General features: G+C 39.1%; 1 pseudogene; it reads right to left on the minus strand.

The window, feature by feature from the left end:
- Window positions 1-28,622: 28,622 nt before the first annotated feature.
- On the minus strand, window positions 28,623-58,976 carry LOC100726904 (ELL-associated factor 2-like; annotated as a pseudogene).
- Window positions 58,977-72,089: the final 13,113 nt, after the last annotated feature.

The raw sequence follows: 72,089 nt of genomic DNA on the forward strand, positions 1-72,089 counted from the left end.
CCAATCCAAAAATGAGCATTGGAGATACATGCACATTTCTTAGATGAAGAAATAAAGATGGCAAACAAATATGTGAAATAAATTTAAAATCATTGATCATTTGAGATATGAAACTTAAAGCAACACTGAGATTGCATCTCACCCCAGAAAGAAAGGCTGTCATCAAGAAGTCAGCTAAAAACAAATGCTGCTGGGAGTGTGAGGAAAAAGAAAGCCTTCTGCACTGTCAGTGGAGTGTAGACTGGTACCACCACTGAGGAAATCAGCATGGAGATTGCTCAGAAAAACCAGGACTCATTCAACCCTGCTATTCCCCTTCTGAGTATTTTCCCAGATGAATTAAAAACATGGTACTACATTAATATATATGCACCCATATTTACAGTAGCACAATTTGTAATAGCTACATCTTGGAAACAATCCAAATGCCCATCAACCAAGGAATAGACTAAAAAGGTGTGGTATTTTTGTGTAATGGAGTACTTCTCAGTTATAAAGAAAGACAGACTCTAGGCTTTTGTAGGTAAATGGATATAATTTTTATGGTTCATACTCATAAGTTATATAAACTGCCCATGTGTGTAAATATTGTATTGCCTCCACAGTGTAAGAAACTGAAAAAGTAAATAAAATCTGAAATCTACAGTAGATATTGTGAAAGGAAAAAGAAACAGCTCAAAAGTAAAGAACAACTGGGATGGATAAAACGATAAAAGAAGGAAGGGAAAAGGAAAAATATATACATACAAACGATAGCTAAGACAATTATACTACTGGTTTAGTTCATTGAAAAAATGGTTTGTGCTTCACTATTAAATCAGTTATGCTTTCCTATATCTTGTAATCTGCACAATGACTTTAATGATAACAATATGCAGTATATTAACCATTGTCCACTTCCTATTATCTCATTCTTGAAATTCTGTAGCTTTGTTTTTATTGCTTCTTTCTGTTTAAAATAAAACAAAAATAATAAAATACATTATTATGAAAAAACTATAAAGTCAACTAGCAAAGAGGGAATATCAGGCTCAGCAAAATAGCTAACTGGAAACCTTAAGGTATATTAACAGAAACTATTCTTATTAAACCTGTCACCCTATTGGTGGGATTTTGAAGAAATGACAAAGGTAGTTGAAAAAAATTGTATGTATTTGAAGAATATTAGTAATGAAATTAATTCCAGGACTCCTATTCAAATATACTACCATCCTGAGACATATTAACTCTAAGAGTAAATTCCTTCCAATAAAATTACCAAAGTGCAAGTTCTATGAAAGCAGGAATGTGGCAGTATCCAAGATGATGTCGGCTATAGTGAGCATGTGTTGTGCTCACCAAAATAAGTGCCAGAAGGTTGATCTCTTGTGTGACAGTGACAGTGTGGAGGAAGAAGGAGCTACATGAGGTAAAGGCTAGTGGATGAGACTGTGTCGTGAACACAGCCTTTAAAGAGATCAGTACAGGTTGTTTGGACTGCATTAGAATTCATTCCTCTAAGCATGAGATATTATGAAAAAAAAGCAAGCCCAGCCCAACCCACTCTCTTGCTTCCTATATTACCATGTGACATTTCTGTACGAGAATGCACTACCACCAACACCAACCACCATACTGTCAGTGTCTGGAAAGCCTTCTGAGCAGATGAAATGAATAAACGTTGTGTCTTTTATAAAGTATCCCACTTCGTGTATTCTGTTACCGCTGCACAATACAGATGGCCAGTGCTCTTGGTGTTCAGGGACACACGTGATAAAAGTAGTGCTTAGCAAGTATTTATTAAACAACTGCATTTTGAATGTGGTACTTGGTCTTCTACCTGCACAAGTTTTTATCTTATTTAGCATCATGTGAACCAGAAATACATTCATTTGTCAGTTGGCATTATAACTGGCACAACCCAACTCACTCAGAAACTGTGTGACGTGTTGACCAAGGGAAGTTAGCACAAGAAGATGAACGGATTTCACTCGCAGTATTCGGTTCACAAACCAGGGCATGGGGATGGCAGGATGGCACAACATCCACAGATTTCCTGTCATTCTTCCTACTCACTGGACGAAGGAGAATAACATCGAAAGACAGGAAAACTGCCATATTCAGATAAATGTTAATTGGTTATAAAAATAAAGGACATTGAACACTTATATTTCAATAACAGCACATTATATTGACAAGAGCAACTGAGACGCTGTGATCATACGAAATTATGAATAAAATTATTAAATCTTGACAAACATCTTATGTGATTAGAAATGTAAGGAATTTATAAATCACAGAAGCTGAGTGATACAACAAAATTATGAAATGATTTGTATTGTACAAACCAACTAAAATATAATATATAAGGAAATTATTAATTGGCTCAGATGGAAATTATATTAGGTGACTAAAAGTCAATTATTCATGATGTAAAATATGAGGATAAAAATATACACTGTTTCTCTGTATGAATGGATTTATATAGGTGTGTTATAAGCAGTAATTAATGGTTGTTTTGTTTTGTTTCAGTACCAGGAATCAAACTCATGACCTCACGCTTGCCAGGCAGGTGCTGTGCCATTGAATTATATCCCCAGTGATGAATGAATGTTTATTTTGATGTGGAGATAAATAAACTTTACCAATGTATGAAGCTTTTCCTTTCCAACTTTTTACATGAAAGAAATATATTTTCCATTTCTATTTTTAAAAGTTTAAAGATAAAAGTTATCTGTTTCTAATACCTGGCATTTTAAAACTGAAAATAGGCTTAGGCACACATATATATGACTGCACAGGCAGACTGGGCCAGGCTTCCTGGGACCATCTAGTTTGCTTTCTGTAGCAGTGGTCAAGGTAGCTCAGCTGGGACTAAGAATCTGTGAGGTGCTGTTTGCTGCTTGTGCCTTTCCATGCATAGCTGTCCTCGGAGAAGCTAGGGCTTGCTGCCCACACTGTGGCCAGGAGGATACAGAAAGCCTGGAAAGAAAATTAGGTGCTCACAGTATCACCTTTCAGGGTTTACAGTAAAATTATAACAAATTTTGATGCTATGTACTTACAAAGCAGGATCCCATCAAATTTATATGACAATGAAAATAACATATTATTTTATCAAGTTTTCTAACTGGTAAGGAAATGCTACTTTGGGCGTGACTTTTTTAGAAATTGTGTTCTGTTGATATTTCTAGGACATTTAATCTACTCATGTTACTGCTTCCTAAGGCTCTGATATAGCAAGTCCCCAAATATGTCCCTGATTCACTTACACATGTTTGAGTGGACTCAGCAAATCTTTTCTAGCCAAATCGGAGTTGCTATTTGAAAACTGAACAAAGTAAATCTCATCCATATTAACACAAATATGCACAATATCTAAAACTGAACAAATTAGCCATATGTTAAAGCAATCGGCAATGTTACATGTGATGTTTTTAATTTGTTTTACTATGCTGTTTATTTTATATTTCAATACCAAAACTATGATGGGGAATCTTTGAAGATTTGGCCCCCCATCCACTTCTACCTAGCTGCAGACTACACTAAACAGTATTCCCATGCAAGTCTTTGTCTTCATCTATTAAATTACAAGTTGGCTTCAGTGGACTTAAATATCTTCTGCAGGTCCCAGATGTTATGATAAATCAGTGAAATGGCATGTTGCATTTTGATTCCTGTCACTTAGGCACTAAATACTTAAGTACAAATGCATATTATGTACCAGCATCTATAACCCTAGTAAGACTGCATTTGACTCTTATACACTGCATTTCTTACACTAGCTTACTTAGCTGACTTTGTTTGGAATTTGTTGACATTTACCATTTACAAAGTCAACAAATTTACATAGGAGCCTGTCACACATCACATAGCTGAAAGGAAGGACACACTGTGGTGATTAAAGCTTACCCAAGATTGAAAATATGCATCACTGCATACCATCCCCAATTTGTATGCACAGTGATAAGGCCCTTAGTTTTGTTCAGTCAAAAGCTTTTCATAAGAGTCTTTCTCTAATAAGCCAAAAAGTGTTCTCTGGAAAAACAACTCTTAACAAATTTCCTTCCCAATGACACCTGAAAAAATCATGTTGTGTGTATGGGAAGAGGAGGAATATGCGTGACACTAGAATTTGGCTTCCTTGTCTTAGTAAAAATAAATGTATGATGATTGCAGTGGTAAATACATAAAAGAATTGCCACTGTTCTTTGTGGTCCTATTTAAAACCTAGAGTGAAAATATTACAACAAAATAGAAAGTCATAGAGTAAAAAGCTAATAATAAATAAAATTGAAAAAGGGCATTCTATTTAACTCTAAAAGTTGAAGGTGTATGTGGTTGAATGATTAAAGATTTGATGATGAAGTGTTGCACAGCTGTAATTTTAATGTGAATGAAAAGGTTTGGGTGCCTGTCCGGTGACACACTCACACGTACCACTTGGGATGAGCGTGAATTCCAGATTACATGAAGAGCCCTTCTGAGCCTGCATTGTCTCAGTGTCATCGCAGAGAGGTCAGGTTAGGTTGGGAGAGCAGAAAAGAAAAACACTTTCCATTACCAGCAGGGTCCTGAGTACAATGAGCTGGAAAACAAACCAGGAAAGGTCAAGCCTGTCATTCACTAACCGTCCAAAAGAGAAATTTTGATTTTTTAAAAATAAAAGGTAATTTGATCCATCATGGATGAATGTTACATCAGAAGATGCTTCACTTTGCCCTGATATACACACAATAGTGCTTTAGGGAACAATGTCCAAGAAACCCCCAGGTCTAGGTGGCGATATTGATTTCATCTGAGTTAATAAATGTGCAACAATGAGCCTTCTAATCAGGAACCATTGACACAAATACCACCCTGTCCTCCTGAGGAATGGCAGCAAACCCATTTTTACTTATGTGCAATTTCTTTATTCATATTCACAATCCCCCAACATGGTTTCAACAAAAGAACTTTTCAAGTTGTTTAAGAACTGCCAGTCAAGATTCCAGCTCAGGTGGAAACAAGAGGAGACTGCTGATTAGTTTATGAGGGCAAAAATAGGAGACCAGTGTTAAACCATTAAAAATAACAAGCAAAACAAAGCATCCACTGCTCAACCATTTCTCAGCTCTGTTTTCAGGATATGCCACAGAATGTCCTCCTTTTCAGCCCATCTGGACATTGAAGAGAAATGCTACTCTTCCATTAGCAATTAAGTGTCTGCCTTGAGCAGAACTCCAAGGAATATCTACCACTGCATCCGCATTATTGACCACAGCAGCCAGAGGAAGCAAGCAGCATACCATATATCAGAGCACTCTTCAAGCCTACTTGTAGACCACAGTAAAACTGTGTTCTCAATTGGCTGCCTGGCACACTGGTTCAGTTCCACCTTTGGGTCATCCAGCCTTGAGTCTTTATTAATCAAATGGGGCTTTAACGTCTTCATCTGTGCAGAAAAGGCTGCTGGGACAACTTAAATTGCTTTCTGCGGAAACACCCACTTCCTGATTTCTGTGAATTAATTGATTTAACTGAAGTCAATGTTCTAATTCAAAGAACTGCTCAGGAGGCTCTGTGGGAAAACAAGCTTAAGTTTCTAAATTTTTTGTAGTTTAGAATTTGGGAAGCTGCAGACACAGCTCAGATGTAGAGCACCTTCCTAGCACAACCAAGATCTTAGGTTTGCTCCCAGCACCACCAGAAAAAAAATCAGAATAAAATCTAGCATGGGCTCTAAGATTTTATAATTATATTCCAGATTTTTCTTCAAGCAAGCTATCGTACAACCTGTGTCCTATAGTATACACTAGACTGATTTCCACAGGGTGTTTCTGTGTGCTGTGGAATGAGCTACAAAGCAGGAAAAAAAAAAAAAAAACACCAACTGATAGACAATAAAGATCTGATTCTTTGAGATGCAATTTCTTACACAACACTATGATTGTTTATGTTTTTCCTATATTTATCAGTTCAAATTAACTTTATAAAATACTGCAGTTCACTGTGGCATTTTCATACATAAATATAAGATACCTTGATTATATTCACATTCCATTAACCTCCATTTCAGACCTCTCCCGTGGTGTTTACATTGTGGTTAAAAGGCACATGCATGAGAGCTCATGCTCTATAAAAATAAATGTCATTATTGTGTTAGCAAACTGGCTCTAATCTTTGAAAGTACCTTGGCCAAAACATTCTTTGACTTTGTACAATTTTTTTCCTTCTATATTCTGGAAGTTGTCAATCTCTTTACCACAATTTTACTATCTGTATCACTCATAATTATCCTGATTTTTAAAATTCTTATTAGGCTCTGGGGCACTTCATACATACTCATCCAATCTGAGGAATTCATCTCTTTTGATGTGTTTAATGATTTCCTTCTTAGACCTTGGTCTAAGAAGGCTCCTGTTACCTGAACTTATGCTAGAACACCCTAGTTAGCTGTAGGATACATAGTTGTTGTTGCTGTAATTTCAGTTTCTTTTGTGTGCAAAAATTGTTCATAGAGGCTTAAAGCTACATCTACGGATATCTTAGAACAAACAACAAAAACAGAAAATGCACACAGTCTTCAGAAGATGAATTTTTTTAGTGAATTAGGGAAGAGGTTCAAGTTACAGGCATCAACCATGCTTCAATACTTAGGGCACAGAACTCTCCACAGAGACCTATTCCTTCAGTCCTCATTGGTGGTAGTTTCTGGAGAAAGTCACCAAGGGTCTCCTGTTTTACTGGAAGTAGACTTAAAATAACTACTGTTGCAAATTGACTGATCTTACAAGGACACTAGACATATAGGAGCTGTTGAATGTCATGAAATAAGGCATGGAATGCAGATCAGCAGCAGATAAATCAGTGTGGCCCTGGGCAGTTGCTCCATTCTCCAAGCCTTACTCTCATTAGGCAAAGTCAAAGATAAAACCATATGCACTACTGTGTGACTGAAGGTACTCAGAGATGTTTCTAGTCCTAGTGAAACCCTCAAATGAACTGTGGATATCACCTTTGGATGGGGATTATTTTATATGTAGTATTTACCAACTAATCTTAGTCTGGGGGAAATCAGATGCAAAATAACTCCTGTTTTTCTCTTTATCCTTTCTAAATAAACTTGCAGTTTCTTTAATGGTAAGGATACTGGATCCTTACTACTTGTCTGGCTAGTAAAAGGAAGAAGAAAAATCGAAACATGACCCTGATCACTGTGTCACAGGATGTGCTCAGAACCCTAGCGCAGCGCAACTTACCTCATGGGAAGAAGAAGAAGGCATGTGGAAAGCACAGAGCTCTTGTTACTAATTTATTAGCTTTGTTCATTAATTCATCAGACAATATCAAATGGCTGGAGATTTCTGACTTGACTAAAGAGGGAAATATGCGTTCTTTTTTTGCTCTACACAATAAAAGTAAAGCTGAGAATAGATAATAGGCCACACATGTGCAATTTGCAGGGTGAGAATGCTTCAGAGAATTGGAGAGAATAAATAAATAATTTCTCAGTTGAAAGGAATGGTAGCTGAGAGCACTGAACATATGTTAGCTAAAATGCCTCCTCTCTTTCTAGGCAGAGCACTTCAGGGACATTTTTGTTTGTTGCTGTTTTTTCCTCTTCTTATTTTCTTCTCTTTTCAGGATATCACTGAAGGGATCGTAGCAGGAAATTACTTGTGCTTGTCAGTTGATTGTGCAGTGAAGAGACCAGTGGGGCTAAGAGCTGAAGATCTCTATCCCCGGCCAGGGAGATTGAAAGGCAGCGGCAGCACTAGCAAAGCCAGCACCGAGCTGCTTGACCTCCTGCTTGACCTTGACCTAGAAGCTCACGCCCTCCCAGTGAGAGCCAGATAAAGCACACAATTCCCAGCACTGATCAAAGCAGCCTTGACCATCACACCCTATAGACGCCCTCTCCCCCAGCCTGCCCAGGTTTGCAGATGGAGGTTGGCCCTGCCGTGTCTGAATCAGCATTTCCAAGGACTGACCATGTCCAATTGCCTAGACTCTGTTTGGCTGTTTTATTAGATAATGCTCCTCTCTTCAGGGACCTAGAAAGGCTTGCCTTGGAATAAACTAAAAGGTCAAGCATCCTACACTGATCCACCAAGCAAGAGATGCCAGACTAAAAAGCCAACAGACAGCTCTCTTTGTCCTGGACTAGGATGTTTCTGGGGTTGTGTGGCTCAGTTATATGCTATGGTGTCATGTCTTGGTTTGAAATGTTAGTACAACAGATCTCTAAACACAAATGTCCAGGTGCTAAAGGACCTAATTGCTCGTACACAGAAGTGTATTAGTTTTCTAGGCAGATTCACATATACAGTAGGTGGTCATCAGACACAGCTTTGAGTAATTTTGTGAATGACATCAACATGAGGGCAATATGCTGTGATGAAACCTTGAGATAACAGCCGATTATCTAATGCCCTCAGCATCGCGCTACCTAACATCCTTGTTGTTCACAGTCAGAGAGTTAATAAGTTGACAATTTTTGAATAATGAAGAAAATTCAAATGGTTCTCTGAAGGCACTGTTTTTAGACAAGAGACATAGAAATATTGGAGGTCTTTCCAGTTAACACAGTGGCTGTGAACAGTTCTCCCAGCTACAAGCTGCCATGGCTGAGATGGAAGACCAGTGCTCATGCAGGTGATTAATTCTATGAGCCAGACAGGAACATGCAAGCCCGAGTGAGGACACTATGATTCCAGATGCCCCCAATTCAGGCCCCCAGTTTCAGAGTAAGTAAAATCAACAACGCTATAAATGTTGTGCCCCAGGAGCACATCCTGAGAAGAGCTCCTCTGAACCCTCTATGAAAGGAAATAGTGGCTCCCTGAAGAAACCTCAGACAAAGCAATGGAGTTGTGCACAGACCTTCAGGGAATAAGCACTGAGGAGGTTTAGCCAGGAGATCTGAGGTCCTTAGACCAGTGAACATAGGGCTCTGGAGCTCCAGAGCTGAGCTGAAGTACGGGGCTGTGTGAGTCATGCATAGCTAGCAGGGCACAGTGGGTTCCAACACTGCAGTGTCTGCTGGGATGAGCTTCTAGCCAAGCCACATGGACTCACATTCCTCCAGCTCCACAAAAGACATCTTACTCTGTCTATGATCCTCATTCAGACACATAAAGAAAGGGCACTGGGTTGGCCAATCACAGTGGCTTTGTTCAAGCAAGGTCCTCTTTCACTCCCCTTTGTGCAACGTCAGTGTTCTGGTGCTTAGAACTCTGGGCAGGTGGCATCAGATGACGCAGGACCCAGCTTCTGGGGCTCTCCTTTTAACTACCCATGAGCAGGGGCAATGAGAAGCAACCTTAGTGTAGTCTTTCCTGTAGGAGTGGAACCACGAACATTACAAGCTTCTTAAAAAGTCTCGACAGTTCTAAGAATTAGACATCTTGATAATATTATTCCCATCTTGCTTGTTCTTGCAGATTTTCAATCTTATTCTCATCTTCCTCCCTGTTCACCTGCTCCACTAAGCTTAGCTTCACTTTTTCTTTTTGGCTACTCAAGTGCCAGCAGTCTTATATTTAATTACATTGTCTTAAGGAAACGTTAGGCCTAGGTTAACTGAACAGTGCCTTGCATGTACCTCCATTGCTCAGTGATTCAGATATAATAATGATTAAAAGCAACTTCTTAATTCTTCTAGAAATGTATAATTTATACCAGTTGACATTCCTATACAACTTCATGACTCTTCAGTTATCATCTTCTCTTTTCTGGGCTTCCAAAAGTGATTTAGCTTGTAGTTCACAGAGAGGATGCCGCCAGCAGGCGAGGACAGCGCTCCTCACTTACCCTCCTGCAGGACACAGAGGCATGCTGCAGAGTGGATCTCTGTCATCTTGTCCCACTGCATAAGGAAGAGGAATCCAGCTTCACCTAATTTAGGATCACGGTACCTCTGCTGCTGATTCCACCCTAGAATCTCATGATCTCCGGGTGTCAACTAGATTCTGTGTCTCACACGCCACCTTGAATTCTTATCAGCTGTTTAAAAATCAACTTGTGCATTATAAAAGACTCCTCTAAGAGCTGTGCTATGTGCTAGCCCACACACAGTGCCTTACTTCCAGCCATAATCAATGCCTCAAAAGTGCTTTAATACTCAGTGGGACATGGGCATACCCAACATTCACTGCTTAGTCAACAAGAACAGGTATCTTCCAGGTGCAGCCTGGGTAGATCGCCAATGACTTTGATGCCACCAATTCCAGTGGACAGTGTTTAGCCCTCACTCTCTCCGACTTTCCAGGGACATTCAGCATGACTGAGTACTGCTCTCCTCTTGTTTCAAGTCCCATGTTGCACATTGGTTATTCCCTTGGTGTCCTGGGGAGACTTCTTATCCCTCTACAGCTGCCCGGAAGCCATTCATCTGAGGCCCCAGTCAGTACTCAGAAGCTCACACATCAGAGCTTACAAGCCTCATCCAGAGTTGATTTGAGCTCCATTCAGATTTGAACACCAGATCTTGGCAACTCTGTTTATATTTCTCATGTAATTTTTTAAGAGGTTAAAAAATACATCTTTCCTCATGAGTGATAGAGTTGATGGTGCAGGGTCACCCCTTTTTTTCAGTAATGTGGTGGGTGACAATAACAACAACTAAAATGTATGTGTAGGATTACTGAAGTAAGTGAATGGTTAACATGAGAAATCCTTAGAGGTCAGCAGCAATCCAGAAATGAAAGCATAGAAGAAAAAGTGAGCTGAGTGTCATGGTTTATGTCAGTGGCCCCCAAGCCTCATGCCTTTGCATTATGCATTTGTGATTGGTTCATTGTCTAGCGCTCGGGCTGCAAGTTTGGAGAAGAAAACGGAGAACAGTAAGAATAATAAAAGAGGAAAGGAATAATAGAAAGAGACAAGAGGGAAGGGTGAGGCAGGGGAAAGAGTCAAGCTTGCCTACAACCCAGTCCCATGACACAGCAGAAGCACACTGGTCTTCTGGAGCTATTCACACTCACAGTGGGCAAGCAATGTCACCATAACTTGACGTCACTTTTAATGAAACTGGAAGAAAAGCATAAAGTACCTCAATATGTAGAGACAAGCGGGAAAACAACACAGCAGAAATAGATTCTCAAGTAATGAGGCATGGAATGTTACTCACATACATACACATATTCAATACATATATGTTAATATGTTTTAAAAATAAGGTAAAATATTTTTATCAAATACTTCCAAAATGGCAAAAAGATTAGTAAAATGTATAATATGTAGAGAGATAATAACTTAATAATTTCCAAGTTAAAGCTACTGACCCTCAGATATCAACATATAATTAAATGAGACATTTGAAAGAAAGTCCTCACAATGAATTAAAGCGCAGTAAAACTAGGTACTAGTATGTTGTGTTATTACCTGATTCTGTGTACTTTACAAGGAAGAAAAGTTTATTTAGTTCACAGCTGAAAGCCTGAGGTCAGGCAGCCCTATCTGCTGGTGCTCTGCTGAAGGGCTGCTTCACAAAGTGGCAGGGAACAGAAAGAGAACCAGGCACATGCCGAAGGAGCCAGGCACGTGAGCAAGGCTTGCTCTGTGACAGCCCGTGAGAACCGTTCTAATCCCCCTGTAAATGATGGCCTGGTGATCTCAATACCCCACATTAGGAGCTGCCTCTTTAATACCCCACTGCCTCTCTCATTACCACTGAGACCAGGCCTGCTGCTATGCCTGTGGATGCATGAAGACCATTCCAACCCTCAGCACGCTACAAACACAAAAGAAAAAGAAGTGGCATTAAAGGGAGCACATTATCCTGCAAGCTGAGTTCTTATTGGCTACGCTGGAAAACAGAAGAAAGTGAAACAGTGACTGAAGGAAAAATGACATCACAGTGGAAGCAAACAACCAGCAAAATTGCCCTGTAAGTGGGATTAGGCCCATGTGGTCCCTGCTGCAGAGCAGATACATTTTTCCTGATGAAATGTGCAAGTTGTATGAAAATTGATCAAATATATGCTGCCAAGTCAATCTCGATGCTTTCAGAGAACTGATATAACACAGGTAGCATAATAGCCCTCAATTCTGGACACTTAGGAATCAACCTCCAGAACTAACCAGCATAAAAGGCATGCATATGAAACATTAAGATTCACAATTCCAAACACAAACAGGGAAATATATACTGGCCAAAAGCAGTTAGAGTAAAAAGTAGGAAGTATTTTCAATGAAATGGCAACTAAAATATTACTCCAGAAAAATTGTATTGAACATGAGATGTTATAAAAATAACTTCTGAATAAACCCAAAGTTGCAGGAATGAAATTACAAAGTACACAAATTAATAATCCAGTGATGTGTGCAATGATGAGATAAAGAAGTTCTTTCAAAACACATAACTTGCTAAAATTGCCTCAAAATAAATAAAGCACATGGGTGTTGATACGATGATAAAGCATGTTGAATTGGTACTTTAAATTCTCTCTACCAAGACTATCCTGGTGAGACAGTTTTATCAAACACAAAATCTCAAGCTAACACAGTCTTCCAAGGTATAGAAAAAATATTCCAAATTAATTTATATGAAACTAAAACTAACCATGCAATCAAAATCAATAGAATAATAAAAAAACAAAGTAAGGAGCTAATTAACAAATTGTAGAAATGACTGAAACTTTTTCCCAAAAAGCACATAAAAATTCTAAGAAATATTTTGGAAAACCTAGTCTATCAATATAGAGACTATTGTTAAAACCTGAGTTTATTCTATAAATGCCTGATTCACTTAGTGAGTAAATGGACTAATCTCATTTACAAGAGAAAAATTCTAAAATAAGTAATAGTCATAGAGATACAAAGAACAGTAAAGGTCATTCACTTTATTTCAAAAATTAATGAACTAGATATATTTTAAAATACTGAGGATACATCTAAAGGCTCATAATTAGTGAAAAACTCAGATAGCACAAGGATGCCCAGGAGCAAAGATAAAGCTCCATGGCAGAGATTCACCTAGCATGTATGACACCTGGGCTGGAACTACAGCACCGACTGAAAAGGGATTTTATTTAAAGTTCTTTTATTCAAAGTTTCTTTTAATGTTTAAGACAGTAAAGTAATTGCAGGAATTGAAAAAACAGAGATAATTTTATGATGTCTTACTTAGCAAAGCCAACGGTCTATAGATTATTCAAATGAATCAGATAGCTTAATGATAATGCAAGAATAACATTAACCAGCATCTTTTAGTTGTTTCTCTTATATATAAAAGCAAATAAAAAGAGTAATTACTATTTGAAATTATTCAGCTACCTGAGAAGAAGTATAATAGAAGACAATGGCTATGTATATCATGCTATACAACATAATTGAGAAACATTAAAAAGACAAACACATGAAATGTTTTACAATGGAAAAGTTAGCATCAAAAAAGAGGAAAGTTTTCTCAGTAATTTTTTAATAGAATCAAGTAGAAAATCTTAGCTTTTGGTGGTTACAAGTTAACAAAGTTATTTTAAAACTATGTATTGATAAATATCTACAGAACTTCAATTTATGTTCAGGAAAGCTATGGCCCTGCATACCATGAGGAAAAGGAGCAGCTGCCAAACACAAGATGTGGGGACAGTTAATCAGACATATGGAGAAAAAGCAGGAGATTGGATTCCTACTTCACACCTACAGCTAATACCAGCTAATCTGGGTGGGTTAAGTTATCTAAAGGTGAAAGACACACCTTGGACCATTTCAGCTAAGCAGTTCACCACAGATGAACATAGAACATTTGTTAGTCAGTATGACTCAAATAATGATAAATGTAGCTACTGAAAATGAAAACTGTCTGAGTAACAAAGACAACACTAGGAGAATAAGAAAAGGCAAGCCACCAACTATGTGAAAATATTGGTTACAACGAGGAGGTAAATCTTTCACGAATGGAAAGGAACCTCAGATGGAAGAAGGAGCAAAGGGAAGAGAAAGGGAAATGAAAATATTTAAGATATGTGTGCGGACCCATTTTCCATGATGAATGTAATCATTATGTACTGAAAACGTGCACTAGTAAAAATAAAAATTAAAAAAAAGAATATGTAAGTGGCCAGATTCCAGAATTTGTATAGAACTCCTGTACAACAAAGAAAACCTTTCAAACTGCAATTGAAAAATGGTCCAAACTACAAATGGCAATTGGTGGAAGAGTAAATTTATGGCCAGTAAATACATGAAACATGTATATGAAATATTTATTAAATCAGCAAAGAAGTAGAAAATATAAAACTGTATTTCACGTCTCTTGTGGATTAATGTATCTAAAAATATCAAGCACCCCCAAGAGCCATGGAGCCATGTACTACCAAGTGGAGCTGGCCCTGCTCAGGCCCTGGAGCAGGGATTCCCATTTGAGACTGCAGTGGAGGCATCCTGTGAACCAGCACTGCCTTTTTAGTCAAGGACCTTACATTAGTCAGCTTTCCCATTGTTAGGACACAAGGTTTGATGTCTTCACCTTACAGATGAGAGATTTAGTTTGTCTCACAATTTCAGAAGTGTTCAATTCATGATCACCAAACTCCAAGGCAGGACCATTACAGCACCAGAGAGCATCAGAGACAGGATGTAGGCTACACCTCCACCACTCACCCAGATGCTCCTGGAAATGTGCTGTAACAGTGCTCTGTGAATCCCAAAGCGACACAAGTTTACACTACATTCTAACCGCCACAGATGTAGAGAAACCCTGAGACACTCCAAGAAGTCCTCCAAGGTGGCAGAAGTCTGTACACACCAAACGTCCAACTGTGCAGGGGACAAGTGAACTGCAAGCACCCTCGATGTGATCCCACACACCCACACACGGTGAGAATGGGATAGCATTTACACACCGCTGCAAGGATGCGTCCTTGGGTACAAACCATTGTTCTACTTATGTTTTGTTAACATAGTGCTATATATTATTGAAAATTGTATGTATTTGTGGTAGAACTACCAAGATAATAATAAATATTCTAAAAAGAAAATTCAGATCACTCATTGCTTAGGGAGCAACAAGAAGCAGCCAAGCACAGGGCCCACACTGAGCTAGGACTGGATTCCTGGTATCAAGTTCATGTCCATTAAGTGACTCATATGCTGCTATAAAAGGCAACAAATTCAATTGTTAACTTTTATTCACTCCATTGTGCTCTTGTCCCAGTTTTAGCTGGGCTTTTCTTGCCTTCATTGTATCATTAGATAGGCAAAAACTAGATGGGAAGCTATGCTTAAAGCATCCGCCTCTCACAACCTTGCTCAGTCACCAGCTCTCATGGATTCTGTCTCATACACATCTCCACGTTCTGACTTCTGACCTACGCTCCATCACCAGTAGTGCCTCCCTCCCACAAACCACTGAGGTACCTTCTGGCTGCTTTTCTTCTACCTCATCCTACATTACTGTAATCAATCCTGCATAGCAGCTAGAGTCAAAAAATCACACAGCTCAGTTGCCTAAACCAAAGCTTCTCTTTGCCCAGAATACTGTCCAAATGCCTTAGCATATCAATAAAACTGCATGATCAGTCTCATGAGCTTTTGTAATTTTGTAGGTTGCCTTTCTCCTTTGTAAAACAAAAACAAAAACCCTTTCCCTCCATGTAGCCCTTTATTCAACTCTTTCAAAGTCCCACTAACTTTTTCAGTCTTACATTCCTTTCCCTGACAGTTTTTTCCCTTTGCCTACCTAGATTTGTCTCATTATTCAGCTCTCAGATTAAACATCACTTTTGTAGGAAAGGTTTTCTTAATCTCCAATGTAATTTAGATCAGCCTGATATAAGGTCTTATAGCTTCCTACACTTGTTTCTAGGGGCCCTCCTGACAATTGTAATTACCCATTAGACCGTCTTCCCCATTAGTTTGTCACCCATATCTCACCTGGGCCAGTCCAACAACCTCTTAAATATAATCTGTCCTCCATGATTGCCTCCCTCCAAACCATTCAACACCACAGCCAAGTTGGCCCCAATCCCAGGGGGACAGGAAATTCCTTATATCTGGGTGGCCCGTGCCGCACTGCAGACAAAATCCAGTATGTAACACTGATGCTGTGTTTCCAGCTCATCCTACAGTGCTCTCCTGCACCAGTCCTGCTCACCGCATTTAGTTGTTCTGGTCTCCAATTCAGTGTTCACTAAGTTCATTTTGGGGTCTTTGCTCCATACTCTTCATGGGAAGGACAAATGCTTATACTCCAATACCATGTCTGTATATTAGCTGAGGAAGCTGCCTTAGCCACAGATATGTATTTGAATGGTAATTTGTAATTTACTTTGAATGGTACTTTTCAGTCTGATCTGAAATGAACTGCATGTTCCACAAGGCTGGTGGTGATCAGACCTCCTTTGCTCGTGATCACTTCCAAAGTCTCTAACAAGTACCCGGAGCAGACACTTAGTTGTGTTTTTTTTTTTTTCCCCCACCAAAATAATGTAAGCCAACAGAATAGAGGTCATGATGCTCAAAGGAATATCAGCTATTGAGTTTGGTTCAACCAAAATCTTTCAATAAAATGTTACAGATGAAAACAACACAGGAGCCAAATGATTTGGCATACTCAGCAAAAAATGGATGCAACCCTTAGAAGTTGTAATCCACAAAATGATCAAATGTCCCAGAATTACAGATATGGACTAACCATGGAAACAGAAAATCAGATGATTACTGTTATTTCTCCAAAGCTCTTTAGGACTTATGGGAACAAGAGTTCTAGCAAAGAACTCCAGCACTATGTGGACTCCCTCTGTGATGCCTGGAGAGCCAGAGGCTTCATCAGCTGTGCAAGGACCAACAATTATTTTCACATCCGAAGGTGAAGACTGCAGATATGTATAATAGTCCCTGATTATTTCTTTGAGAAACAATGAGTTAATGCATGTGAAGGTAAAAGAGGACTGCACAAAAATAAGCATTCAATAATGATTTGCTGCTTTAATTATTAGGTCCACAACTTCAAGAAGATCATCCATTTACCAAATATCCTGTCAATCACATCAGTCACTTTTAGAAAGACTTTATTCTACACCTTAAATATTTCTGAGGCAATTATGCATGTATTGCTAAACTGTCTTTAAAAAAATTTGCACAGTAACAAAATTCTCATGAGTACCAGATGAATATACTTGTTTTTGACGTACTGTCAGTTACCTGTATTGCTGGTTATTATTATCACTTTTAATTTTTAAATGTGCATTTTAAGGATCTTAATTATGTGACTCTAGTAAATAGGATATACTGATTTTAAAATTTGTATTAGGTATTCTAGTTCCTCTTTAAATCATTTTAAATCTTGTCCAAATCTATAATTTTTCTTCTGGGATATTAACAGAAATTGTGTTAAGTTTACAATTTGGAAAGATTGAAATATTTGCTATGTTGAGCCTTTTAATCCATTAATCCTGTTTATGTGGGTGTTTTCAGTTTTCAAATTCAAGTAATACATATTTTTGGTAGAATTTACAAATTAAGTCTTCTTTTCTGGTTCATGACACAAAACTCTTAAAACTTCTTTAATTCTTGATAGACAAAAGCATCTTTTGTTAAATATTTTCTTTATTCTGGGTTTTTGATGGACAGCTCCAATAGCCCTGAAATTCAAGGGTTAAAGAGTCCTTTCGCATCTTAATGAGGTGGCTGATGATTGCAGGTCTCCTAAGTAGTTTCAGGTTGGGGACTGGTAACCAAGGAAACAGGAGATTAGAGGATTGGACTTTTCAACCGCTCCTCTGGGAAGAAAGAAGAGGCTAGAAATGGAGTTAGTTACCAATAGCCAACAATTTAATTAAGCGTGCCCAGATAACAGGACTCCTATAAGAAGATGGGGTTTAGAGTACTCCTGGCCTCCTAAGCACATCAAGATTCCGGGAGGGTGGCACAGCTGCAGACACATGGATGTTCCTGCTCCTTTCCACATGCCTTGACTTATGGAACTCTTCATCAGGTTGCTCCTGAGATGTGTCTTTTGAAGAAAGCCAGTAACAGTAAGTAACCCACTTTCCAGAAGTCTCAGTCATTCTGGCAAGTTACATCCTTCACTGAAGGGGTTTCAGGAACTCATGGTTCATACTTCTCTGGATGGAAGCACCACACACCAAAGACTTGCAGTCAGCCCCAGAAAGTGGGATCAGTTCTGCACAACTAAGTGTTTCAATTGTAGGACCCAATGCTAACTAAGTAGGTGGGGTCAGCATTTAATTGGCATTGAGAACAATGACAGGGAGGAAAGTTTGAATACCTCCAAGTTCATCCTGCAAATTCTAACACCCCGTGAGATGATGCACGATGGGGCTTCCAAGGTAATGACATAATGAGGTGGCCTCATGAAGTTATTTGTTCCTTTATGAGAATAAGAGAACTAGCACTCCTATGACCCAAAGAGTATGCCATGGGAAGTTGGCCGCTGGCAGAATGGAAGGGAGCCTCCTAACATCTCAACTAAGCAACACCTTAATCTCAGATTCCCACCACAAGAATACAGGAAACAAATCTCTATTTGTCATCAGCCACCAATTTACAGTGCTTTACTATTGCATCTGACTAAGGCAGGCTGTCACTGGGATTAGAGAATTGGTTGGTGTGAGGAGCAGGTGGGCCTAACAGATGATGTAAACAATGTGAATGAAAAATATCAACACTTATTTTCTCAACACTTTCATTCTCTTTCATCCTCCCTCCTTTCCTCTCTCCTTCCCTTTCCTCTCCCCTTTGGGATAAATTTTGCACAGTATATATTATTTAATTTTTATTTTTGATATTTACATGTTCGTGTTGTTCATGGTTATATGTAGAAACTCAGAGAATTGGGCCAGTGACTCAGAACAATTGTTAACCACCCCCGCACTTCCTAGCTGAACTTCATAAAGATCCTCAGCGTCAGTGCAGATCACAGAAAGACTCCAACCTTTCAGCACCTGAGCATCAGGAAGCCCCCCTCTCCTGGGAGAGGAGAACTCACCACCGCCCATCAAAGCCTCACCGAGGGGAGAATCCGACCCAGCCTTGCGGCACATCAAATTCCCTGCCAAGCCTTCAAACACCAAACAGCTCACCAAACGTAACAGCTCATCACCCACTCCTTCAGGATGCCTGCAGCAGACAGACCGTGAGGCTTGCCATTTACTGAACAGCCAGAGTTTGGCTCAGTCACCTGAGAACCTTTTTTTTGCAACACTTACTCTCTTAGCAGCCACAGTATGGTTTCCTACTATTCAGGGGGGACGAGCACTGGGCTTTCATACCTAATCCACTTCTTCCTAGAGCCTTAACTTGGATGGACAAGTCACCCCGAATTTTCCATTCTATAGAAAGTAAAAATCTTATATTTATCATCCTGCCAGCCCTCATATTTTTGTTTCTATAAGAACAAACTAAACTAAAGATTACCTCTCATTTTGTATATCTCTCCTTATGTGTAACCCAACTACAGCAAGATTCTAGCCCTGTAGATCACGTTTGGAAGATATCACCATCTAAAGGATGATTTGCCTTGCTGGCCTTAATGTCTACTGCCTGAGATGGTACCCTTGTTAGAGGAGTCAAACCTACATTCGCATCTGTATTCCAGTATCTCATGGTCCTCATTTCACAAGCTGATTTGGGTCCTTGGGAGTCTTGCAGAGACCCACACTATGGACGGATTATATACAAATTTAATTATTCTTTTATAGACTGCTGCCCCAGGGGATTACTTATGGGGAAAGATCAAGATTGGTGTGAGATTTCTGTTTCAGGCTCTCCCAAAAACATAATAACCTCAGAAGCCTTGTCTAGTATTACTTGGTCAGGTAAAGGCCTCAATTCTTCCGTTCCTAGACATTATCAATGACAACGCTGAATCCAAACAGCATACTTTATGGAAGTTAACCCTGCTTTTTCATGCTGGACAGCTATAGACTGGGCATCCGCAACCAGTTAATGGAGGGAAAGTCAAAATACTATTGTAAGGTCATAGGGATATGAGAGTAAACATACGTGTTTATGATGCTCATGTACTGTTGACAGGAAAGGTGGAACAGCAGCAAATTATGTTCTCATGTTCTAATTGTTATCTAACCCATTGTATCATACCTGAGTTTCTTCCTCAGGATTCCACAATAATAATCATGAGCAGGATGCCTGGAGTTTGGCTTCTGGTCAATTTAATGGAGCCTTGGTATCATTCACCTCCTGCCCTCTAGTAAGAGACTTTGATTAAAAGATTTACCAATAAAACCAAGAGGATGGTTGGGTTGATTATTGCAAGGATTACTTCCCTAGTCCTTTTGATAGCCAGCACGGCTATTGGCTTCAGAGCATTAGCACATTCAGTACAAATTGCTCACTTTGTAGATAATTGGACAAAACCTGCTGATGAGAGCTAAAAAATTCACAGAGAGATTGATATAATGTTGCAAACCCAAGTGAGCATTTAAAAACTTTCATCCTGTGGATGGGAAATCATATTAAAAGCTTATAGTTACAACAAGGTTTAAAATGTCACTATAATATGTCTCACTTTGCTATCATCCCATTCCCATACAATAGGAGTCTACATACTTGGGAAACAATCAAAAAGCATACACAAGGAGCAATTCATCAGAATATTACTGTGGGTATAGATGCTCTTCAGGACTAGTGCTGTCCATGTCACAACAGACAGCTACATTTAATACCCAAATTAAGGATTGTGATGTTTGCTAATGCATAAATCAATTGAATCCATTTGTATATCTCAAAGTTCACTTTTGGTTTTATATGGGAATTAGCATGCTCATTCTATTTTTTATGATTTTTCTTATTAACACCTGTCATAGAGGATTCAGTACCCAAAGACAACTGGAGGCCGTACAACCACGACTAACCCTGCTGCAGCTACAACAAGACAAGAAATGGAGAGGTGTGGGAGACAATTTGAGTGGCTCCCCTTGAATGCGGAACAATTGCTGCAGCTTTGGTTACATGGAGACTTGTTTTCTTATACTGATATGTACAGATCTTATTATGGTATTTCCTTCTCTCCTCAGTTGGCTTTAAGCACTGCAAATAAGGCCAGCCAAGGTACTGATATGTAATCTCTAAAGCCATCAGACTGTCTCCTGTTTCCTGTTATGGTCTCTCTGTAAAAGATACCAGCACAGCAGGATGGTAGAGCCAGTCAGCTCCAGGAATGTCAACTGGGTAGGAGCCTGGAGATACAAGAGGCTGAGTCCCCAGGGCACAAAAATTTACATATCAAAAACCAAAGCAACGGAGCCTCCACAAACAATTCAGTTGCTACCTTAATTGAATGATGCGGACTGATCCTTCTGCATGTCCTTCTCCCTGCATTTTGCAGGGATGCTTTTCTCCCCACTTGGCTAGCCAGCTCAGGTTACTCACATAGTTCCTGTCGTCCTCACTGTCACTCATCCTCCAGCCCTCCCCCTCCACAGGTTAATAAATAAGAGGTCCTCCATCAGGGCCTTTGTTCGCACATCCTCACGGGATTGGGTTTAGGACTCCTTGGCTGTCCTTTACTTTGAATACGTCTTTTGTGTCTTTACTCTAGATGTGGGTTACATTGGAGGTAGTAGATTAAAATTCATTTGCTCTGATTCCAATAACCTGTCAATGGGATTATAAATGTAATTTTTTTGGATTGTGAGCAAGACTAAAAAAGGAATTATAATATTCAATATTTGGGCTTATAATACTTCTTGTCTTTTGATTTTATCCATGATACTTCTCACCTTAAGATCCACCATTAACCTTAGATATTATTTTTATGTGTATTGTTGCTCCGATATCAAATATCAGCTGGGGCGGGCAGAAATCTCGGAGTGATTTATTCTATTAGCTGCTCCCAGTCTGTAGATTTGCTTTGTACATAGTAGGTGTCCAATAGTTACTGAATGAATACATAAATGAGTAAAAAAGCTTGGGCGTGTTGTACTATTGGCTACTTTTTCCACTTTTCCTATGACCATCCCTGCCTCTCAAGATGAACAATCATTATTAACCTTGTGGTCTTCCAAGGCAGCAGTGCAGACCTGTGAGACAGAACCACATCCATGCTACAGGTGAAGGAAATGAGCTCTGCACAGGAGCCCGTGAGCATTAGCAACTGGCTGGACTCCAGGGAGAGCAATCTTGCTTAGTTTAGGCACAAGGACCATCGTTCACACACATTTGCAGAGGGAGGTCCAGCACACACCTGTCTGCCATGCTTGACTACTGCTGTTATTGCTCCTGGGAATAGCGGCTCAAACTAGAGCCTCAGCTACCAGTCAGCCCATTTAGGGTTGTTTTCCACTGCTCTGTATGTGTGCATGTGCATATGCAAGTGTGTACACACATGTGCTTGCATAGGTATTGTGTAATTTATCCTAGCTGACCCCAAAGTGTTTCTGAGTGACGTGACAGATAGCCTAGGGAGAAAGATGGTTCTGTTAAAACCAAAAAATTTTGAACAAAATGTCTTGAGTTTTAATTGGAACCACAGGAAGTGGTTCTGGATCGAGTGCAGCTTTGCTTTCCACACACTGCCATGGTGAGCACGTGGCATCCTTTGTCTTCTCACCCCGGGGAGTGCCTGACCCTGGGCTCATCTCCTGGGGCACAGCAGACTCAGACGCAGAGGCCCTAATAGGTGTAAAAGGTTTTTTAGGATCCATGGAATGCTTTAGTTAAAACTTTTCACTGAAAAACTTAGGCCGGACCTGATATTGGTGGTTATCTATATGTTAATCTGAAAACAAAGACCCTACAGCTTATGTATAGTACAAAATAGATTGTCATCCTCGGAAAACCAAAAAATAGAAATAATTTAAAGAGCAAAATGAAAGAAAGATGGTAAGAAACAGAAAGATAGACTCTGTACAGACGGGAAGAGGAACTGTGAAAGGATGTGTGGGACAGGGAAAGTACAAACTCACAACACTGTGTACATGCCTCCATTCTCAAGACACACGTATTTGTTACGTATCACAAACATATACTGGACAAAGTGGAAAACAGGTTCGGTGTGTCCTCAGCAGTCGGCATTCTTGACATTCTGTTTTCCTTTCTGTACATCACTGGAGACTGAAGGCAGCTCGCTGACCCATGTGAACCCCAGAAACTGATGCCCAGAGAAGCCCTCTGCCAAGAGCAGCTTCCTCCTTCACTCTGACGGTATATGATCCTTCATGGGGCAACTCGGATCTTGACTGGACACAGCAACTTCAGGAATAAGGGAAATGGATGGTGAAACATGGTGTCACTGTCCAGAAAGGTAGGAATGAAAAAGCAGGGTGTCTGGGGTGGAGAGAGGGTCAGCAGCATCTCAGTGATGTCACATTTTGCCCTGCACATCTAGACAGGCCTCAGACAAAGCAGCAATAAGGTATGGGTCAAGGTGTACAATCTATAGCAGTTGCTCTTTACTTATATAAATTAAAACATGGTTGAGTCTGAGCCAACCATGTAGTAGGAATCTAATTCTAAGGGCTCATGCATAGCAGGAAACCGCACAGGGTCTTCAGTTTTTGCGTCATGCAGTCAGTGATGGTCCTGCTTGCTACACTCTCACATTGGAAGACAGATATTTCAAATGAAGGCAACAGCTTCCTTCTTTAAAAGTTCACCTTACTCCTCTCTCCAGGTACTGAAGGGGCCAGCAAGACCCTGTCTGTTCTCAGGATAACAGGATCCAACTTTTCCATGGACTGATCACCCAATAGCCTGCTTCCTTACAATAAAACTCCCAAGGGCAAGGGCTTACTTCAGGGTAGTTTATTCTCACCTGATTGGAAACCCCAAATGGCTACCACATGTTCTTTCATTGCAGAAGGACTCATAATTCATCAAAACACAAGACTCACTGACTGCCCATGAGGAAGCATAGACCGTTGCTTGTTCATTATTTTGTTGATATGATCTGAATTATGAGATCCATAATTGCTGAGTGATCTTATTCATATGTGCACATATAATCAAGATATTTTCTATTTCAGCTATTTTGAAACCCAAATCTTTCTAAAACTTAAGTAGAAGTAGTATGTCAAATCCTCTTCATCTGTTACCAGTGTGCAGAAATATTCTACCATTTCCAAACTAGAAGTTGATGGAGATGGTGGCGTCATTAGCTCAGCTTCCATGGCCATATGTTCTGATGAAACTGTTTTGAGTGGGGATTGGTTCTGTTCAATGTTCCCAGAGATTCTAATTTTCAGTCTGCTTTGGAATTCCTGCATAGTGACATAGGGGAATGAAATTCCTTACATACTATATGTCTGGGATGAGTTTGTGTTCTTTAAAATTGAAAAATGAACTTTAGTAACAATGAAGTTTAAAAGCTGAATATATTTATTGAAAGAAAGCAAGCTTCTGTCTGAGAGAGACAGAAGGGGCCCTAAATTGGTTGCCAAAGACACTGTCTTTTCTAGGGTATTTTAGAGAGTAAAATCATGGGATGAGATGGGTTCAAGGTGGGGAAAACTGTGAACTCACAAGGCAGACAGGCATAAGGTAGGACAGAACTATGTTAACCAATAAGATTAATAGTTCAGATAAAATTGATTAAATCAGGGACAAATGAGGAAGTGAGTCACATAGAAAGTGGGCATTCTTATGAAGCAGTGACTCTTCCCAGGGGATTGGGATGGTGACTCCTGCCTTCCTCAGGGTGATAGGAACTGTTTAAAATACCAGTCCTTAGGATGTGGGTGCATGTGTTTGATCTTTTGTCTTGAGGCCTGGCCCACAGCAGGACCTGTCTGTCTCCCCCACAGTTGCAAGGTATCTGGGCTTCTGTACTGGCTCCTGTGAGGACCTAGCCCTGTCTCACTGACTGTAATATTTCTAACTGAGCTGCTTACACCAATCTTTTATTAGCAGTGTGTAGAAATATATTTCCAAGCTTGAAGTTGATGGAGATGGTGGCATCATTAGCTCAGCTTCCATGTCTAAGATATTCTGACTGAACTGTTCTGAGAAGGATTGGGGGTTAGTTCGGTTCAGTGTTCTCAGAGATTCTAATTTGCAGTCTGCGTTACTGGAAGGAAGATAGATTGCTGGCTCCCTCACTTCTCATCTTAAAGTTTAAACCAAAATAACCACACAAACTTTATGAATTCCCAATATGTCACACAGGTTTACAAGGTAAATTTAATAAAAAGTGACTTTCAAAGTTGTAAAAATGTGCTTCATGTAATACAATGAAACTCCCACCAAGTTGCTTTAATAGTAGGTACCTGGGTAATTAGCTCTGCCTGTCAGAAAGGTGAGGAAGTGCATTGGAGAGCAGATGGCTAAAAGCCAAAGAAGGGGAACTACAGCTGGAAAAGTAGGCCAGATGATGAGGGAGAGGAGCTGCACAGGCCAGAGAAAAACAAGAGAGATGCAGCCAACTTTCCAGTAACATGGAGCAGCAAAACCGTCACGAAGCAAAACCCAGGCAGCGAAGAACAGGCAAGGAGCCTGGGTTCTAAAACATGGTCTTAGCTAGGAGTCGGTGGAGGGCCACAGCGCAGTAAGACATGGAACATTTCAGACATTATCTGTGCTTTGCGGAAGTGGGCAGACAGAAAATCCTCAGAACTTTCCGGGCAGATCTGTTCCCATGATGCCTCTTGGGATGTGTCTGGTTCTGAATGTAATGAGACTGCTTTAAAGGAAAGTTTACCCTAAGAAGCTAGGACAGAGGGAAAGCAGGTGAGAGCTGGAGTCTCAGAGGCGCAGTCTGAGCTACCCAGTCACCACATGACACAGCCGTCTAGGAGCTGGGGCAGGAGAGAGGAGCGCGGTGCATTTCTGCCCTTCCTTTCCTCCAGTTCACATCCTACCTCTTCAGTGAAGTCAGAAGTGTTGAATTTCCCAGTACACTACTATGTTCTACTGCATATCTATGCTTGTCTTCTGAGTCTTCCCTGAAATCTGAAAACCAAACAGCACTTATTTTCTGACTTGTACCCATCCGGATTCCTCTAGGAATGAGGTGTTTGCTTTCAGGAAACATCATCAAAGCAAACGAACAGACAAATAAATGTATCTAGAGAGCTCTCATTAAAAAGGAAAGACTTGCACTGTTTTCCTGTTTTCATGTGCCAGTGCTGTGGATGTGACACAGAGCCCAGAAACAGGCTCCTGATGGCAGTACGGCTGGCCAATAGATCTAGGTTTCTTTCTGCCTCATATGACTCAGATAGGCTGCTGGAGAAGTGTACAGGATACAGCTAAACATGCCGAGAGGAAAATTTAGGGTTTCTGGAACTGAGTGCTCATCTGAAAAAAAAGATAATTCCACAGGGAGATCATGCAATATTTGTCTATGTTTGGTTACTTTCACTTAATAATGTCCTCTAAGTTCATCTATGTTGTGGCAAATGACAGAATTTGCTGTTGTTCAATTCAAAGAGCGTGGACCAGTGGTCGTCAGGAGGGAAGGTGTAGGAGAGCAGATGAAATAAGCAGAGATCCATCAGCAGATACAAACTTATACAGTCCATAGGAGCAAGTCCTGAGGTTCCATTGCACGGTAGGTTACTAGAGTTTTGGAGTGACAATAATGTAGCATGTTTCAAAGTAGCTAAAAATAGGTATAAATGTTCTCATCAGCCATAAGTGGTAAGTATTTATGGTGATGCATCAGGTTAATTTGCCTGATTTGATCATTTCCCAGAGTGTATGTGGATCAAGACATCACACTATATCTTAGAAATATATACAATTATTGGCCAATTCAAATAAAGTAAAACTTGAAGTAGAGAATAAATATCAATTAAACAATTCAAGCTTCTCTCTCAAGAATCAAAATGAAAGGGGAGAAGACTGTAAACACAAAAATGGGAGCAAAACTGTAAGCAGAAATCCACAAGAATAAAACGAAGAAAACAATGAGTAAAGCAATGAAACAATTGGTTCTTTGAAAAGCACAATAAAATTGGTCAACTTCTAGACACAAGTGACAAAGCAACAAATAAAGCAAATGTAATTAGTAACATCATGAATGAAATATGGATCATCAGCCAAGATCCTGTAGACATAAACCAATAGGAAGAACACAGACACATGTGTAGACATCTGAGAACTGGAGTATATATTTCCTCAAAATGGGGATACTGATTCCTCAAAAGCACAAACTCTCCAAACTCACATAATATGAAATAATTTAAATGTCCCTACACATGTTGAGAAAATGAACTTAAAATTGAAAATTTCCAGAGGAAAAATATCTAGACCAAAATGGTTTTACAGAATTTTAACACCAATTCTCAATAATTGCTTTGGTGAAATATAATAGTTAAGACCAGTTTTTATGTCATATAGTAAAATATAATATTAGTCCAATTGCAAAACATATAGCATGAAAATAATAATATAAATCAATTACCAATAATCTTCATAGATGCAGATGCAGAAATCCTTAGCAAAGTATTATAAAAAATTCAGTAATCATAAAATCTATATACTATGAGCACATGAACTTTAAGGGATACAAATATCAATGCCTGAAAATCGATGTAGCCCACTCTGTTAGCAGGTAAGTGAGGAAGACAATCACATGATTATGTCAATCAATGAAACAAATACATGTGTCAACACTGAACAACTATTCATGATGGAATTTCTTGGGAAAAATAGAGATACATAGGACATGTTCCTTTTGATAAAGAATATCTTCAAAAACGTCTATCATTATGTGTTTAATCCTTATCCTCTAAAATTAGTAATAAGATGACAATGTTTACAGACACCACCTTCAACATAATACTGGAGATTCTGCTCAGGACAGTAGGTCAACAAATGACATACAGATCAGAAAGGAAGCAAGAAATCTGTCCCAGTTTCAGCTTATATGAATTATCCAAATACAATTTCTAGAATTAATATAAGGATTGAACAAGGTCACAGGATACACAAGAAACAGAAAAATGAACTTTATTTCTACAGCATATCATATATAGTGACTAAATTTAATATAAAAAGCATTTATAATCACTCCAAAAATTTGATTATAAATTTAACAAAAATCCACAATGTCTATATACTGAAAAGTATAAAATATAGACCAAAATAATGAAGATATATATATACATATATATATATATATGTATATATAAGCATGGAGATATAATGTACTACAATTATAAGGAAGAAGATTTGCCATAGTAAAATTGTGAATTCACCAAATTCATGTAAAAGTTTTAACAGATTTCCTACCAGAAATAATTGCCATACATATGAACTAGATTATTTGATGATTTGCATGTGAAGGCAGAATAGAATAGTCATGTAAGTCTATTAATAGGGAAAATATTAATAAAGGAAATAAAGTTGAATATATGTAGGAAAAATGAACCTTGTCACAGATCACACCACTTACTAAAAACTTTATCTCTGAACCAAATGTAAAACTTTTACACAAAACACTAAGGAAAATTTCTGTGACCTAGGGTTAATAAAAAATGCTCTTGCCACATAAAGCATAATTAATAAAGTAAAAATTTGACATATTGAATTTGTCGTGAAGATAATTATCTAACAGGCTCCTTCACAGATGAATGGATGTTGGTTTATTTTTAAAACATAAGAATCCTATACACCACATACATGTTTACAAAGCATATCTGGTGATGTGATTATGAAGATGTTTATGCTACCACTATGCTTACAGATTCTTACCTGTACAGATATGTATTAGCCACATAGATTCAAATGTATCATTTTTTCAGATTTAATTTCTTTTATTATCAAAAGTTTCTTATTTTTCACACTTTTAGGAGTTCTTATTTTAATACAAAATAAACATGTATCTTGTAAATGTTATATTTATAGGTAAATATGTCTTCAGTCATCACTATCACTTCCTGAGTCACTCAGCTGCAAATCATTACGTAAAGTGTTCATCAGAATGCTGCTGTTGTCATGAAATTGATATGACCAGCAGCTGTATCAGAAATCCTGTACTGAGGTATTTGGACATAGTAGGATGTCCTGACACACAATCCCTTGGAGTAGAGGAAGATCGTCCCTCTTCATCATCTGAGTCACTAGAACTATCCCACTACTTGATGATGATGAACTTGTGGAATCTGACGAGCTAACACAGCTGCTCATCTGTGCCTTTAGTTCTCTTTCAATACCATCCATTAGAGATGTTGGGGACATCTTGTCTTCAGGTGGAGACTGCTTTACAAAACTGGGAGTCTTACTTGAATTTTGTATATGTTGCTGCCGCTGTTGTTCCACATTATGGTGAACTTTACTGCTTCCTTCAACTTTCCAAAAATGATGTGAGATAGTTCTACTGTCTTGCTCATTGGCCTGTTAATCTTGTTTTTCTAACAGTGATGTTGCTGCTGAGTTTTTTAGATGACATTCTCCAGTGTCATGGTTAATAATCAAGATGCATCCTTTTAAGTACTGTTTCTTTGAAACTTTGAAAACAGTTACTGGTGCAGTTGAATCTTCTATATTTGACAGAGTTATTGTCACCTGTTCACCTTTGCCAACCTCCAGATGTCCCTCACAAGAAGTGTCAACAGAGGCCGGTTTGAAGTCACCTCATGAGCTATCACCACAGCCTGTGTTTCTTTGGATCAGCTGGTTGCTCACGGGGCGGGGTGGGAGAACATTGGCTTTTCTTGTTTCCCTGCCTGCTCACCTGAAGAGACTGGGGTCTGGCTGTCCCCCAGTCAGCCTGTGCATGGCACTGACTCATGGGAGGTCTTAGGTTCTTGTTGAATTCTTGTTCTCCTCCCCTGAAGTCCATAAATGGCTGTGACTCATAGGAAAGGGCTGACGTGTGGCTCTCCCCCAGTCAGCCAGTGCATGGGGTGTAGTGATTTTTCTTTATTCTTCATCTTTTTTTTTACAACCTTCTCTGCCTCATCTCTGCTATTCTATTTTTCTGCTATTATTTGTCTACTTTTCTCCTTCATTCCACTGTCTGCCCCATTCATTGAGGCCTCTCTGCCACTGTTACTGGAATCCTGGTATTTTTTTCTCTCTCTCTAAAATGCCCTTCAGGATTTTTTGTAGGGTTGGATTTGTGGCCATGAACTCCCACAGTTCCTCCTTGTCTTGGAAACATCTTATTTCTCCATTAATTTTGAGAGAGAGTTTTTCAGGGTACATCAATCTGGGTTGGAGGTTATTTTCTTTCAGGGCCTGGACTATTTCCCCCCAGGCTCTTCTCAATTTGATAGTTTGTGTTGATAAGTCTGTTGTTATTTTGATGATTTTCCCTTTGTAGGTGATCTGTTTCTTTTCTCTGGATGCTTTTAATATTCTGTTCTTGTGATGGATTTCTGGGATCTTGATTATTATATGTCTGGGTGTGGATCTGTTTTTGTTGTAGTTGGTTGGAGTTCTGTATGCCTCTTTTATCTGGATGTCATTTCTTTTTCCTATGCTTGGGAAATTTTCTTTAATTATTTCTGTGAATAGTCTTTGTAATTCATTTGTGGTTACTCCTGCTTCTCTGCTCATATTTTTTATTCTTAAGTTATAGATCCTTTTGTCTTCTTTTAGCCTTTGAATTGTTACTTGATGGTTCCTTATTATTTTTAATAGGTCTTTTCTTTTATGATCATACATTGTAAATCTCTCTTCAAGTTTCAAAAGGTTAGCTTTAGTTTCTGTCAAGGCATTTTGCCAGCTTTTAATGGAGTTTTTAGTTTCCTGGTAATATCTTTGAATCTGTTTCATGTATTCTAGATTTTGTTTATACTCTTCACCAAAGGTTTCTCTTTCTTTACTGGGTTCCTCCATTCTTCCATCTGTGTTTTCTTGGGAGGGGCTTAACATTTCTTTTATTAATCTTTTTATATCTTGCCTCACTTGGATTAGAATTTCAGTTTTAAGTTCATCTATGAGGTCACGAAGGTATTTCTTTATGTCTGCTGATGTTGTGGCTAATATTGCATGATTACTACACTGGTTCTGTTCTGTATTTACCTCTCCTGGGCTTATTTTCCTAGGTCAGTGACTGGATGTTTTCTCTTATTTTTTTCTCTTGTCATGTTTCTGGTTTCTTTCAGACAGGTGTGTGGTGCAGGTCTCAGGCCTTTTCCATATTGTCTATGATTTTTCTGAAGCATGCTGGCTGGGGGCTTGCAGCCTTCTCCAGTTTGCTGTTATCTGAGGTGCACACAGAGACTGTGGGCTGATCTTATTCTCTGAGCCAATCGACCAGCAAGTGTCTTCAGCAACTTAGGCTGTGTTGTGGCAGATGTCACAGGGTGGAGACAGTTTTGTCCCTGGCTATTGTGTCCTGACCAGGGGCGTGACTCAACCCAAGCTGATCCCAACAGTCCTCTCTGGGTCAGGGGCAGCTGACTGAAGCCACCACATTGCCAGGCTCTGTCCCACTCCAAGATGTCTTCCAGCCGGCCACATCTGCCACGGGACCCAATTTCCAGCACTCGCTGAGAATTAATGCAGCTCTCCACTTTGGCTTCACTCCATGCTGCACTGCATCCTCCTGCCAAGGGCCTGGGAGTCACCAACTCCCGTTATCAGCGGCTGCAGCTTCAGTGCAACCATGGATCATGCGACTCCACAGTGCTCCCAGCACAGCACAGGATGAGATTCAGTGAGTGTGTCTGGCTCCAGCCCTCCACCCATGTTTTTCCTTCCTCTTCCTATTTTTCTTTTCCCTTCAGTTTCCTCATGGAGTTGTGAGAGTCCCTCTCCACCTGTCCGACCCTCTCCATGTTGTCAAATTCCAGCATCTGAGTTGTTTTTCCCAGAGAGGCTCTTTACCTAGCTAACTAGCAAGCCACCATCTTGGATTTCCTCCAAATATGTCATTTTATGTTGCCACAATATTTGAGAATATAAGCTCAATAAATAAAGAGATATAATCTCAATAAATCATTGAAAACTATGGAACAATATGACTATAGTGGAAATCAAATTTATGGCTATTATCGAATTTACTTAATTATTATGATGAAAAACATTGATCTAAAACTGATCTTCTTAAGAGAATAGAAAGACAAGCTATAACTAGGAAGATATTTATAAGCATGTCTGATATGTACTAGTATCTAAAATAAATAAAGATTATCAAAATTTAACAGTGAAAAAAGCACATAACACAAAACATGAGCAAATAAAGAGACAATTTAACTAAGAAGATAGACTGATCACAGGTAAGTTCATGAAAAGATGTTCAACATCAATAGATTTTAGAGAAAAGTGAATTAAAATGATTAGCTATGGTCACATATTATCAAGATAGCTAAATAAATAGGAAACAAAAAATGCTTGTGAATATGTGAAGAAACTGAATCACTCAAGATACCACGAGTCAGCATATAAAATGTACAGTCATTCTGGATAAAAATAATTGAGCTAAAAATCTTACAATGCTCATACAACTATTATAGGACCCTGAAATTGCACTCCTGAGCATTCATCTAGGAAAATGGAGACTTATGCTCACACAAAATCTTGTCCACTAATGTTTATTGTGGATTTATCAGTAATATATAAAAACTAGAAACAAGTGTCCTATAATGGGTTAAAACTTCAGTATAATTATATATATATATATATATATATATATATATATATATATATACAATATATCAATAATACTCAGCAATAACAAGGAGCAAATTACTGATACATTCAACAACTTTGGTGACTCTCATTAAGTGACAGAAATAAATTTTCAAAGGTTACATAGTGTATAATAACATTTATAATTCTTGTTGGAATGACCCAACTATAGAGATTGAGACAAGAATAATGGTTTTCAGGGATATGTATTGTGAAGTTGCTGGGTGATTCTGACTATAAAGAGTAGGACAGGGAGATCTTTGTGAAGGTGGAGTACTGCTACATCACCGTGCTGATTTCATAAACCTACTTATGTAAGGAATGGTACACACCCACAAATAAGCATTGCGCCCATGCTGATTTCCTGATCGAAGTATTCTATTTGAGTTATCTAGGATATAACCAACAGGAATTGGGAAGAGACTTTATGGAACCTCTCCATTTGATCTTTACAATCTCCTGTAAATCTATCATTATTTTATAACTGAAAAATTAAGGTCACCAATAAAAATGCTAACAAATATTCATATTGCAAAGAAAAGAATGGAGTAGGAGAGTTTCTGTATCAGATTGTGAGCTGCTCTTAACACTACAGGCGGTGAAAACAGAACATCCCAAAATAAATTGGGAAATGTTTACACAAGCACCAGGCTTGAGTAGCTGACAACAAAAGGATTCAGAGGAATGACTTCTCAAAGTTGGTTCAAACGGAGTTCCCCTGATTTGGTAACCTGGTTCTCAATATAAGTTAGTCTATATTATTTACTCCTCTAACATGTTAAATAAGCAATCTTTTTAAAGAAAGTAAAATGAAAACCATGCTAGAGCATGATCGTTTCTACTATGTACCTTGGTCCTGCTTTTATTCTCTTCTGTTCTGTAAATATTTCACAAGAAGGACATGGGCACCTTTGTTTGTCAGATCTAAACATCCTTTCCCATGCTGGAGGCAGCCCACTGAATGCAATTTCAACATTTGGACACTTAAGCTATTTGATTTAACTTTCTTTTGGATTTCACCAATATTTTCTAGCCTTTGAAAAATTACATATAATTATGCTGGAACAAATTTACATTTAGGATATTTCATATTAACTAGTTCAGTATCCTTTTCACACAAAAGATTTGGAATCACATTTACAATAGAGTAAACTGCCTGAATCTGTGTGTTCTTTCCAGTTTCCTTGTGGCCTAGGGGTAGTTAGCTGACCTAATCGTGCAGCTGGTAACACTTTAAAGTGTCTAGTTCCACCCAAATTAATTTATAGACAGGGGAAATAAATGGAGTCCCAATTAGGCTAGAGTTCCTGAACAATTCCGTGCAGACACCTATTCAATTATCTAAGGTCAGGATGAGCACCGTGCTACCAGGTGCAATGAAAATTTTAGATTGGTTTTCGTTTTCAGTTGTACTAGCTTCTAGTACTAACTACTACTAGTTTTATATAGAAAACAGGGTGCATTATGATGTCCATGTTCTCAAAAACTTAAATCTCAAAGACACAGGTTTAAAAAGGCGAGTAATGAAATGCAAGATGCTGATGTTTATTAACTGAAATGATGAAACTCTTTATTCACACAACTGTAAAACCTGATTAAACTGAGAACCAAAAATTACTAACAAATTTGAAATAAAAAATTGGTTACTGCTTTGCAAAATTCAAACTTGCGGAAATTTTCTTAAATATTAGATGACCTATACATGTTGTATACTTGAAATGTGCCAAGAGAGTGGATTTTAAATTTCTCAGCACAAGAAGGATCACTTTGTGAAGAAATAGATGTGCTTACTAGTTTGACTGGGATGTTCAGTTCACTACGTCTATGAATATCAAAACATCATGCTTGACAATGTAAAATAAATTTCAATAACAATTTATATAAATAAACTCACTCAATTCATTAAATCACCTGTAAGAACTCATTCTGGGAGAAACTGCAGTTCACATTTGTCAATTAATTTCTATTCCTAATTTATATTTACATTCATTCAACTTACATTTATTTTTTATATGACTATTCACTGGACATATATTCACAAACTTAGAATATCACATAAAATTGAGCCTTGTGAAATATTTAATCCATCCTATAGCAGGATTCTAGTATAACAAACAAAATACATTCATTTAGATTTGGGTCTAGGATAAGTCAACTAATCTTTCTTAATTTAATTAAGAATATCTAATATTTATAAAATTGCTATATTCTCAAATCTGGTCGACCATTATTAAATACTGAAAGCCACCTTAAATTCTTATTAAAACTGTTTTTACAGTTTGTGACCTTCAGAATTATTTCTTGTCTTAATGTCCTTTGCAGGTGAATAGGGCTTAGAAGTCTCTACTCCTAATCTTGGAAATTACTTTTGCTAAGAAATTCACTATGTTTGGATAAGTTGTGATATATTTCAGGCCAAAAGTGCTGTTCCCCAGACACCGAGTGATTGTAGGAACTCTTGACCTCTATGCCATGTGTCACTTGTCCTCAGGACAAGAGAATGAAGAAGTTTTAACCCAGGGGCAATTTCTTCACAATCAATCAAATATTCACCAACCCACAAGTTTTGGCGTACGCTGTGTGATTATCCAAATAAAGTAAAAATGTTGTGATTAAACATAATTTGGCATGAGAAATTGTCTCAGAATCATGAAATAACAGCTGTTAGTGCGGTCAGAATACTTAAAGAAAATGTTCAATAATCCTGCTATCTAAACGTTGTTCATAGGCATCATTGCCCTTTTGGTTTGCTGCAGGATATTGGTTTTATTTTAATTCCCAGTATCTCTGCTGCTGATTTAGTCTTACTTATGTGTACATGTTGATTTTTGGCATCTAGCGAGACAATTTCATAGTGGTTTCAGTTTTATTACTCCACATCATTATTTTTTAATCTGTTGCCTCTAGGACACTAAAAATGAGATATTTTAAGTCCCATAAGATGGACAAGTTACATGTTTTTCTATCAAGGATAATGGCACCAATGTATACTACCGTACTAACCCTAACCCTAACCCTAACCCTAACCCTAACCCTAACACTGGTATATCCTTTATGGGTTTATTACATTGAATTTAGGCTTCTTTTTCTCAGTTAGCATGAATGTGGATTCAACAATGGTTTTAAGTGTTGGGCCTGGTTAGCTGCCTACATCTTCATGCCATGGTGGACAATTTGAGAATGCCAGCAGTTTGATCTCACAGTGTTGTCTTTAGCTGAAAACCTTTTACGAGATGCTACAGACTTCTTGACCATTGATCCAAAATTATCTTCAGTAGCAATCCTGACTCAAAACTGAAAAGTCCAGGTTTCAAGACATCTAGCACAGGCTGGCTGTTCCCTTCACTTCCCCTAAATATCACTAGAAACACTGGAAATAATAGAAAATCACAGTGGGGCAGGAAGATAGAGAAACAGTGACTCACCAAGGTTCAGGTTTCAAAGAGCATAAGGCAGGATGAATCCTGGGGTTCCCTAGTCTTCCACAGTAGATGCTGGAGAATCCTAGCACAGATCTACCATAGCACATTCAAGAAAGCAAGCACTCAAGAGAGAAGGGGAAACTGTCTGCCAAAGGATGGAGACTCTCAGAGAAGTCACAGGCCCAGTCAGCTATAGCATCAGATTCTGCAAGTCCTCCCAAAAGACAGAGGTGGTAGCAATGCCCTCAGACCCACTCAGGTTTCACAACTGCCCCAGCCCCTGCAACAGAAAGGAAACCTGTCCAGAGCCAGGCATGACCAAGACAAGCAGAGTCACCCCCTTCCCCGGGGAGGTGGTAGCTATCTGCTGGCCCCTGAGGCACCCGCAAGCCCAGAAGCTCACAGTCTAGGCCCAGGGCCCACGTGGCTATAACCAGCAGTGCTACAAGCAGGGTGCTGAGATCCAGCAGAACCAAACCAAAACTGACAAGATTCATTCTGCTGAGAGGGCTCCAAGAGTGTAGTCAAACACTGACTGGAATAACAGGTCTCAAGACCAAGCCATGACCTACATATTAATACAGGCTATATGCAAAAGTAGAAGACATAAACACACTCAGGGTATTCCAAATATGATCTCCAAGGCATTTGGGATATCGAAAAATCACTCATGATAAAAGTGATCGGGAAAAAGACCACCTCCTGAGAAAGCAAAGTCAGCTGATCTTTCTCCCAGCCACACAGAGGACACAAATGGGAGCACTATCTGCCAAAAAATTTAAATGAGTCATTATGAAGCTGTTGAATAGACTGTTAGAAATGATCTTAAAATTTAAAAACTAGAAAGTCTCATTAAACAAAATACACCTTTTAAACTGCCCAACATGGAAATTAGAACTAAAAACTGTAAGAATCTAAGTAAGGGGCTGGAGATTTAGCTCAGTGGCATAAGCACCTGCCTTGCAAGCAGGCAATCGTGAGTTCAATCCCTGGTACTGATAAAAAGGAAAAAGACAAAAAAAAAAAAATCTAAGTAAAAGACTCCCTGGGATGGTTTAAAAAGCATGGTGAATATGAGAAAGAATATAGTCAGGTTTTAGCAAGAGTTCCCACCTATAGTTTACAAAATTGCAAAAACAAAGAGAAAATAAATCAACACCAAATAAAATTAAATAGAGTCTCACGAATGTGTGACACAGGAGCGCATTCAGCATATTATAAATCCAGCAGAGAAGAAGTTACAAAATTACAAATGTAACAAAGAAATCATTGTATTACTTTGGTGAATTATATATGATATTAGGTGACACCTGAAAACACACCAAATACAGATAATTATATAGATTAAGAGGTTTTAAAAATCCCAAACAACAACCCCAAAGCAATTCTAAAGAAAATATGTGATAATTAAATTTTGATATCTGAAAACAATTTATTTAAAAGCAGCTTGAGAGAAATAGCATATTATCTGTCCAGAAAGGCTAATTTGAAGCATAGCAAACTTCTCATCAATAAACCATGAAATTCATAAATGTGACAATGTTTTATAAGCACCAAAAGAAAATAATTTTGTATCCATCAAATCTCTCCTTGAGGAATGATGAAACATTTGACCATTCTCATATGAAGGAAAATTAAGAGATTTTGTCACTTGTGGATTTATTCTTTAAGAATAGCTAAAGATAACAGATATGAAAACAGTGCCATAGAAGAAAGTCTTGGAGTGTAGAAAGAAACAGGAGCCATGGTGAGATGTTTAAGTGGCATTAGCCTGAGGTGATTAAGTGAAAAGCAAATTTAACATATTCTATCCAATCACATTAGTTGAAATAATCACATTACTATGCATATTCCATCACTGGAGCAAAAAATAATAATACTCTTGGATACAATGTTGCTCAACATGCATAAAATAAATTCTCAGAACAATTGTATTTAAAACATAAATGGGGTAAGGACTGAATTAGAAGGAATGTAAAACTTTGATATCAATATGCTGGGAAAAATATGTGTATATAATGTAATACTTAAAACAACAACTGATAAATCCATACAAATCAATGTGCATACTATAAATAAATAAAAACTGAACTGTAAAAAAAGTTCAAGTATCCTGTAGGAAGTCAATGAAATGAAGAGAGAAATAAGAATGTAGGGATACAAAGGCTAAAGAAGGCATTAAACAGGGCTTAATCTGCCAAGCAGAGATGGCAGTCTTAAATTTGTATGCATCAAATAACGGAGTTTAATGTATGTGAAGAAAAAGTAGTAGAGATGAAAGTGAAAAAGATTCATGCAGCTTCCCACTTCTCAGCAGTTATGGAATTTCCACTTTTGGAATCCTCCAAAAGAATTAACGAGCTACGTAAACACTTAATACCATGCTTTAGAAGGACCTATCTGATTGAAATAGAATGCTCTACCAACAGAAACAAAATGTATACTTTTTTCAAGCACCCATGGGACATTTCCCAGGATAGATTATATTCTATAAAATAAAAAATCCTTAGTAAAATTGTTTAAAATTAAAATCCAGAATAGTTGTCTAATAACAGTGAAATCAAACTGTTGATAAAAGCCAAAAAAGAACAGAAATATCTTCAAACATATAAACAGCACCCTTTATATAATCCATATACCAAAGAGGGTCTCCAGAGGATATTCACTACACCATGCATGTAGCTGAATAAGAATAAAACTCTATGTCATGGTTTATGTCTGTGTCCCCCCAGGCCTCATGAGTTTGCATTGTGCATCTGTTATTGGTTCATTGTCTAGTGCTTGGATTGATGGTGTCAGTGCTCCACCCACATAGGGGCGGAGCCAGGATGTGATGTAATGGCAGGAAGAAGGTGTGTCTTGCTTTTTGCTGGTTCCTTCTTGCTGTTTGCAGCCGCCATGAACTGCGGCCCAGCCATGCCCGCCTGCCTTGGAGCCAACTAATTGTGGACTGAAACCTCCAAAAACTGTAAGAAATAAACCTTTCCTTTCCCACCTTGGGCTTCAGGTATTTCGTCTTAGTGACAAGTAAAAAGTAATCAAGGCACTTTACATATCATATTTGTGTGTTGATGCTAACAGCACTTAGAGAAAGGCTCATAGTACTACAGTGTAAGGTCCAACCTCAAGAAACTGGAAAAAAAAAGAGGAAGTCAAATAAATCAAGTAGCAAGAAGGCTATAATAAAAATTAACACACAAACTAATGAAGTTGAAAAAAGAACCAATAGAGAAAACCATGAAAATAAAAAAGCTGTTTTTTTGTGGAAAAGATAATGAACTCAATTATACTCTGATGAAATTTTCAGTTAAAAAGAGAAGATATAATGTGCCAACAAAACATTTTTAAAAGATAACCATACAAAGTATGCAGGCATCGAAAGAATAACATGCTACCATGAACTTCATGCTTGTGAATCTAAAGAGGTAGAAGAAAATATTCAATATCTCCTAAGTACAAACTACCAAACTCAGTCAAGTAAGTAACCAGAATCGTCCTATAACCATGACAATCACATTGTAATTCACAGCCTTTTGAATAGAAATCTCTGAACCTGAAAGACTTCATTAGCGATTTTACCAAACTTATATAGATGAACTAATTTAAAAAGATATATGAAATAGTGATAAAATGAAAATGACATAAGTAAAAGGGTGATCAAAATACGAAATTTAAATAGAAAATTTCATTGTAGTAGGAGACACATTGCCACTACTCTCGCTCAGAATGCTCCCGTTACTCTGAACAGACGTATACTGTGGTTCTTGTCACTGTGTGATGCAGCTCTGCAAGTCTTGTTTCATGATGTCTTTCTCAAGTGTAAGAAAACACGGTGAATGCTGCTGAGTGCCATGCTACAGACAGGCAGGGTGGCAAAAACACTGAGCACGTCCTCACCAACCTTACTCACCAGATCTGGCATCTCGTGACTTTTGACTGTTCAAAAGTCAAAATAACCATGGAAGGTAAATATTTTAAATTGATTCAGAATGTTGAGGCAGCCATGACCCTGCAACTAAAGATACCCAGAGACAGAATTTCAGAAAGAGACAAAAACTATGGGGTAAGTACATTTGAAGCAAAAGGCAGTATTTTGTGGGAAAAGACAATGGCAATTTGTCTTATTGTAATAAATTTTAAAAATTTATTTTGTTCATATTTCATATATCTCATGAATTTAGATACAAAGTCTCTCCACAAAACATTAGCAGACTCAATCTAGCAATGCATATAAAATGCAATGAACAGATAAGCATGTTGCATTTTGCAAGTACAGAAGACTCACTTAAAACTTAAAAATCAAGCAGTTTAATCTTTCAAAAAGCTATCAAAGAAAAGCAATATAATAAAGTCAAGTGACAGATAAAACTATCTGATGAAACTCAGCATTATTTCATAGTAGAAAAAATTGTGGCAGGTCAAATAAAAGGGAAATTCTTCAATTTGAAAAAGCAAGAAACCTACAAAACCTACAATTAACACTATCGTTTATTTTGTAAGGTTTAACACTTTCTTTCATCCTCAGATCAAGAACAAAACAATGGTTCACTCTCACATCTACTGTTAAGAGAACTGGAAGCTTTGCTCAGTAAGACAAATGAGACAAAGAAAGTAAAAGGCATCAATGAAACCCCACATAACATGGGGCTAATCACTTGAAAGTTACCAGGACATCTTCCAATTTCTGTAACTAGAAATAAGTGAGTTCAGCATGATCTGAAAGAGCATTTCAACACAAAAATATCAACTTCGTTTTCATATACTAACAATGGACCTATGAAAGGCAATATTAAATGCATAATTCTACTGAAATTCACTTTAAAGTGAATTAAATACTCAGGCATAAATATATAAAAATATGGACAAATCTATGTGCCTCACAATTATAAAATGCTAGTAAAAAAGGAAATAAATGAATACATAAATAAATAAATGGAGAGACATACTGTGTCTGTAGATTGAAAGTTTCTGCATAGTAATGATGTCAATTTAACCAAAATCAATGCCTAACTTTGAAGCAATTTCTCTCCAAATGTAAGCAATGTATTTTTTAGACACACACACAGGCTTATTCAAGCATATATATGAAAGGAAAAGGCCACAGAACATCTAAAATAGTTCTACAGAAGAATTATGCCTCTGATGTTCAGGCTTCCTGTATAGCTGCATTAATCAAGGGAGGGCAACCACAGGATAGACATCTGGATCAATGGAACAGAATAGAGAGCCCAGAAGCAGGCCATACAAACACATCTGACTGATTTTTGACAAAGATAAAAAAGCAATTCAAAGGAAGACAACTAGCTTTTAAATAAATGATGCCACCGCAATAGGACTTCTATAGGCAAAAATAGAAACATTGACCTGAGCCTTATATTTTATACAAAAGTACAATATCTCAAAATAGACCCTGGGTTGAGAAAGGATATTTGGCATTTATTTTCACTTGGGTTCTGTAGACAGTAGAATCCCTTTCACAGACAAGTATGCGTGCTCCTGAAATACACCATCGTCTTCCTCTCCACCCGAGGCTCCTTCTGTCTCCTCAGTGCCTAGCTGGACAGTGACGTGACAGAGAACTGACCCCACTGGCACTGAGCTAGACCCGGCCTGTTTCCTGCTTTCCCGGGATTCCACGAAAGTGTGTTATGCAAGTTCTGCCACCACTGTTTCTCCTCCTCCTCCATAGGAGCCAGCACATCCTTCCTCAGCACCTGCCAAACAACCTGCCAGCTTTCTCAATACTTGTCTGGTCACTTTGTAGGCACTGATTTGCAGTTTGCGTAAGTATTTAAATGTTTTTTCTGTGGTTTGCACACACCTGAAATATTTAATTTTGAGGTAAACAAAGATAAAGTCACAAAATAATACTGAAAACAACGATTTTTCAAGTTTAGGGAACGTCACTAATGATTAAACAGTAGAACCCTGAGTCCGACAGAACTGAGTTTTTTTCCTACAAAACACAGTATGTTTGGGCCCTTGAACAAAGCACTACTAACTTTCTAATAACAGTTCTTCCTTTATAGGACAAAATGAAGTAAATTCAATAATATCCCTAAATTTGATTTCCACTAGGCCATATGTTCCATAGTTTTCTATGATGTGTTGAGATCTTATCTCTCAAATGTTGTGGCAATATAAAATGATACTTAGATATATGTGGATATTTCATGTACATAAAGGTGATCATTTGTGAACATGAAGTTAGTCTAAACATCCTCAGATATGTTTTGTAGACATGTACATGGTGTTTAGGACTCCTATATTTTAAAAATAAGTCAATGTCCATTCATTTGTAAAGAAGATTTTTAGATAAGCATCTTAAATATCTTTGGAAAAACAGATACTGAAATTCTAGTCTACTCCTTACTGATTCGGGTACAATATATCATTGAGTTCATTCTGAAATATTCAGTTTTCTTCATTGGCTCTTAACTTAAGGTTAACACAAAATATTTACCACCAACAAGATAGTGACATGTATTAAAATTGTGACATTGACCGCTTATTATCTGCAGTTATACATACTCACATGATCACTCCAGTAGAGATGCCCACGTTCGGTGTCACCTCCACACTGAATTCGCTTCATTCAGCATTACCTGCCACACTTTCTCTTCATTTCTTAAATGAACCCATTCACTGGAACACCTGGTGTCACTAATATAGAATTTTTCTCACTAATCTTGTCTTGTTTCCTATGAACTACATTGTAAAGTTAAACTCAAGAAGAGAGACAGAGTACTTGGGCCAGATTAGCTCTTACTGCTGAACTAGGAGCTAGACACGATGGTACACATCTAGGGTGGAGGCTCATAAATCTGAGGCCAGCCTGAGCAAGGTAGTGAGATTCTGTGTCAAAATAAAATTTTAAAAATGAGTGAAGAGATAGATCAGAGCTCCACAAGTTCAATCCCTAGCGTTATATAAAAAATCATAGTCTATGAAGTTTATTTTTGGATCTTATTTATAGATCTTAAGAAACTCATTGGGCTTTGATTATAAGGTTTTCTTCTAGAATAAAAAGTATTTTTCACATTTCTAAGACAAACTACTTGTTATATATTTCTTCTATGGATTTGTCTCTCAAATTAGTGTTGCAGGTGATAAAAAGATATATTTATTATAATTGCTGCTCATCAAAATAAAATATATACAATGATAATACAATACTCTTTTTAAGTTAATAATATTTATCTGTACTTGCTCAATACAAATTAAAGGTATTATATAAGCCATTTCATAATCCCACATGAATTCCTAGATAAACCAAAAGTCACAAATACAAATATTTAAAATTGAAAGATTAATTCTCTGCCTCCTTCCTGTTTTTGTCTTTCTTTCTTTCTTTCTTTCTTTCTTTCTTTCTTTCTTTCTTTCTTTCTTTCTTTCTTTCTTTCTTCCTTTCTTTCGAGACAGAGTTTCAGTATGCAGTTCAGGCTGGACTTGAATTCGCTTCCTAGGCCAAGATAGACTCAGACTTGCTGTGATTCTCCTGCCTCAGCTTCCTGAGTGAAACCTACCCCTCTGTTTTTTCAGTCCTTAAAAAATGAACACTTCCCTTACTTTTTATAATTCCTTATAAAATGAACTTTCTGAAACAAGACTAAGAAAATACCAATCATGTTGGAACTTAGGGTGCTGGGGAACCAAGCAACCAGCCCCCCCACCCCCCATCCCCATAAGTAGCTGTGACTCAGCAGGCCCCAGCCACCTGGAGGGGAGAACCACCAGCATCTCCTGAGATCTGTGCCATGTTGGAACTTAGGGCGCTGGGAAACCAAGCAATCAGATTGCCCCCCTGCTAAGGGGTAGTGAGCCTACCGGTGCACGGGCTGAGAATCAGACATTCCTCCTCCCCCCACCATTAGCAGATGGCAGTCAGAGATGTGAGCATCTCTTGGGAGTTTGACCATATGCTTTTGTTTTGAGATTTTTTTGTTTGTTCATTTGTTTGTTTGTTGTTGTTGTTGTTGTTTTGTTTTGTTTTGGTGCCAGGGATTGAACTCATGACCTGGAGTTTGCCAAGTAGGCACTTAATGCCGCTGAGCTAAACCCCCTGCCTGACCACATGCAATATAGCAAATAAGGAGGACTTCCTTCTACCCTCTCTTTGAAGGTGAATATTTTTACCACTGTATTGCTTTATTCTGATTAGTGGTACTACTCTATTCAATATTCTGTTTTGATAAGTTCTAAAATGTTCTGTATTCCATTTTATTTTGCTATACCTGATTGAAAGAACAATATTATGAAGATAATGAGATACACTGTGGTACCTATTACTGTTATCTCGGTAACCTGCTATGAAGTTCTGTACCAATTTCACTGCACTGTCTAAATTGGCTTTGTTCTCTTGTATTTTACTACGTTCAAAATAAGAAAAAAATTTAAAAAAAAGAAAACACCTACCTGTATCTTAAGGCAACTCTGAAATTATATTTTGTATTTTTCTGTCATTCATATCAGCTCTATAATGCTATATTTATATTACATAAAGGAAAATATTTCATCTATTTCTACTGATGCATATTTACTCACTAATAATATGAAACATTTTTACTGCATATCTGGAGGCAGGTGGACATTGACATTAGTTTTACTTACTGTTCTCCTTTTTATTTGTTGGAGAGGAAGTATTTCTTTGTTCTCCAGCAACATTCTAATATCTTTGAAAAGAGAAACACTGGTGGTTGGACTAAAGGCCCAGCACTGGAGAGGGTAACAGTAATAACGTGGCTTGGGAAAAGTTGAAGTCAGAATACAAGGATCTTCCAACTGTATCTCTGAGAGATGAAAGAAGAGACACGATGAAACTCAAATCCTGATATATGCTTCCCTGAGCCATCTCAGAGTTCCTTAGGCTGACTTAGATCTCTGATAGATGCACTGGGAATAGAGTAGAGAGACAACTTAATGGGGAGACAGCTACTCACATTATGGAAACTCACCTGCTCTAGGTATGTTTTAGATGCAATTTAAATGTCAGTCACATCTAAAAAATAACTTCATAGCAAGATCTAGTCTGATTGTTAAACAAAAATCAGGTGCCATAGCCTAGCCAAACTGACATACAAACTTAGTCATCACAGATTAAGATTTCCTAGCATACACTTTTGTGTTTCTAGATTTAAGCAATTAATTTACAAGAACAGTTTAGAATGAAAGAGTGAAAACAGACTGCCTCCTTCATGAAGGAAAACATAAGTTCTCACTGGAAAAGGCATAGGTGAAAAAAAGAGGGCAAAGACTTAAGGCCACTAGTAAATTTATGTATAATGCCATTTCCAAAAGTCTTTACTGCATCTTTGTGCCCTGTGAGGTCCACTGCTGTGCCGGTGGGCCAGGCCTGGCTGGGACCCAGACTACTGCCCTTCTGTCTGCTGGACATGTGGTCCTCTGTGAAGCTGACCTTGGAGACCTCTGGCCATCACAGACTGCAGGCAGGTGTGAGGTTACTGTGGGCCTCACACCTTGATGTACCTTGATGTACCAAGCCTCCAATGATTTCACAACATCAGTCCATTCCAGAACCCTTAACCTGATAATTGTCAGTAACTCATCTCATGCGAGAGTCACAGCTATTACACATTGCAATGTCTGCCTTGTACTAGTATTGTGTCCTAAATTATCATGGAAATGTCATGCTGCATTGTGATAGCATCTGTCTCCGCTTCCTGACTCCATCAGTCTTGCATGGAACTGTCCAGAACTCCAGTCCACCAATGCGATCTGCCTCCTGTGGTCATCTGCACACACCGTGTGACCCAGGGTCTCCATTACCGTCTTCGCTGTTTTTGTTGTTGTTGGTGGTGCTGCTGCTAAACATACAATTCAGGGCACAGAATTTAAGACAAAGATTGGTGTGCCAAGGACTAAAAAGGCAAATGAGCACCATCTCAAGCTGGGTTTGGTACCAAGTACTAAATCCTTGCTAAAACATGCCCTGGAAGAGCCTCTGAAGCCCTCCTGTGAGCCAGCTGTCTGGAGAAAAAAGACAGAAACAGTTGCCCACCAGCTCCCATCAAAATGTCATTGGGAGTAACACTTCCGGGCTTTCTTTCTGTGGGTGGGCTCCAGTAGCATCACATGCCTCTGTACCACCATGAGCTTCTGAAGTACAGGGCAGTGAGAGGATGACATTGTCCTCTGCTCATGGTGGAGCTGGTTGCTGTCCAGCCTCTCCAGCTAGCACAGAGAAGGCTGTGGAACGGGACCAGGGAGAGAGGATGGAGTGTTTCCTGGAGGCACTGACAAAGCTGTTTCTTCTAGTTGGTGTGGTTCCCAGGTACACACAGGGACTGGCCTTGGGCTGGTGCTGACCTTGTCTTTCCTGAGTCTCTTGATAAATGGATGATTTCATGAATGACAGAGTGAATTGCTGAATCTTTTCAGATCACTTTTTCCTCTGTTATTTTCCTATTACTGGCACCTTGAGCTTAGCCTAAGACCTTCTCAGGGTTGTGGGACACAGCAAGTACACTTGGAAGACCAGAAAAATTCTTTCTCCCTAACCCCTTCCTCATCAACAAAGTGTGCATGCTGTGTGTTTGTGTGGCGTGAGGAGAAAGGCTACCCTTTGTATTGCCGTGGCCGTTAACCTAATTTCCCGGGCCAAAGGATAGGGTCTGTGATCTAATTCTCAATCTACCACAGGATTGAGATGAGGACCAAATCATCTTAGAGGATCTGATAATCTTGTTTCGATCGATCAGTTTCCTGGGCAGTATCCTTTGGTTGAGACTTTTCAGATAAGTAAAGAAAATTGGGTTGAAAGCAAAATGCTTCCCTCTAAAATGTGGCTCACATGTCGCCCATTCAGCCTGGGGGCAGCAGGCCGGCCTCTCCTGGGGTGTTTGGGGCCCTCAGAGGGGCTCTTACTGTACTCCCGCTAAGCCCTCCGTGCCACAGCTCAGTGCATAAAACGCCACAGTTTCTCCCAGTGACTGCCTGAAATAAAATAATCTATGATGCATGAACAAGTCTAAATGAAATAATAATATCCTTAGCAGTGAAAAACGGATTGGTAATACAGTAATTGAGCAGATTTATTGCCATCTCCTTGAGCTAGCCTGCTGAAACAGCCAGCTATTTTATTTAATCTCATATCAGAGGAATTACTGGCTGGTAATCCATTGTTAAACATCATTTAGAATGATGGATGAAAATGTCAGCTTTTCCAACATAATCAATTCATATCTCATTAGCACATATTATTTATGATTCTCATAATGGGACCTGCAGGGGTCTCCAGGGGGAGATGGAGACCTCAGCTGTTGTCGAAATGAGATGAGATATACTGTAGCTTATGAGTTAATAACTGCATATAAAAAATACTTCTCCACAGTATTGATTGTTCTTACCATTTTACGAATGAATTGAGTGACTGGGCCGCCCCCCCTTGCTGTGTCTGGCACATTTTCTCCTATGATTTTTTTAGATTAGTCATTTAATTCAAAATATTTAAAAAATAATAATGCAGGCCCCATTTTAAAAGAACCTACCATAGTAGGAAAGCAAGCCCTTGAATGTCAAGTCCCAAGAAGCCCGGTGCAGCCGTGTGGTAGCCTGTTAAGGGCCGGGCACCCTTTCCCCCACCACCTATGAAGATAAATCGGCGTATTTCTTTGGCTCCAGCCTGGTTGATTTTTAAGGACACTTTCCCACGTGCTGCCTCCAAGACCAATGAAAAGCAAACCTTGATTCATGGTCTTTCTGCCGCTGACGGTGCACCAGTAATCATGGTTACAGTGTCAACTGCTGTCTCAATTAAACCACATTTGAGAATCATTTTATGCTTCAGCTCATAAACATCAATAAAGGAAAATGAGTAATAAATGACTGTCGAGAGTACAAAGGACCAGCTCATATTTCAGATGAAAATGAAGACAAAATGTAGCTTTTATTTGCCTGTGGAATTCCCATTAACTGCATCACTGACAAGAGAGGGGTGGATCAATAGCTGGCCGGCCGCAGAAAACCGTTTCTGGCTGTTCAGCAGCCAATGCAAAAGGAAAACTGTCATATTGTGATCTTTATCAGGTAATCTTCATTACCGCACACCGGTGATATATGTATATGCTGGGCAGCTTGGGGCGTTTCTAATTCTTGCTTCTATTTGTGGTTTGAGTGTGAAGTGATCACAAATTATTTGTTTACGGTGATGAAAAATCTTCAGTGTTCATCCTTTTATTCTTTTTATAGGTAATCTATATCCAGGAACTTTCTCCAAGACTACCTTATTCACTGTGGGTTTTTAGGAAAGTATTACATCAAATCTCACTTTCACGCCCCCTCTGAGTGAAAAAGATTCTGTCGAGACTGCTGCAGGGGGCTGATGGAGCAATTCATGATCTTCTCCGAGTTCTTGATGGAAATTTGGTTTTCTTTGTGAGTTGCTGATCTCTCTTTAATTGAACAGAAAGTGCTGCTGGCCATAAGGAATAGAGATGAATGCTTCATGTGGCATGCAAATACAGCAAAACTTGTTTCTTTCACATTATGAGTGCCTGTGAGGAAAAAAAAAAGGGAAAAGAAAAGAAGACACAATCTATTAAGTAAGAAATAGGATCACCCATTTTGGGAGAAGCCCTTGTACACGTACGTGAATGGCATGCTAAGGAGTGAGCTCTGATTTCATGAACTGAACAAGGTGAGATATCAGGCCCCATGGAAACATGTAAAGGACAGGCTTGTTATGGGTACATAAATTAGTGATCACAGTTTTCAGCATCAACATGCCCCTTTTGATACCTGTATCTCCTCTCTTCTTTGTTAGCATCAGAAGCCAAATCTGACCTTGGTAAATAATACAAATTTAACAGTGGTATCAAATCTCTCCTAAAATGTGAAATATGAAGATCAGAATGTGGGGATATTAATTTAAAATATAATTCACATAGGAGTTATAGCAGACAGCACAGTAGGTCACGCATTTACTGGAATATTTCCAAATAAAGCCCTCTATCAAGACACCTCTGAAGATGTCTGGTGTGTCAGTTCTGTGTGCCAACTTTTGTGTGCCCCCCCCCTTATTTTTTAGTCATCAGTATAAGGAGAGTAGCGAGCAGATAGCTTAATCCTGTGTCACTGCCTCTGCATTTTCAGGGAAATGTAATTAAAAGAAGCCAGTTAATCTATTTTTAAATGTAGTTTCTGTAACCTCAAAAGACTCACAAGAAAGACTTTGATGGCTTTTCTTATCATTTCTTTTTTAGGAAGAATGATCACTAAATAAAGAAAATGAGATTTCTTATAATGGGACTGCCATACCCACCTGAAGTATAAATTATACAGCAGGCCAAAACATTATGCTCAGAGACCGGCCAGAGTAGGCGAATGCTGAACTTCGCCATTTATGAACCCACTCCACACAAAAGTGAATAAATATGATCACTATTATTTACCTCCCAAAGGGACCTAAATACTTTTTCCACTCCTAGTTTTAGAAAAGAGACTTTTCACATATGGAACATTCCATGATCAAAAGAAACCGATGAAACCTTTGTGCATTGATGGTGGGAATATAAAAGGGTACAACTAATTTGAGAAATAGTTTGCTATTTCTTACAATGCTAAACATAGTCCTACCATACATCTCAGCAATTTTACTGCTAGGAATACACTCAAGAAATAAAAGCATGTGTCCACACAAAAACTTGAACATTTTTGAAAATGTATAGCAGTATTTTTCACAATAGTCTTCATATAGAGACAGAATAATCGTCTATCAACTGATGAACGCAGGAACAAAGTAGAGTATATTGTGCTATATAATATGACTTGGCAATGAAAACAGAGAAGGCAGTACACAGGTTACAATGTGGGGAATCCTTGGAAATGCTACGCTGAGTGTAAACAACAGTCACAAAATGCCACATAGTTTATGATTCTATGTGTATGAAATATTTGGAACAGGCAAATCATACAGATAGAAAGTACACTATGAATTTCTAGGGCCAATAGGGTGGGTGATGTGGAGAGTGACAGATAAAGGATAAAGTGCTTTCTTTTCGGAGCAATAAGTGTGCTCTGGAATTAGCAATCATTGTAAATTTTTGAGCGTGCTAAATAGTTGTGAATATAATAACACGAAACAATACACTTTAAATGGGTAAGTGTTATGGTACATAAATTGTATCCTGATTAAGCTGTAAATAGAAGTACTTAAGGGCAAAATATGACACTTTTATGACTCAGTAGGTGAAATGTCAATGTACATAAATACCAATCAATACAAATAGAAATTTTTCATACTTATTTTTCTCGACTGTATCCCAATGCTACAGGAAAAAAAATATTCCTATGGTCCTCAAAATTTAGGTTTCACAGTGAAATAATCAATCAGCTAGCTGGTCAACCTGTCAGCCAATAGGTAATATCTACTGAGCTCACACTGAGGGCATAGATTTCAGATGTGGAATTAATGACAGCACATAACACTGACTGATTATGATTAATCTGCGTGGTTAATATAATATGAAAAGCAGAAAGGTCTGTCCCACCCATCTCTCAGCCTCTTTTTTTAGGGAAAACTGGACAATGCCCATGAGAGAAGAGAAAATCGAGGTCCACTGTCTACAAGCATGAAGGCAGGACCGTGAGTCCCGGAGTCCACGCTGAATAGAGGTGATGGACACTGCTGCACAGCCATTTGCATCTAAATTAATTTCAATTCTTGTTATTTTAATAAATGAGCACCTAATAAACACCTGCTCCATACATACAGTGTGCTGAATATCTGAAAACCAGTGTATTTAAACATTGCCTTGAGCCATTTATAATCTGACTACAGAGACTTCAGTGTACTACAAACACCCACGGGGTGGATTCTGAGTGCTAGACAGGGGCTCTACTCATGCCCTTTACTGGTTGTGCTAGTATGACTTAGTCTCTACACTTCGGCATGCACTAATTTTTTATTTGTAACATGTAGTTAATCTTACCTTTCATGCTTTTCCCACAGAGTCAGGCTCATGGCCAAATGAGTTAATGCATAAGAGTTAATTTTATTAGAAAAAAATATCCAGTCAAGGATATTTTCTTTGGATTCTAGTGGCAGATGGCTTCCAGGAAGGTGATAAGAGATGTGATCTGTAACTTAGAGAGTATTCTGTCTGAACAGAAATACAGAAACCATTTCATGTATGAACCAGAATCTTCTTATTTTTCTGTCAGTATTTAATGATCTTGGTTACAGTTCACTGCTAGGTACCTCCTTCCCGTTGGGGTAATGTAAACTCTTGGTCCTTCTCCCCTCCCCTCTTTACCCACTGACCTCCTGCTCTGATGCTGCGCTCAGATGAGTTTATCCTCCCCTCTGCCTTGAGACTCTATCTTCCTCAGTGTGGGAATTGCTCACAAAGTGAGCACCAACCTTTCCCATTTAGCCTTGTCAACTCTGCCTTGATCTTTGAAGGTTTAAACTTGCTAGACTGAAATCTGACATAGGTTACTTCTCCGATGAGTCTTCCTTCTTCCACAATTGTCTGGACCCCACGCCCACCCCGTCCCCTCCAACATGTTGCCTTCACCAGCTACACATTCATTCAGACTTGAAAATGGCCCTCAAGGTCTCCTTTAAGTTCAGCAGTTTCTGGACTTCTGACTTGACTGTCTTACTCTTTCTGTGCTTAAGAAACCACACCTATCTAAGCCATAATCGGCTAAGGGATGCCTAAAATCAGTCCTTCAAATAGACAGTGGCCTTGCAAAGTGTGCTATTCAAAAACATTCTGCTCGAGGCCTTGGCAAGTTTGCTTAGGTAAAAATCTGTCTATCTGTCTTTCATGTGTCCTGCAAGGTTACATGCTTGTTTGTTAGGGTGAGAGCTCGGTGGAGACCACACCCACAACTGCCCCTTGTCCTTCTCCACCTTCATTGTCCATTGCCTGTGAATCTAACTCTCCAATACCCACCACACCTCTTTGAAATTTCTCAGTGTGCATGATTTTATTTTCCTCTATGCATTTGGTTTCAATCATGTGAGAAGCGGATGCATTTTTGCCCCCATCATTCCCTGACCATCTCCTTTTATCAGTTCCTCAAATGAGGAGATAATCCTTTTCCTTTAGGATGTAGTCATACAGTCAGTTCTTTCCAGAGCCTTCAAGCTTGAAGAGATGTCATTCCTTAGATTTCTACTGAACATGTCTTTGGACACACCACAATTGCTGTCATCTGCTTACTCCACTAATAGAAAGTGCATTATTTGAAAATAGGATTCTGGTCACTCAGTGAGGCCATTAATCATGTAAGTGGCATGGATTAAACTGCACATTGAAGTAACAGGTGTTTGAGACCACAGCATTGGAATGATCATGACAGTTTGCTACATGCAGCAGGGTGACAAACACCTTGCTTGTGCCAGCAGCAGAACAGTCAGATGGGAGAGGCTCACTGAGGACCTACCAGTCCACTGGGGCTGGCCCATTTTCTCTCTTCCTGCTGGTGAAATTCACAACAACTTGAACCTGTGCTTCTTTAGAGATGGAAATATTTACTTCCTTTTGGACTTGGAACCACAGAGCAAAACATGTTGACTTTTCTCCATTTAGTTTTAGAGACCTCACTCTATGCAGAGTGAGGAACGAATAGAGGCTAAGCTTATGAAAGTCAAGTTGTAAGAACCTAAAATCTTAACTCCCAAGAGTTGATTAAAATACAGTGTAAGATTATATTGTAAACCGATAACAGATAAGATCAAGTGATAAAACTGTAAGTTTTTCTACCTACATCTGATTTAGCAACAGATTTCACAAAAGCCATTGAGTGCCCTCTTTCAACCCTAACCTCACTACTAAAACCAAAATATGCATTTGTACTATAAAGCTATAATTTATTTATCTCTTTAAATCTAAATAATGATTGGAGCATTGTTGTCTAATTTGAGATCACTATCAGGAAAATCTAAGATTTGGGGAGGAGATAAAATGATCTGAGCATTATTTTAAAAAGTTATTGACAGAAAAATTTTCAAACAAAAATAAATTTTAATGAAGGCCAAAATAAATTTTGAGAATGGATCTTGCATCCTGTACTTTAATGCAGTAGTTATCTCTATAGAGATCGCCCCACATTTGCTTCAACCCTGAATGACACAATGAAGAGTTTCAGTCATCATATATTTTGAACCACATTTCTACCCAGCAATAAGAAACTCCTCCTTTTTTTTTTGAGTAAGGGAGTCCTTTGTAGGTAGATCTGATCAATAGTAAAAACCTGGTTGATTGACACATCTGCAGAGGCTGCGATTGTAGGACGCGAGGGAGCAGTGCTTTTGCAGAGATGCAGAAGAGGAAGCCAGCCCTGCTTCCGTCTCTGGATGCAATGAACCCAGCCAGGTTGTCCACAAGGGAAATGAATGAGCATCTGCTATTCTAATTCTAGAGAAGACTTAGAAGAGTCATTTACAGGCTTTTTCTTAAAAAGACCTCATGTTCCTGATTATTACTCTCCATTGCTAAATAGGCTTTCAATAGCAAACACCAGAATGGATGGTATGGGGATGGTATTCCCTGGTGGTGACTCCATGTAATGGAAACAGATAGTCAAAATCCCCAGGGTTCACTCTCAGGCATAGCTCTGTGTTTAAGTAGTCAATTACCAAAAGAATGAACAAAGATTGTATGAATTATTCTATTAATACAAAGTTGAAAAGAGAATTAATTTTGTAGAAATATTTGGATTTTTGCAGTACAGCCACATGGATAACCAAAGGATAGAGCCCAGCTTAAGCAGCTATATAGACCTAAATGTTACACCAAGTCTAAGCACGCCATCTCCAGTTAAGAGTAACACGGATTAGACACTTCATTAGTCAAACGTGTGGTTCAATGTGTGTTCACATCTGTTATTTTCCAAAATCAAAAATAAATTTATGAAACTATCTTAATATACGATTTTTATAGAGAAATTTAGGATATAATCCAGTTTCAAACAAAATAGGCACTCAGTAAGTACAGTTCTTGAATGAGTGATTGTCAAAAATAAAGAAGTAATTACTTCTAAAGGCAATGCAAAAAATTCTCATGTGTCTGGATGTAAATAAATATGAAGAACCAACATAGTGATGGTAGCAACTAACCTCCCAAGAGGCCACTGTGGTGTCTCTAAGGGCAACGGGGGCACCAAGCATTTCCAGAGGCAACGCCTGTTGAAGCACACAATGAGAGGTGAGGCAGAAATGATGTACACGTGATTATTTTGGAAAGTGTGCTGAACACCAAGAAGTATACAGCAGTGCTGGTAGAAGCCATTTCCAAGACAGCAGGAGGTTCTGCTGATGGGAGAGGCATCACGGTGCGCAAAGGTCATAGGCAATACACACTCTCAAACAAAGTGAATAGTAGGGTAGAGAATTTCTTTTGGAAATATTATCTAGCCTAATTAATAGGACGAGTTGATTTGTCTGTACATATCTATATCTCTACCTATCTATCATATTGTATAATAAGACTTTAGAAACTATAGCTCTTCAAACTGTTATCCCCAAATAGAGTTATTCAAAATACTAAAATTCATTACACATGGTTTTTTAGGTGAATTCTCTGATTGTACTACCAGTGTCACAGGGAAATTGCAGATAAACTAAGGCCACCATAACAGAAGGACACATACACACATACACACACACAGATGGAAGAAAACAGAAAAATATTTCAAATCTAGTATTTTAGTTTGCTTTCTTCCCAGTTCTGCTGCACAGTGGTCTCAAGACAGTTGATATCACCCTGGGACAAAAGACTGTGGATATCATCTGCTGCGACAAATGCTGCTTGTCTTCTGTTCACTAGGGGGTGCTGGAAAGGGATCATCTGCTGCTTGCTCTGGTGTCGTCTGGTCACATGCTCTCTGTAGGAGAAGTACACCTCCCCACGGATCTTTGACTCTGGGCACACCTTTTCTTCCTAATGCTTGGCTGTTTCTTAGAAACAGGATAAGCCATCTGTGATTGCATGTAGACAAATAGTGCATCATGTCTAACATGAGCAACTTTGATGAACACTACCGAAGCAATGAGATTGGTTCATAGAATTTAAATTCTGTTGACTCAGGTATTGGGCATACAACAACTCTGAAGGTAGTTCTGCTTCCCTTTACAAATGATGTGGAAAGTGCACAAGAACCATAGAATATCAGATTGGGTGAACTGTTGCCAATCTCACCCTACATGTGAGATTTAGGAACTCCCAACCTCCCAACACCCAACCTACCCTGTGACCAGACATAGGTTCGTGTCAACCCTAGGCGTAAAATTCTTATTTCTCTAACTATTCTAGATACTAAATGTTTACATGTGAATATTTCTCCATTCATTTTCATTTCCAATCTATATTGATCAAAACATTGCTGGTTTCTAGATTTCCTTGTGTATTTTAGTGACACAAAATTTGCACTAATAGGTATTTAATGTTTTATATGGGAATGAACAAAAGTAATTTTTCAAAGACTTACGGAATTTATAATCTTAATTGTGATGACGTAAGTAGCAAGGACTGTCCTCTGTGAGAACACCTAATCACTGACTACAGGGAATATTGCTTGAAGACGCAGAGCTGAAAGAGTGCTAAATTCAATCGAGATGCATAGCGTATTGACACATGCCTTCAGCAAGGCTCAAAATTTCCAATTATTGGTTCAATATCTGCAATCAGAAAGTCCAGGCTGCATGGAAAACCTGGTGTACTGCCCAACTTTCTAGGGCTCTTCTCGTTTGAGGCCTACATTACATTGCAAAGAACTGGCTCCCTGGAGCAGGCCTGTGGATAGATAAATTTGCAGTGCTTGGTGTCAGGGGACGGATTGTTTGAGACCTGTTTCAGGTGCATTTCCTCATTTTAGGAAGCCAGGCAGGCATTATGCATAGGACAGGGCATCACATTGCCTGTCTGAGGACTGAATAAAGAAGAAATCTGTATAATATTGGTACTCGTCATGTTACAATCACGATGAATCAAAGAAATAAGTGAAATTCTGGCAAATAATTGATTCTGAAGCTAATAATTACCTGGACAAGGTCTCATTTTCCTAAAACCCTTGGCTCAAGTGTAGGCACACACACATGCACACGTACGCGCACACACTCACACTTACACACACTGAGGAATGATGTTGAGTATTGCAGTTCCTTGCTGATCATAAAGAGCATGTGACATCCCATCAATATCTAATTGTATTAGTTATTCTGCCGAGGTTCCAGGAGAGCTGATGGAGAGGACTCTTGGTATTGATCAACATCCTGAAATCCCACATCCATTGTTTACTGAGCTGGTCAATTATCATTGAATTTTTCAATTTGAGTTAAAATGGAAAATTAAAAAATATCAAAAAGATTTTGTAGAACATGTTATGAATGAATTAAAGAAGACTAAGATTTTAATGTCATAAACTTATGGCACACCCATTGCTACATTTTTAAAAATAAATGAATATAAGTATTACTACTTAAATTACTCTTAATCAACTCACTTTTCTCCTCTTATCAAATAAGATTGAATAAGAATAATATTAATTTATTTTTTATAAGTCTCTTAAAGTCAAAATTTTGAAAACTATTATAAAATTTTAAGATAATCAATGTTATCTCTACAATTTAATAAGCTGAATTTTAAAAACCTACTTATACAAGTTGAATATGCTTTTGTTTCAATTTTTTTAAAAAAAGTAACTGTTCAAATAAAATTAATGTATTGGCCTCAGAATTGAAAAACAAAAGATCCATAAAATAATGCTAGGTACCAACATAAAATGAGTTCTGAATCCTAATGATGGAAGCGTAATACATGTAAAATCCTCATAACCCCAATGCAAGATGCAAAAAAAAAAAAAAAAAAAAAAAAAAAAGAAAGTGGAGAAGACACAGATGCACAGATTGTACTGGGGGTTGTGGCTGAAGGGGACAAGCGTTTTAAGATTTAGAGAGACGATATTGTTTTCATCAAGTAGACAGGAAACTCTTTTAGTAGTTTCACGCTAGCTTAGAATATTGTGACAAAGTTAGATCAGAGGGATATTAAATATATTTCACACTTAATCTCGTAACTAAATTAGCTGTTCACATTTAGGAAATTGTCCCCTGTGATACTGAAATCACATTGCTGGTGATCCGTCCCTTTATGTATTCATGAGCACAATGTAAGCCTGATGAAAGCCAAAATAAATATGCCTAGACTTTTTAGCAGCATAAAATTTCCTTTTGAAACCTAATGTTAGAGGATACATTACCAATACACAGCAGGGCTTCGTATGTGGGAGAGGGAAGCATAGTAGGTGGATGTGGACAGTAAACTACCATGTCTTCGTGACCACAGGTAAGGAGCTCGCTCAGTCCCTTAGGCATCCCCAGCAAGAAGGGCGATAGGGTCTTTCATTTTACTTCATATTACATATTAATAAAGTCTAAGTCAACAAGAATGAAACTTACAGATGACATTCCATGCTAGAATTTCTAGCAAATTCAACAAAATCTAAGGAGGATGCAGTGCCTTAGTCTGAGAACTCTTTATTCCATCATTGGTCATTTTTTATCAAAAGCCAGGTTTTTTTATTTTTATAATTACCTACTGTGGCCAAAGAGAGTCAACAAAATGAACAATCTTAATCGCTGTAAAGGAGTCCAATAGAGTTGTAATTTGCCTTATAAACCACGTCACTGTGCCTGAGATTTACAGCAACGTGTGATCTTTAAACATACTGTATATCACTCTGCTGATGGTCATGCAATTAAGGATCTGGACATGAGGAACAATGCGCCACCAAAAAATAGTTCTCAAAAGGGATCTTGAAATGTCAGGGAAGATAAAGATAATTTAGAATTCAGGGCAACATGATTTTAATGCTAAACGCTGTGAAGATTAAGTCCCCAAATATTCTGCCTCTGCTAAGGACCCTCGTTCTGGTCAACATAGATGGAAAAGAAGAAAATGAAAAAGGAAACACAGAGAAAAGGCTTTAATAAGGCAAAGAGAGAAAGTCTATTGTAGAGTCAGTAAAACATGATGATTTAAGCTATTTTCTAAATTATTTTAGCAATAAAATGTCAAATATTCATATAAAACAGAATAGCTATTCAGGATACTACTAGTTAATATCTACCCAAACCCATATTTTGGTAATTTGAGGCATCAGATTCATTCAGTAAAGTTTTAGAATGTTATTCATCTGCTGTACCATGTTCACAGAAAATTTAATCTGCATTAGTTTTATTACAAACATTGCCTTCTTTCACTGAGATTATTCAGGTGTTTTTTCATGAAAAGTTCATGCAAAGTACTTATTAGTGAAAATCAATTGTAAATATTTATAGTTTCAAGGATTTCAGAGCACAGGGGCTGTATTTCTCCTCCTTTACTATACTATTAGTGCTTTACATATATGTGTAGTATTAAATATTGTATATCTGTATGTACTGCATATCTGTGTTGAATCCATATGGACATATGAACTTTATACATTTATATATGTATCTGCATGTACATATAAATATGTACACACATAAATTATATCCATGTGTATAACATGTTTTACATATTAGAGTATATTATTTTCAATCATCAAATGTGACAAATTTTACCTTTGTTACATTTCATACAGCCTGAAGATCAGCCATTTGTAGTCACCGGCAGAAGGGTAGTCACGCAGCCAGAGAGGTGCAGGAGTATGCAAGCTGGTTGAGAGCCAGCACTTTCCTTCATGACACTGCCCAGGGTGGGAGAAACACCACCCGTCCAAGTCCATCAGTGACAGCGACAGCACAGCCACTGTCCTCTCCTGCAGTCCAAAGGACAGTCCACAGCTCCGATGGAGTTTAGAAACTTTCATAATCTTCCAATTTCTTTTAAAAGCCTCTCTTAATCTCAGGAGGCAGTGAAATACAAAGAACATACTAATTTGTCACCTCACCTAGTTGGCCTCACAGGACAGACCCACCCTAGCCGATGAGCCCACTGGAGCACGGGTCACGCGGGCACTGGACTTCAAGCCAGAAGAGCCTCCAACAAGGGAGAGATTTCCAGATTCCAGGAAGGGCCAGGCGGTGCCTATCAGCCTAAACGCTTCCCATTTCCAACTTGTGTGCTGCATCCCGCCTTATGTTAGGCCCCATGTCAAGCTCAGGGATCACAATAGCAAAATTATCCTCATGTTGGCCTTGTTCTGAGTCTTCAACACATTTAACCATGAACTCGTCTTTATGGCAAAAAGAGCTTCATTTCTATACAGATCAACCTCATAAGATGCATCTTAAAGCATTCTAAAAACACAAAACAAAAAAATCACAACCTTTCTAATTTACTTTAAATCTCAGTAGTTGGATCTAGAGTCTAAATTTTTAAAAAATGCTTTCAAATAACTGAAGCTGATTCAAACATTTCTAAATTTTCTTCAAACTGTTTTGGCACTTTGTAATGCAGTACTCCAACATGGGTGAATTCCATGGAAGCACACATTGTGAGTTTTTCAAAAACCAGTCTTTTTCCTTTGACCGGATTAAATATGATAAAAATGATACAGTATGTATTTTTAATAGAAATAGTGAACTGATGAGTAAACACCTTTTTTCCAATGAGCCCACTGAAGCAGGGCAGAGTGTGAGGTATTCTGAGGATGAGCTAGAGAAGCCGGGCTCCCCGGACCCTCTGCCGTGCTATGGGGCTTGTTCCGAGAAAGGACTTTCCTGATGCACTGCACTGCAGTTTCCTTCTGTTTCTCAGTCCCCCTTTTATCAAGAAACTAAGTAGGTGGGGCAGCAAAGAGGACAGGAAAAGCACCCCGGGGTGCACAGGGAAGGCTGCGGGCAGCCACTCCCAGCCTTGGGTGCAGCCATGGTCAGAGAGGACGTGCAGCTGCTGGCTCCTCTGCCTTCAGCTGTCTGAGTATTTTAACAATCACAAGTAATCATAACTGTAATTGTAATATGTGTGATATTATCAGAATTAATGTTACAAATGTTGTGTCCAGCCTACTTTTATCAGCACAAATATGTTTAATTTTCTATTTAAAAATGCAATATGTAATTAACACAAGTTCGGGGCCTCTGCCTGGCTAAGTGTTATTATCCCTGTGACTGCTTGAGGTGAAAAATATTTTCCACTCTTTTTAAATTATTAGTATTGGGCAGCACTGAATTTTGAAGTAAATATTTGGGTGAAGATTTAAAATAAAATTTACATATAGAAGTAATTTACATAGTCAAAATATAATAGAATATAATTGTGACACATTCTTGTGCCTTGTGATACATTGTCTTGTCATTATGTCTTAACCAATACGCCATTCGGGACAGGAAGTGGTAGAGATAAATACTTTTTTCAAATTCTACAAGCAATAATCAAAGATACACTTCCATTTCAATGGGTTACTTCTACTTAGATCAAATACACCTTCAAATTTTTATGAAGCCAATTAATTTTTTTCACGTTTTCATGTAAAGCTAATTCCTGAACAATATATTATTTCTGTCAAGCACCAAAAACGAGGTTGGGGATTTTAAAAATGCACCTCCAGCATTATTGAAAGCTTTTGTCATTGGAATAATCCGATGATAAAGCAAAATAACCCGGTGATCATAATGCAAGGGTGGCTGTATTTTCAACCTATTGAGCACCTAGGAGTTTTGAGAATGAAAACAGGCGGCTACAGTGAGGTCGTGGTTCCCACTGAGAGCGTAGCTCAGGGAGTCTGCCCACGTTAATGGAGACAGGACTTCCAGCTCAGTCACACGTGGACTATGAAGCTTGCCTTGGAGACACGCCGCACACTCCACACTCCGCGGCGTGGGGCTGTCCCGCCTTCCGCACCCGGCGCCGTCCCCGGCGCGATGCTGCCCCCTGGCGGCGGGAGCCCGCCCTGCCCGGCGCCTGCAGGGAGCGCTCTGCACGGAGGTGCCCGGGCCGTCCGGACCTGCTGGGTCCCGGCCCACGGACCAGGCGGGATGCCCAGCCGGCCAGCGGGTGCGCAGGAGCCGGGCTGCGCGGGCTTCGGGGCGGTGCCCAGCGCTGGGCAGGGCCACTCTTCGGGCGCCACCAGGCGCAGGCCGCAGCTCTGCAGAGAGGCTGCGACGAGGGCCACGGTAGCCTCGGGCAGAGCAGAAATAAACCACGTTTGAAACGCGGCAGACCCGGAAACCTCTGCAGAGATTCGCTGTGCACCCCGCGGATGGGCAGAGAGCGCTCCTGGCTGGGAAAGTGGGCGCCCAGTCCTTTGTGGGAGGGGCAGCGGCCTCTGTGCCTCTGACCTCCCCACTCTGGCTTCCCACCCAGCCCAGCCGAGACCAGGGGAAAATGGGCAAGGTCTGCCCTCGGTCACGGAAGGTTTCAGAATCCTGTGTGAGGGAGGATCGGATGTTACGGAAAAAAATATATAACGTAAACTTTAAAAAAATGGGTAACTAACTGTAAAAGACTTTTTATGTCGTACAGTGTATTTTGGTATAGAATTAACAACTTGAAATTTAAAAAACAGTCATTATATCTTCAGTATAAAGCAATGTGCCTTTTATTCATTTGCAGACAAAATTTTAAAAATATGTAAATTATTAATAACTGAGATTTTGGAGTAACTGAACAGATGTAAGTGGTATTTTGGTTAAAAAGATCTTTTAATGATTAGAAACTAGAAAATTAAGATATGTATATATCTATAATATGTATTTACATATGTAAAATATTTTAACAATTACAAATACTTATAAGTATGAATGTAATATTGTGATAAGTATTTAATATTATAAATGTAATATAAATATTATGTGTAGCTTATTTTTGTCAGCACAAATACGTTTAATTTTCTATTCAAAAGTGCAATATATAAGACATTAAAATCAGTGATAATGTATTCATTAGTTTTTCTCATTTATGTAGTTCGGTAAATACAGCTTCAATACTATTGTGAAAATTTGTAAAACAACAATGCCTTTGACCATGTAGTCATGCATTATATGTGTCACACTATTCTTACATAACAATTGCTGAGCTGTTAATGATGCATCTTCAAGTTTACTGTGGAATAACAGATACCATAATTGTTAGGAAGAAGTTGGCATTTTTCTCTATGGTTACATTATCAACCAGGGTTGGCAACAGATTATTTTTTTTTTTTGCAACAAAAAGGGGCTATAAATCATATATTGTATAATTCGTTCTGTCCTTCCTTCTGAATTTCCTTTCTCCTATGGAGTTGATTCGCCCATAATGTTATTTTAATTCGGTTTTTGTGTGTAATGCCAGCTCCTGTCAGGTGAATGAACTTGTCGTTATTGAATCCAAGGGATCATAATGACCTTGCCTCTTCTGCTGTAGTGGGAAGACCCATGCGAGCAGCCCCGGATGGGGTAGCTTCTAATTGAAAATCTTCATCAATCTTTAATGACAGCATTATTGTCGTTGTGGCTGTGCCTTCCATTTGCTGTCCCCTTGTAGAGCAGCTTCCAGCAGTCTCACCGTGCTGGTGCTGAGAGGTAAGGAAAGGGTGAGCCTGAGCTGCTTTCAGGAACAGGTGCCATAAAGCTCCGGCAACCATTCCTAAACCTGTCTTCCCTGAACCTCATGCACACCTGCTGCTCCAGAGGTGGGTGCACTGCACGTTCTGAAGACAACATTTAGTGGTCTTGGTGGGGTGAGGGGATGTATCAGACAGCTCACAATGGGACAGGGGCCTGCTGAGTCACCATTTGGAAGTGCTCAAGTGAATGTGGACTGCTCGCCTGTAATCCCCATACTCTGAGAATCCGAGACAGGAAGCTTGTAAGTACAAGCCCTGCTGAGACAATTTAGCCATAGCCTGCCTCAAAATCAAAAAGGAAAAAAAAAAAATTAAAAGAGAATAAGGATGTGGCTTCGTGTACAACTCTAGGGCTGCAAATAAAGGCAAACAAAGCAAAGAACAAAAAATAAAGTGCTCATGAAAACAGTCACAATTTAAAAATAGTTTTATACTTAGATAAATAATAGTCTTATATTTAGATAAACAATAGTCTTATACTTACATAAAGAGAGATCATTTGATTAGCCTGATCTTTAACTCTAATTTTCAGCAAAAATGCAGACTTGACAGTATAATTAATGTTAGTATTAATAAATGTGCAGTTCCTTATATAACCATACCCATGTATATGCATATTTCAATATATTATATATACATATATTTGTGTATTTCCATCTGTGCTTGATTGGCATTTTTATTGACATTTTAATAGATCTTTAATTTTTAGTACAAACTGCGAAAGACACTCTGTGTAAAATATTAGACATGTATCAAGAATCAAAATTATTATAGGGTACCTGAGATTTGTTGCTTGAGATCATGTATAGTTCAGTAAAGGGCTATGGTGGCTGTTCCCTTTGTGTTTACAAACTGATACACTTTGCAAAATCCTTATCAGGTTGAACTTCCTATTTCCAGCACTGTCCGTAATAAAGATTTCCCAAAGTCTTGCTATGCTATGCTGCTGTGAATAACGTATGCAACGACAAGACAGGGAGTTTAATTGATAGCGATTAGTGAACTTTCTAAATCTGTAAAACTTCAACAGACTTCAGCTTCCAATAAATGCCAGTGTCTATTTTTACTCTCCAGCCTTTATTTAACAGAAAGCCAAATGCATCAGCCTGCAGCTGCTGATACTGCAAATGCCAAAAAAGGGCTTTTGTTCCACCTACAGAGTTGTAGGGGTGCCATTCTGTGCCATCTTCTTGAGAGTGCTTTTGCATTTCTTGTGCCTATATGAGGGAGAGAGTTGGTTTTCCACAGTAGGATATGCCGACGACCACCTGGTGCTCTGAACTGGACTCAGTCCGCACAGAACATAGTGAGGTCACGGGCCATACAAGGAACCATGCTCTGATGATGCTGTGCACATGTTTACAAGCCAGGAATTCAGTAATAACCTGCAGAGAGTAGCAAAGAAACCCCCCACCTAGTGGTCCAGACTCTGGAGAGATGGGTGTGGGTGAGTGTGCTGAATCCCAGAGAGCTCTTTCTGGAAAATATGGACCCTATTTCTGCTTCATGCACTTTATTTTACATTTTAAAGTCTGCATGTTTGTGAATTTGAATTCTCTTTAGTGGGAATTAGCAAAAAAAAAAAATCACAGTCGTAGCTTAATCTGATAGAATTAGTAAGCAAAAATTATTAGTATCATTACAGAGTCTTGCTCTCAAACTCTGAGAAAGTAATTTTACAGTATTTCAGAAACATGTTGTCACACTGTGATTAAAAATATAACAATAAAAGAGAACTGAGAGTGAGATTTCTAGTATGAGGAGGAAGTGTAACTCTTTTCATCCTAAAAGCATGTTCATGAAATAATGTGACAGGAAATGTGAATTCCTAATTTGAATTAAAACATTCTTGCATTGGGAATGTCGCTAATGCCTGCTAATCCCTGGGAAGAGCATGGCGAAGTTCATCTATCGAGTGACTGTATGCTTTCTCTGAACCTAGAGCTGTCTTTCTTTCAATATAATGATCGGCGCCTGAGAAACTGCTTCTCTGTTTTTCAAGGGCTCACCATGCCTTTGCTGCTCTTTCCTCATGATTATTGTTTAAACAATCTGAATAACTAACCTCGAATATTTTCTGTTCAGACGGTAAACACGGAAATGAGCCAAATTAAATAAGACTGAGTTGCACCTCTTAACCAATTTCAAACTGTAGATTTCAGTATTTTTCTACAGAGTTGCGTATGTACATTGTGATCCAAATATTCAAGCCTTATCCCAATCCATTAACACTGTTCAGTGGTCCATCCCTGCCCAGGCTTCTCCCTGAAACAAGACTCACATCCTGGCTGTCCACCTGCTTGGTCCCAACACCACTCACCAGGCCACCACAGTGTCAAGCAGAGCTTTCCTTTCTTCAATTGCAGCCCCTTTGCTTGACTCTTCTTAAGAGTTGATTGTGTTTCAACTGTGACTTCAGATTCCTTAATTCACCTCGCTTCATCCAGCCCATTCGCCTCCATGGTTACATTTGACTTTCTGAGATAAAGGATACATAAGTGCTTTATAAACTCTAAAGCATTCACCGAAAGTAATAGATTCTTCGCCAATCAGATGTTGTAATCAACTACTTAAACAATATCCTAGATAATGTCCCAGACTCTTGGGCCCACTTGACTTCTGTCCTGTTTCATAAATCAATTCCCTGACAGCGAGGCTGCATGTAACACAGCTTCTCCATTCCGGACCTGAACCACATTGCACACAGCAGGGCACCTTGATCCATGTGCACGGCGGCCCTTTGATTCACCTCTCCAAACATTCTCTAACTCCAAGAAGGATTTCTAGACTTCTAGTGCTAAGATCTCTGCCTGGCACCTTGTAGGTCTTCACGGATATCTGCTGGTGGAACCCACCTCCTCCAAGCCCTCAATGGGATTTTACCTTGTGTCCCTCTGGAGCAGCTCCTCTGTCTGGTAAAGAAAGGAGCAAAATGCTCATGCTCCCATGTTGAACCATATATTCTGCTTGTGAAAGCCAACCTCTCCCTCTTAGACTTCTTCCTCCCTTGCTCAGCTCCGGTTAAAGAGTTTTTGTGCTTATTTCAAAGGGAATAAATTGAGAAACACATTCATCTCTGCATCCTCTCTCACTCACTTGTTCTCTCTTGCTCTCAGCCTCTCACTCTAGCTCTCATTGTCTGGCTCCCTCCTTTCCTGGATCCCTCTCACTCTCTTTTTCTCTCTCTATGATATTAGTATCTCTTCTCTTAATCTTTTCCTACTTAGTTTTTGTATTCAAATTTTATATTTTCCAGACTATGAAAAAAGTGCAGAGAAGGCATCTTGTCTGCACTGGTCCTTGGCAAATGGTTGTTTCGGACAAGTGAGTTAAGTCCATGGTTTCTAGCTAAATGTCAGCCAACATTACTTAAGTTCTTTCAGTCTAGATCATGGCATTTTCCCGGCAGTTCCCTCCTGCAGGTGGTTAGGAACCATGAGGTCAGTAGTGGCAGTTCTCAGCCCCGGTGCCCTGCACTGCTCTGTAGCCTCTGGCTGTCCAGAGCCTCCCTCCCTCCCTCCTTCTGTAAATGCTCACAGTCCTTGGAATCCACCTGCCGACCTTCTCCTTTGCTTTCTTTTTTAATTCTCATGCAAGCAGCATTTGCCCACATTTATTTCTATATAGTCTTCTTTGCAAGGCAGATTACTCACCAGGAAGACGTCAAGTGCCTTCTCACTGTGAAGGGTAACAAAGCCAAGTTCCCATTCCACCTACCTTTCAACCCCTTGGTGAGGTGATTCGTTACTGGTGAGCGGTCTCCTCTTGGGCACAAACTGGTTAATAAGGACCAAACTCTCATCCTACATTCCCTCTCTTGTTCCAGGTCATTGTTTCAATAAAGTTTTCAGCTTCCCAGCGGTCACACAGGCACAAATCTCCATCAAGCCAGTTTCTTTTCCTTATCCTTGTTCTCTTACTCATCTCCATGGTGTTGTTTCTTTCCAGTGTTTTCCATGTGTATTTTCCTTTCCACGGAGGCTTGCGATCAGCCAGATTCATTCTTTTGTAAGTTCGTATCTCTCCTACATTATCAGTAGTTTAACTCTTACCTTCATGCATTTTTGAAGATCACTAGAAACCCATGGTCATTATTTTACAGCACAGCCATGCAAGAATCTCGCTCAAAATGTTAGAAGTTCAAGTTCCTACAGGGAAAATATTTGTCTCTCAGTTCAACACCCAGTATGTTCTACAAATATTTCTACTCACTCCCATTGCTTCCTAAGAAATTCATTAACTTTCCCCTTCAGTGCATCTCATCTCTTCCTTTTGCTTGATGAGCTCTTCTGCACACTGGGACTCCTGCAGGATGTGGACCAGAAGCTTATCCCTGTAGTACCATGAGTCTTCTCTCCAAAGCTTGTTCCTGCCGTTTATGAACAAAGGTCTCTGGATGACATGCTAATAGTCTAAGCCACCTTTCTGTCTTTCAGCTATTATCTTTTTGCTATTTAAATATTTTATTTTTAACAAAATAATGTCTTATTATTCAGTCTGGACAGATGTGGTCTGAATTATGACTGAGTTTTCTTTTTATCTGCATGAAGTTGAGTAAACAATTCTAGAGTATAGAGTTCTCTTTCAGATCCACGATACGGAAGATCTTCTCTTCGTAGTGTGCAAGGATTGATCAAGGAATGTTAGAGAAAGACTTTGACCCATCATGTGTGCTTATCAAACTTCTTTCTGTCCCTGCCCTTTTCTGAGGGTTAAGTCTGCACAACTTACCTTAGTCTGAATCTACATCCCTAGATCCAGAAGTGTGCTTGTTAAGTGTAGTGTCAATAATAAGGAACAAAATCCAAAGGAATTAAACTTTAGTAGGTCCATCAACCGGGATGCCTTTATCCAGAGGACTCACTGAAGTGTACTGAGTGACATATAGTCACACATAAGCTTAATGCATATGTGATGAGAAGGATAATATTATTTACTTTTATTACCTAGTTAATTTTATTTAAATAAATCTCACATCATGAGATTTATTGGTAGACATTGAGTTATAATAAAAACTAACAAAACAAACATCATAAAATGTTTTTAAAAATAGGCAAAAACAAAAAAGTCTTTAAAGAATAGAAAATTTAATCCTAGAGTAACTTTTGCAATATTTTAAAAATCAAGCATAATTTGGTATTAGCGCAAATCAGGTGTATTTTGTTAAGGAAGCTTAATGCATACATTCATCTGAACTAACAGTGCTCTGTAAAGAGCTACGCATTATACTGTATTCACAAATTTGATGTCTGATTTTCATCTTTCATTATAGAATCTTCAAAGTCCAGTTACATTGCTAATTTCTCTATCCAATTGCCTTCAAAAGTGGTTCTTACAGTGCAGTCCTGTCAGGGAAGAGTGACGCCGCGCACCTTCGGTCCAGAGGGTAACTCTGCATCTGTGTGATGCTGTAATGATCGTCCCTCCGGCCAGCAGACGTAAGGGTACAGTGGGGGGCAGCTGTCCTCCCTCCTCCCCAGGTTACTGTGTTATTCGCTCAGCAGGAACATTCTTAATACTATGTTAAGAATTCACACATCTTAGCAGACTCATAGAGCAATAAAAGTTAAAGCTGAATAGGAGCTTTTGAATAGCTTTATTTAGTTCCCCACTTGATATGTGGGAAAACTTATATAATCCAGAAAAATCTCCTCAAAAATCTGCCTTTTTTTCTGACTATATTGTGTTGTTTTTAAGTTTAAGTTACCCTTATAAGGGAAAGTACTGTGGAAGATTCTTCCTATGGAGCATCTGGAAAGTCTTTGCAAATGCAGTGGAAGGCTTTTACTTTAAGTGTAGGTTGAAAAATTTAAAAGGGTTTGGTAACTTCAAACTTCACATGTGTCACACCAATTTTAGAACATTGTGTTTACCCTGTTGAGATTATTAGTCAAATATCAAGATGGACCTGAAATAGAATAAATTTGACCATAGGTCCTACATTGTGTTTCTCTGACTCCTAAAATATTCATAAATCCCTTCCATGATTTCTACAAATCTAAAATTATATTTGAATTTCCTTGTGTGTGTGTTTTCTGAGTAAAGTCTATTGTTGAAGGGCTCATGGGCCAACAATAATAATGATAACTAATGAGCTGTGTTATTAATAAGAATGAGAGGATACTTTAAGACAAATAGAATGGCTTCGTTCTATAAGAAAACGCAGGAGCTGGGTCCTGAGATCTTTACCTCCTGCCACCCCGGAGTCACAGAGGACCGCTCAGGTCACAGTGACAGAACTGGTGCAAAAATAATCACAATCAAAAGATAAGAGAAGGGTGGCAAATACCACAGGAACAAATCTGATAAAATTAAAGTGTAATAGACACTTCAAACTGTGTGATCTGACCTAATAAGTTATTAATAGGGAACCATTACTCCTCATACATTTTTTATTAGAAAGGCATCGCCTTTTTGTCAAGATTAGTGGATTATAAAATATTTGTGCTACACAATACAAATGACCCTACCTATTAATAAGTCTCTAGAAAGATATTCTTAAATTGAATTACATTAGGAAGAGAAGTGCCAACAGAAAATTAGGCATAATTAATGGGAACACATAAATAAACCAGATATTGTGGGGAAAGGACATTCTTCCCATTGATCATTTTGGAAATTAATTGCCTTTATACTCTAATGACATACCAAATATCACTGTTTGCATAAAGGTAAAATTCATGTAACTGTGTATTATAATTTATAACTGAGAGATGACTGGCTTGATCACATGCCTCCAATTAGTGGACATAATTTTGAAGAGCTAAAAGCGGCCACTTAAAATACAATATTGCAATGGGGGCTCATTAAAATGTGTTCCACCGAAGCAGCTTGGCGTTTGCCTGTGATTTGAATGCTAGCTGTTCCCACAAAGCTTGGAGCAAGACCACGAAGGCAATCTCTGCTGGATGTGGCAGAGTGGGCAGTATCACTTTATTATTTTCCATGGTCCAGAGCCAGCAATCCACTTAGTGTTGTGATACCTCAGTGATACAGGAAATAATTTTCCACATCTCATTCACATAATGGGTGATGTGAATTAAGTTACACAGGGGATGAGCTCCTGTATCTTCGCTATTGGCAGGCATGGATAGGGTTCCCCCACAGCACCGCACACCTCCTCAGAGCTGTTTGAATAGGGAAATGAGATGTTTCACAACTCTGTTTCCAGAGGTTTGGACATGAAATAGTCACTCTCTGAAATCATCGTAAATATGAATATCTTCAGCTGTAGCATTCTGATTTTAAAATTATTTGTATTATTTTGCCTATTTAAAATAATCAGCATCACACATTATATCTTGCCTTTTATTTACAGTATGCAAACCTAATTAGAAAGTGCTTGACATTCAATTTTAAATAATTGCCAATGTAAAACAAAAACAACCAATCAACCTCTCCCTCCCTGGTCTATGTAATTAATGCTGAACGAATGGATGAAAGGCATGTCCCGAGCTGGACCGAACACAAGATAGCAAAGCAGTGCAAACGCCCTGAGTCCTCCCTGAGCCTTCCCCAGGGTAACTAGGCATTGCAGGGGACAGACGCAGGATGTGTGTGGCGGAAACGTAATGCATATGCAGTGAGCATGTTTCCATGGCACATCCATTGTGTATCACATGGGCATGTGGTCTGCATCCTCAGTGCTTTTGAAGGAGGCGTATTTTAATAACAGATTGAGGAAGTGAACTCCTTAAATGCACATGCGTGGTAACCCTTATGAGGCAAAGGGCTGCACATGCGCACACAGTGCTGTGCGGCCCCTGGCGCCTCCTTTAGAAACACAGTAGGCAGTTGTGATACTAACGTCGGGGCAGAACCGGGAAAGGTTCTGGACTGTGAACATCTTACTCGGGATGCTGGGAAAAAAATATCATATTTGGGATAAAGGTTAACGAAAACAATGATTGCATATGATTTGGAGACAGCAGAAACCTAGTGTTCTAGCATGATTAGATGGCATTTCGGGGCCGTGATGGCTTCACCTTTTCCTTATAAATTCTTCATTTATTTACTTGTTATCTTCTAGCTCCTTTTATTTGTTATGATAGTCCCAGAGAGCGCTTCAGGGTGGAGTTAGTGACCCTGAGAGCCAAAGCGGAAGTACAATCCCAAGGGTACTTGCTCTTTCCTGAAACAAACAGAATGACACAGGAGGTGGGCGCACCAGGCCCACCTCTGACATCCAAGTCACCGAGCTGCGCTGCTGCCACCTCTGTGCAGTGAACAGGGTCTGCCCTGCAGTGGCACTTGCGCAACTTTAACGCCCCCCCCTGGGGGGGGCTTCAGGAGAACGCAGGGGGCCGATCCGTGTTTGCACTGGTCACCCCACACGGGAAGGTGAGGATAAAGGAGAGTGCATTTACTCATCGGCACCCTGGAAGACAAGCAAACATCGTGGGGGGTGGAATATGCTCGGAGCACATGCTCCCCGTGCCCTACACCTAGTAGCACACACATGTGCCAAGGTTGCACGGATGGAGCTGGCACAGATTGATGCCAAGGCTGCACCTGCTGCCCAGCTCTTCCTCAGCCATTGTTGCATCTCCGTCCTGTGTTGTTCGGATTTTCATCAAGGTGAGAAAATGTTATCTGCGTGAGCCTGTGACCCGTATTGCCTTGCCTTGTGTTGTAGTATCCTGTTTCTTGATCCTTCCCAAGAAGATTTACAAGAAGGTTCACAAAAGTGTTAAAAGCTGAAGATTCAGCAACAGGAGACAAACAGTATCATTTTGAGAAAGCACTTCGTTAAGGATAGAACACTTGGGAGTAGTATGGGCACCCAGAAGTGACTACTGCTGATGATCAGGCTGGTTTCTTTTGTTTCTTAGAACTTGGAGGAGTGGTCTAAGTTGGTGCTAATTGTTTTTTTCAATCAGCAGGGCAACTCCATGCTACATGGAAAGGGAGAGTTTTTGAACTCAGGAAATTACATGGCCTTGGCCATAAGAAATGTGAGGGCCAAAGCCTCTGGGTAGTCCCTGTGGACAGAGCCTTTGTGTCAGAAAGTGTCTAACGGGTCAGTAAAGGGCCTAGATCTCAAAAGTGCACAAGTATTGACCCTAGACGCATACTGCGTAGGGGACAAGCACCTGTGAGGGGCTTGGAGGGCCTTACAGGGGAACCATGAGACTGCAACCCAGCAGTGTTAAGACCTCACTATGCTGCAGTTCCTTTCCTGAGCTCAGCTCTCTTCCCCTCAGTTAGTGTCTCCTTGGCTGCCTCCTCTACCAAAAGCATCTGACGAAACTATGCGGAGGTGGGAAATGCATTTTGGCCTGTGGTTTCAAAGGTCTTAGTGCGTGATCGCTGGCTACACTGCTCATGATCACTGGGTCTGCTGCTTTCAAGCCTGGGGTGAGACAGGAACTCACAGATGGAGGCAGGAGAGATGAATCTGCTCAACTCCTGGGAGCCAGGAAGCAGGGAAAGGGAAGGAGCCAGGGGTGATGCCCAGCCCAAGGACGTCCACTCCTTTCAGATGGGCCCCATGCCATTAATGCCGACACACTGTGACCTCATCAGTGGATGAACCTACTTCAAGGAAGTTAAAGATCTCATGATCCAGCAGTCATCAGCTGTGACAAAGCCTTTAGCTGCTGAGTTGGATGAGGAGCAGGGTTTCAAATCCACATAACAGTAGCACCCCAATAAAATGGAGCCCTCCATCTGTGCAGGTACAGCTTGTGTGCCAGA

The sequence above is a fragment of the Cavia porcellus genome, unplaced genomic scaffold (assembly GCF_034190915.1).
Source record: "Cavia porcellus strain 051 isolate PalLab524CR breed Dunkin Hartley unplaced genomic scaffold, mCavPor4.1 scaffold_20, whole genome shotgun sequence".
NCBI lineage: Eukaryota > Metazoa > Chordata > Mammalia > Rodentia > Caviidae > Cavia > Cavia porcellus.